General features: G+C 35.1%; 4 protein-coding genes across 5 annotated transcripts; all 4 read left to right on the top strand.

Moving 5' to 3' along the window:
* The first annotated feature begins 39,941 nt into the window (after positions 1 to 39,941).
* Positions 39,942 to 50,584, top strand: LOC110936304. Of its 2 annotated transcripts, none has more exons than XM_022178654.2 (16): positions 39,942 to 40,095; positions 42,110 to 42,318; positions 43,165 to 43,301; positions 43,392 to 43,502; positions 43,608 to 43,709; positions 43,881 to 43,989; positions 44,075 to 44,269; positions 44,698 to 44,866; positions 44,957 to 45,038; positions 45,773 to 45,866; positions 46,388 to 46,484; positions 46,750 to 46,843; positions 47,146 to 47,218; positions 47,402 to 47,575; positions 47,704 to 47,826; positions 50,207 to 50,584. In XM_022178654.2, exons 1-16 carry the CDS (start codon positions 39,957 to 39,959, stop codon positions 50,366 to 50,368), a joined length of 2,070 nt encoding a protein of 689 aa, XP_022034346.1. In that variant the 5' UTR covers positions 39,942 to 39,956; the 3' UTR covers positions 50,369 to 50,584. The 2 variants fall into 2 exon arrangements, with proteins under 2 accessions (XP_022034346.1, XP_035844985.1); XM_035989092.1 differs by lacking the exon at positions 39,942 to 40,095 and adding an exon at positions 40,210 to 40,233 and having other exon boundaries at positions 50,207 to 50,561.
* Positions 50,585 to 50,680: 96 nt separating this feature from the next.
* Positions 50,681 to 55,210, top strand: LOC110936303 (cytochrome P450 734A6). Its single transcript, XM_022178653.2, has 4 exons — positions 50,681 to 51,772; positions 52,120 to 52,370; positions 53,807 to 54,158; positions 54,696 to 55,210. Exons 1-4 carry the CDS (start codon positions 51,284 to 51,286, stop codon positions 55,113 to 55,115), a joined length of 1,512 nt encoding a protein of 503 aa, XP_022034345.1. The 5' UTR covers positions 50,681 to 51,283; the 3' UTR covers positions 55,116 to 55,210.
* A 794-nt stretch (positions 55,211 to 56,004) lies between these two features.
* LOC118491481 (cytochrome P450 734A6-like) lies at positions 56,005 to 56,604 on the top strand. Its single transcript, XM_035989300.1, has 2 exons — positions 56,005 to 56,418; positions 56,524 to 56,604. Exons 1-2 carry the CDS (start codon positions 56,005 to 56,007, stop codon positions 56,602 to 56,604), a joined length of 495 nt encoding a protein of 164 aa, XP_035845193.1.
* A 10,100-nt stretch (positions 56,605 to 66,704) lies between these two features.
* On the top strand, positions 66,705 to 68,118 carry LOC110933323 (cytochrome P450 734A6). The gene is made up of 2 exons (XM_022176551.2): positions 66,705 to 67,050; positions 67,619 to 68,118. The coding sequence occupies exons 1-2, from the start codon at positions 66,823 to 66,825 to the stop codon at positions 68,033 to 68,035; spliced, it is 645 nt and encodes a 214-aa protein (XP_022032243.2). The 5' UTR covers positions 66,705 to 66,822; the 3' UTR covers positions 68,036 to 68,118.
* Positions 68,119 to 72,089: the final 3,971 nt, after the last annotated feature.

Raw genomic sequence — 72,089 nt, 5'->3', positions numbered from 1 at the left:
GCAAAAGTTTGTTATTGTAATAATTGTCTAACTACAAGAGTTGATGAATGAAAATAGGTTTTTTGTAGCCAAGTATATGGCGAAAAGCTTAGTATCGCAATACATTGTGTTTGATAGTAAAAGTTTATAACAGAAGTGTAATTCAGATGGCAATATGTATAAAACCAAGCAATTTGTGTTAACAAAATATGCACATAAACATTAAGCATGGGAATCTAACAAAGAATTTAGGATAGTACTGTGGAAATCCAATCAAGGATTTTAGAATAATACTTTGGGGATCCAACAAGGATCTAACTATTTTCATAGAACGACCCAACAAGGATTTGGAATAGTACTTTGTTTCACCACACAAGTTTACACACAAAGAGCAAATAGTAAATACATATGCCATAATGTAGTTTTTAAGAAAAATGGTTAGCACATATGAATCACCCCAAAACGATTTGAAAACGGAAAAGTGGGGACTATGTACTTATTTTGGTTGTCGATGTTGTGTTTACATGTGCTTGCAAAGCTCAAGTATTTCCTACTAATTCGGATAATTATATAGTTAGAGTATATTTTATTTATGGCGTAAACGGAAGATCAGATAGAATGTGGTTTATAACTAAACGAGTGAAAGATATCGTGTAATATGGTTTGTTAAACCTTACATTCTGATTTAGAAGTATATTGTTTTGACCCGTTACGATTTGTTAAAATGGTTTACGCCATTTTAACGGGTCGTATCCGTAAATACGAGTCCAGATGGTCGAATTGGTCTTATGACGAGTCCGACATGTCAAAATATGTTTTATGATGTTATTTAATCAGTCTTGAAGTTAGTATATAGATCATATAGGTTTAAAACGATTTTATTTGCTTTATACCAAAGGGCGTTTTTTGACTTTTTAAGATATATATTTTTGACTCGTCAATTGACCCATCAAACGAAGTGACCAAAAGGTATAAATCTCAGAGGATTATTCCCTATATTATTATGGTCACATAGTCTAGCTTGATTGGGTTTTAAGGTTGACCAAAACGGTCAGAATCGAAAGTCAAAGCAGAAGTCAAACTGTTTGACTTTCGACTAGGAATAGAGCGCTAAACTGAATATGATGAGTTAGACATAATAAAACAAGTCTTATAATGTTATATAAACTGTTCCAGTGTCAAATTTTATAACTTGATACCTAAAAGTTCATTCGTCGTAAAATGCAAATTGTGCTTTTTTACTTTTATTATATACATGTTTGACTCGTTATTTCGCCTACTAAATGTGATGATCAGAGGGTGTAATCACAAGAGATTAACACCTTTATTATTACGATCACGTAGGAAAGTTCAGTTTGAACTTTGACTTGACCGAAATGGTCAGAACCGAAAGTCAAAGCAAAGGTTAATTTGCTTGACTTTTGGCTAATAACTAGCTAATAATATGAAATAGACTAGGGGAAACACTTACTAGTGTTTGGATTTAGAACTAAGAAACAGAGGCTTCAAGTCCAGAAGTAAGCTCCAAGAGTGATTTGGAGAAGAGAAGAAAGAATGGTGTGAATGAAACTTCAAGAACATGTTCTTGAAGCCTATTTATACTAATTGAGGATCAAGGAGGTGATGCCAAGTGTTAGCTGAGGTGTTTAGGTGTTACTTAGTGTCCTAACATGTGTTTGAAGGAGATTAAGTGTGGCAAAATTCGTGCAAGGTGGCAATGCTTGGAGAACAAGGTTGTTGCCACATATTTTGATTGTTGTCTAGGCATCTCTTATGAACCGTAAGGGTAAGGCCTTCAGAAAATCAAAACTTTGATTTTTGACAAGTTGGCCCCTAGACTTGTATTATCAACCTTTTGTCATCTTTAACCCTTCTAACTTGTTATTTAAGTTATGTGTAGGGTATCAAGGCATGTATAACTTAGATATTGTTCTTGGAATGTTGTGAATATTGTCTTGCTTGAACATATGATTACCAAACTCGTAAATAAATAGAATTTCATTAAGTTACGAAAATGATCAGAGGTTTATAAATCTGAAATTTTGCTATGGTTACAGTCCCCCACCTTTAGCAAATTTCGTCTCAAAATTTATTCATAGGAGACTGTTGAATAAGGTTGGAAAGGTTGAAGGGTATGGAGTTTAGAGAAGCACAAGGGCTTTGAGTAATGGGAAAAGGGGTGTTTAAAGAGAACATCTAGATAGTCGATGAAGACTACTTGTATAAGGAATTTATGTGTGTGTCCAAAAGTGTCGAGGAAAAATAGAGAAATGTGTAGTTCAGATTCTAAAGATGCGGAGCATCATTTGGTGTTGGAATGGGGGACCAAAATGTTTGTATTGATTTAATATAATTCACAAGTATCTAAGGTATTACAACCTCTCACTAGTTGTTGAGCAGGTATATGACCTTTAGAGCTTATGAATTTGGAATGTTTTGCCAAGTACATGGCAAAAATGGTTTTGTATGGCATTATGTTGTACTAAAGCAATTTGTGTCAATCTTGATAAATAAACAAACGTTTTGCATGGAATCCAGGGATCTAACTAATTGTATAGAAAGACCCAATAATGATTTCCAAGATGACTCTATTATTTCACAAAGGGTCTTCCAGTTCCACCACACATTAGCAGGAATGATAGGTGTACATTCAAACCTTGTGTTGACAAATAGGAAACCATGTGGTGAAAGCCAAATGGTTTCCTAGAACAAACCTTGAATGTATGATTACAAAACTCGTAAATAAAGAGAATTTCATTAAGTTAAGTTATTGTGAATACAGTATGTCGATCGCTTTCGTCAATCACGTATCGTTGCCGGAAAATGTTCAAGACATGGTTTAGGATTGTAGATATTTAGATAAGGACCATAATTTGTTAAGGAGTCTAAGCTTGATTATGTGTCCATCTTTAGATATAAGCCCATCATCTCGAAATGGACATGCTAGTTGGAGAGGATGGACAAGGGCTATAAATAGGGAGTTAGTCTTAACATTTGAGAACTTTTGGAGCTTGAGAGAGTTTGAGAGCTCATTTGATTCAAGGTGCTTTTAATTGTCAAGATTATCAATAGAATCAAAGTTTAATTACGTTCTTGTGTCTGATCCACTCAGTGATACGTGAGTTTCGCAGTCATCGGGATTACGAAATCGATCCGGAAACGAACATACAGTTATGAAAATGATCAAAGGTTTACTAATATGAAATTTTGCTATGGTTACATTAGGGCTATATGTTCATATACATGAGGAACTCAAGAACTATGTGCCAGTGTACTAGGGCGATACACCCGTATACTAGAGCTATATGCCTTTATACCATAAATTTGTCCGTCGATATACCATATAAAATGATTGATATGATAAATTAAGGGAGTATGATTCGCGCTAACCACAATCCAAGCATCCATGCCACATTAGGAGTAACACTCCCATGCCCACCCAGCACTAGTCACATTATTTATAGCATTCATGTTCTATTCGTTTATTTCTCTTCTGCAAATGGCAACGCCATCTGTTTATTTCCTTAGACCATCCGTAGTGGTCCGTGGTTGGGTGGACCACAAGCAGCACACCATCTCCACTACTCGTGGATTACAAAATTTGGTTGGTGCTTGTTGTTGAGGCCACGAGATGCTTGTTGTACAAATCAACGAAACTAGCCATTAGGCTAGTGAATTATCCACCCCCTTAATCTAAAGCAAGTGGTACCACATGCTTACCGTTACACGTTTTCACCAAGGGGTTGGTTAAAATGCGTGTCAAAAAAACTAAACCACATACCTTATCACTACACATGCTCTTAGTGGATTAGTTGCATGCCTTTGATTTTGGAATGAGATAAGAAAATTGCTCTGAAAAGTCTCTTTATTCTTCTCTAATTTCTTGATAGATTGGTCATCTCAAATACATCATATCAGATATCAGATGGTAAATTCAGCGAAGCAATTAAAAGGGGTCTCTGTCTAGTATCACACTCATCAATTTATGATATAATATAAAAATAATTAATTTTATTAATATTTTCATAAATGATTATATTATGCTATTTAAAATAGACATCAATTATATTATATTTGTATCTAAATAGGTTATCGAACTAGATTATGCCCTGCCCGCGTTGCGGGGCGGTAAGAGGAATATTTCTCAGTTTAATAGCATGCACGCATGTGTTTCGGTTACTTGTACATACTGCTCATAATACGATCTCAATAAAAATTAGACATAAATAATAATACGTGTCAAATATTTTTTTATTTTAATAAAGTTTAGGAATTATAAAAATAACTTTATTAAAGCCCAAGAGTAGTAGCGGTTGTCCACCAATAACTAATGGTCACTATTTACCCGGATTGATCCGTTATGGTAGTAAAGGGAAACGGCTAAAAGATGAAATACTAAAAGGAATAAAAGTAGAAGAACTAAACATGTATACTACCAAAAGTTAAAGCACAAAGACTAAGTATGCATTTAAACAAAGTTAACCAATAAAAAAGTTTTTTTTTCTAAAAACAAAGGGGCTTAACACATATATATTAGCGAAGTTGAAGGTCTAAATGTAAAATAAAAAAGCGACAATCAATTACTTAAAAGAATAAAAGTAGAGGGACTAAACATGTACAACACCAAAGTTGAAGCAGAGGGACTAAACACATATATAAATAAAGTTAACGAATATGAAAGAAAAAACTTTTTTTTTTAAAAACAGAGGGGCGAAACTCGTGTATTAGCGAAGCTAAATGTTTAAAAGTTAAATACAAAAAAATCGACCAATGAGAGGGGGTGCTAGACAGCTGCCTGACACTATTCCCCTTGTTTTTTTGTAGTTGTAGATAACTAAAGTCGGTTTGGAATATCTTCTTACTTTCTTACTATGTATATTTAACTATAAATATTTATTAAACATCACATTTTCTTTAAGGCTATGCGTAATGGATATTATAGGGGCATGAAAATGTTTGATAATGCCTCTAGCACTATTCCTCTTGTTGTTATAGGGGCATGAAAAGAGATGAGCATTTCTAGAATAATGTCCAAAAAGAAGAAAAAAATGGAAAACATTGAATGAAACCAACATTAAAGGACATTAACCGTTACACATCTTTTGAAGAGGCGTTATAATGTTGACGTGGCGAAAAACTCCCATGCATATTAACCATTACGCATGGTCTAAGAGTTTTGACTTTGAACTTATTTGTTTTTGTTTCTATTAGATAATATTGACAACGTTAGTTAGTTTGTTACAAATGTGTCTAATTGTCTTTCAAATAGATGGATGGACGCAAGTGTGTACCAATTGGCAACGATAGAGTAATAGATTATTTGGCAACAACATTTTTCTTCACGAGATTCTTGGCTCATGAGATTTTAATGGCTAAACATCTTTAATAATAAAAAGAAATATTAAGAACAGCTTCCGAGATTTTTGTTTGCCAACCATGTTCATGTACACACGTTATATGTATCATTGTAATCGTATTTGACAAACTAGTTGTTCAAAACAACAAGGAAATATTTGGACAAATGTTTCTAGTTAACCCAGTTTACAAAAGAACTACCATTCTGACTTGTTACCCAACTAGCCCATATTATGAGTCGTAATTATATTTTCCACATGATGGAATCACCTTATTAGTCAGTGGTGTAAAGAATAATAAACAACAACACAGATATAGCGACAAAAACATGACAAAACTCTTATTAAACCAACCCAAAGATTTACCCCCCCTAGAACCTGAGATCTTACAAATAATAAGATCTCCAAACGACACAAGACACAGAGATACACTTGATGATCATCCACTGATGATCATCTAACTCATAAGTTTAATCTCTCTAACAGATGAGAGATTATACAACGAAACAAAAGAGAATAACAAACCCTAATTACAACCAGATAGAACAAATGTGAGAGATGAATGATCTGTACAGTGACACAGATCTCTTATATAGTTATATACCAGCATCAGCAATACTTACATCCAGGTCCCTTAAATGTTTCATCGAGAACCCTGAACATCATCAACAAATGATCACAATCCTTCTCCTTCTTTATAAAAGACAGACAAGTTCTCAAAAGTATATAACATGTCCACTTTAACCCCTCCACATTAGTTACATGCACATAACAACTTGTAACAAACTTAATTAATTATCTAAACATATGAATGACCAATATAACAGCTATTTTTAACATCCCCCATCATTCATATGTGAAACCAGTTTACAAGCCCCAACTTGTCACAAAAAAAAATCATGTTGAGTAATACTCAAACCTTTTGTAAACACATCAGCCAGTTGATTCTCATAATCAAATTTCCCAAGTTCAATCACACCTGCTGCAACTTTTTCTCTTAGAAAATGTAGATCAATTTCAAAATGCTTGGTTCATTCATGGAATACATGATTTTCTGCTATTGAAATAGCATATTGACTATCAGAAAACACTTTAACCAGTAATATAGTGTCAACTTTTAACTCTTTTAAAATATTTATGATCCATAACAACTCACACGTAACAGAGCACATAGCCCTGTATTCAGCTTCAGCATTAGATCTGGACACAGTGCTTTGTTTTTAGCTTTTCCAGGAGATCAAAGAATCTTCTAAGAAAATGCAAAATCCAGTCAGAGTCTGCATAACATTTTAAGTCAAAGTTTTCACCTTTTTTAAAACTCAAACCTTTCCCAGGTGACAACCTGAGATACCTTAATAATCTTAATGCAATTTGTAAATCTATCTCTAAAGGTGCATGCATGAATTGACTTAGGTACTGAACAACAGAACTAATATCTGGTCTAGTCAAAGACAAATAAATCAATTTTCCAATTAATTTTTGATATCCAGTTATAATTTTTAACTTTTGTGTGTGTTGTTGGTCTTGGAAGTTATAATATGACTCTGTTCAATAGGAGTTTGGACAGGTTTACAACCTAAGTACCCAAATTCATTTAACAGTTCTAGACAGTACTTTCTTTGATTTAAACATATACCACTTTTATCATACAAAACTTCTATACCCAGAAAGTACTTCAAAGTACCCAAATCTAATTGTTATATAAGAACTCTTTTATTTTTTCTATTTCCTCATTATTGTTACTTGTTATGACTATATCAACATATACAAGTAACACTATAAACACAACAGACCTACACAAAATGAACATAGAATGATCACAAACACTTTGAATAAAACCAACACTTAACAACACATTTGTACAGCAGACCTAGACAAAATGAACATAGAATGATCACAAACACTTTGAATAAAACCAACACTTAACAACACATTTGTTAATTTTTCATTCCATTTTCTAGGTGTCACAGCCCCCGATCCCTATCTCCCGGGAACGGGCGGCCGTGAGCCAGTTTCGGTGGTATCACATTTATTTATCCAATTTGGCAGCGGAAATTTTCATCAGGACCGTAGTTAGGAAATATTTTAATCAGAGTAAACCACCATGTTTTATAATATTAAACATATGGGTAAAACCCAAGTTTTCAATACACACGTTTCATAGGAATAAATCCTATTTATTTATTAAAAAGCATCTCTTTTATTCTTAGGTAACTTTATTGCCACTTTTCCAAGCCTTCAGTGCTGTCCAGCTGGCTTCTATTTGGCTTTCACATATTGTTACCTGAAACGCGTTTTAAAAACATTTTGTCAGTGGGAAATACTGGTGAGTGAATCCCAGTTTAATCAAGTTTAAATAAAAATTCACAGTGAACAGTATTGAGGGCGCATCCGCAATTACATTTGTTTCCAAGTTATATCAATTACCACCACACGGTAATGTCGTTCCGACTTATGGTCATGTTACTCCTTTACCAGGTGGTAACAAATTTTGTATACAAAACCCCAAATTTACCGACTGTAATTGTATTCTTACAAATACTCAATAACTGTTATTCGCATGGAAATTTAAGGTTTTGTAAAAACAGTTAACAAAAAGTGGATCAACTCACATTGCTGTCTTAGGTGATTCTTTAGGGTTTCCTGGTGAATATCTATAATTTACACAAATGCACGTGTGTTAGTATAATAACCCATTTTAACATTAGTAATACCCTCCCCGAGACGGCATTCCAACGACTACGTCGGGCAGAACCACGACAGCCGTTACGGAACCCTAGATCAATCGGGCAGCGTATCTAATACGTCTCCAGGGGTTATAATACTTACATCGTACGCTATTTTAGGGGGTATAATGCCCGGGTATAGTGTATACTACTCGGAAATTTAGTAAGAAAGAAAGAAATTGAGCGATCGTCGAATGAAGCCGATGCGTGCTATTTATAGGATCTGATCTGGGGTCTCTCGCGGCCCGCGTGACATATGGGCTAAGCTTACGCGGCCTGCGTCAAGGCTGGGTCAACGCGTAGCTTGGCCCAGTCATCGTATAGCTTCGACGGGTGTTGGGCCAGGTGGCGGCCCAGGGCGTTGCCAGATTTCCAGGTGCTCGCGGCCCGCATGAACTTTGGCTACCTTGCACGCGGCCCGCCTTAACTTATAGTTTTTGCGAAGTCGGGTTACATACTCTCGCGGCCCGCATAAGCTTGAGGTGAGGCCCTACGCGGCCCGCCTCAGCTTAATAATTATTGTTTTTATTTATTTTATATAGTATAATCTATTTTGGGGCTCGGTTTTCACATACGGGGTGCATATAAAGACAAGTTGATATATTTAAAGATATATTAGGGTGACATAATTATTATGAGAGATGTCGGTTTTACCGAGGGTTGTTATATCCTCCCCACCTTGTTTTAGAGCTCGTCCTCGAGATCTACTGGAACAAGTGTGGATATTTCTTTTGCATTTCGGATTCAAGCTCCCACGTGTACTCGGGTCCTCTTTTGGAGTCCCACTTTACTTTGACTAGAACTAGTCTTTTGTGCTTGAGATTCTTAATTTTCCTATCTTCAATTTGCAGAGGCTTCTCCACAAACTTGAGTTGTTCATTAACCTCTATATCCTTAAGAGGTACTACGAGTGATTCATCAGCTAAACACTTTTTGAGATTAGATACATGAAACACATCATGTATTCCTGCCATTTCTTCTGGCAGTTGTAGCTGATAGGCTACCGGTCCTATTCTTTCAAGAATTTTGAAAGGTCCAATATATCTGGGACTAAGCTTTCCTCTTTTGATGAATCTTACCACTCCTTTCCAGGGAGAGACTTTCAATAATACTTTATCTCCCACTTGAAATTCTAATGGTTTGCGTCTGTTATCAGCATAGCTCTTTTGGCGATCACGTGCTGTTTTCAGTCGTCCCTTGACTTGAATGATTTTATCAGTTGTTTCTTGTACTATTTCGGGTCCAGATAATTGTTTTTCCCCAATTTCTGCCCAACAGACTGGGGTTCTGCACTTTCGTCCATAAAGTGCTTCGAATGGTGCAGCATTGATACTTGTGTGATAACTGTTATTATAAGAAAATTCTATCAAAGGTAAGTGTTCGTCCCAATTACCTCCGAAATCAATTACACAAGCTCTAAGCATGTCTTCCATTGTCTGAATCGTTCTTTCGCTTTGCCCGTCCGTTTGAGGATGATAAGCGGTGCTTAGGTTTAGCTTAGTTCCCATTGCTCTTTGAAAACTTGACCAAAAATGAGAAGTAAAACGACTATCTCTATCAGACACAATTGATAAAGGTATGCCATGTAAAGAAACGATTTCATTTACATACAATTTAGCTAATTGGTCCATGCTAAAGGTTTCCTTCATTGGTAAGAAATGGGCTGATTTGGTTAGCCTATCTACAATCACCCAGATTGTATCATTACCTTTTCTTGTTTTGGGTAATTTGGTAACAAAATTCATTGTTATCAATTCCCATTTCCAGACTGGCATTTCTAATTGCTGTAACAAACCTGAGGGTTTCTGATGTTCAGCTTTAACTTGTGAGCAAGTTAAACATTTAGAAACATAAGCTGCTATCTCCTTTTTCATTCCTATCCACCAGAAATTTTTCCTTAAATCCTGGTACATTTTATCACTTCCTGGATGCATCGTATATTTAGACTTATGAGCTTCTTCTAATATACGGTGACGTAAATTTCCTAATTTAGGTATCCACACTCTCTTTTTATGGAACCTCCAAATTCCATCTGTTCCTTGTTCTAATTCCTTAATCATTCCTTTTAATTTTTCAGTATCCTCCTTGATTACTGATTCTTGTGCTTTTCTAATCTGATTGTTTAAATCTACTTGTAGATTTAATTTAAGAGAACGTATCCTTTTTGGCTTTTCGTGATATTTTCGACTTAAAGCATCAGCCACCACATTGGCTTTTCCTGCATGATACTGGATATCACAATCATAGTCACTAAGTAATTCCATCCAGCGTCTCTGTCTCATATTCAATTCTTTTTGCCCGAAGACATATCTTAAACTCTTATGATCTGTGAATATGGTAAACTTACTACCATAAAGATAATGTCTCCAAATCTTAAGGGCAAAAATTATGGCTCCTAATTCCAAATCATGGGTCGAATAATTTCCTTCATGACTCTTAAGCTGTCTAGATGCATAGGCTATAACCTTTTGGCGTTGCATTAATACGCATCCATAACCTAACTTAGAAGCGTCACAAAAGACTACAAAGTCTTCAGTTCCTTCTGGTAATGCTAGTATTGGTGTATGGGTTAATCTTTGCTTAAGAATTCTAAAGGCTTCTTCTTGTTTTGGTCCCCATTCAAACTTAACAGATTTACAGGTTAACTTAGTTAAAGGAATGGCTATTCTAGAAAAATCTTGAATAAATCTTCTATAATAACCGGCCAATCCTAAGAAACTTCTAACCTCGGTTGGTGACTCTGGGGTTTTCCATTTGGTAATTACCTCGATCTTTGTTGGATCTACATGAATTCCTTCATGGTTAACTAAATGTCCGAGAAATTGTACTTGTTCTAACCAAAATTCGCACTTTGAAAACTTAGCATAAAGCTTCTCCTTTCTCAATAAACTTAAAAGTAAGTGCAAGTGCTTTGCATGCTCTTCTTTACTTTTAGAGTAAATTAGAATATCATCTATGAAAACAATTATGAATTTATCCAAATATGGCTTACATATTCGGTTCATCATGTCCATAAATGCGGCTGGGGCATTGGTTAAACCAAATGGCATGACCGTAAATTCATAATGACCATACCTTGTTCTGAATGCGGTTTTAGGAATATCCTCTTCCTGTACCTTTAATTGATGATATCCTGATCTTAAATCGATTTTAGAGAAAAATCGAGCTCCTTGAAGTTGATCAAACAAATCATCGATCCTCGGTAATGGGTATCGATTCTTAATCGTGACTTTGTTCAATTCACGGTAGTCAATGCACATACGCATTGATCCGTCCTTCTTCTTGACAAATAAAATCGGCGCTCCCCATGGCGATGAGCTTGGCTGTATAAATCCTTTCTCCAACAATTCGTCTAATTGTTTCTTTAGTTCTTGCATTTCAGCGGGTGCCAAACGGTAAGGTGCTTTGACAATCGGTGCTGTCCCTGGTAATAAGTGAATTCTGAATTCAACATCCCTGTCTGGTGGTAGTCCTGGCAATTCTTCTGGAAAGATATCTGAAAATTGGGACACTACTGGAATGTCTTTTAACTCTTTTCCTTTAGTTTTAGTTATTATAGAAATCAAATACACTATAGATCCTTTCCTTATACAACTTGCAGTTTTCATCACAGAGATGAATTTAGTGGATCTAAATGGTTTATCTCCTTTAATTGAGATCTTTTCACCTCTTGGTGATTTTAATTGAATTGTCTTTTGATCACATAAAATACTGGCTTTATTGGCTATTAACCAATCCATTCCTAATACTACATCAAATCCAACCAGATTCATTGGGTAAAGGTTTGCCATAAATTTTTGATTAAAAATTTCTATTCTTGCCCCCTGCAAGATTTCAGAAATCCTAACAGTTTCTCCATTTGCAGTTTCTACTAGACATTCTTGTGGTAGTTTAGTTAATGATTGATTTAGGAGTTTGCAAAATGAAGTATTAATAAAACTTTGGTTAGCACCAGAGTCAAATAATACTTTAGCAAAAATATCATTAACTAAAAACGTACCAGCAATTACGTCTGGAATCATCCTGGCTTCCTCTGTAGTTAGAACGAATGCTCTAGCATTTTTAGTGTTCTTGTTGTTCGCAGCTGGGGCTAACTTTGGACAGTTTGGCTTGATATGACCTTTTTCTCCACAATTGAAGCACATCCCATTAGTTGGTTTTCTTCTGCATGTCTCCTCCTTATGTCCTGGTGCTTTGCAGAAATTGCAGTAAGTAGAGCATCTTCCAGAATGCTTCTTTTTGCAGGCTTTGCAGTATGGTGCAGAGATAGAACCTACATTCCTACGATTGGAATTTCCAGAACGGAATTCTTGAGTAAGCCTTTGGGTTAGGTTTCTTCTCTGGTCTTCTTCTCTAGTACGGATTAACTCATCTGTCAAGGTATTGGCTAGTTCTACAGCTTCTTCTATGGTTTGGGGTCTAGCTGCCTTGACCACATGTCTAATTTCTCCAATTAATCCCCAGATGTAACGGGAGATTAATACCGGTTCAGGTGATGCAAGGGTAGGTACTATCCTAGCATATTCAAAGAATGTGGTAGTGTAACCCTTACTGTCTACTCCGGTCATTCTCAGATTCAGAAACTTATTTGCTATTTGTTCCTTTTCATTGGGAGGGCAGAATTTTCTTTCTACCGTATTCTTAAATTCCTCCCATTCCATGTTATAAATCCTATCACTTCCTTTTGACTGGAGGATAGTGTTCCACCATTCTAAGGCTGCATTTTTAAACAGATTTGAAGCAAACATTATCTTATCTTCTTCAGCACATTTGCTTATTTTTAGAACAGCCTCAGTTTTCTCTATCCAGCGTAGGGCTGCAATGGGTCCTTCATTGCCCGAGAATTCTATTGGTTTACAGGACCAGAATTCTTTGTAAGAACAACCATATGGCATGGTTCTTCTTCTTTTGGGAATGGGCACTTGAAGTACGGGTCCATTGTTCACGCTGTTTTCCAGTTCACTGGGTCGTTTACTGCTATGCTTACTTTTATTATTCGCTTCTTGAATTGTTTGAATAATAAATGGCATTGCATCTATAATTCCTTGTGCCACTATATGTTGAACGGCACTATTATCCATTTGGTTTCCATTGTTATTGTTGTCCGGATTCTCATCAACCATGTTAATGTTACTCTGGTTATCGTTATTCAGATTATCTTGATTTCCTTCGTCAGCCATCTGAATTTTAAACATTTACCAAATATTAATATGACAATTAATATTTGAATATAGCCAATCACATGACACGCACGTTTAACCAAAAACGTCGAGCATTGCGACTTTTACTCTATTTATATAGTATGCATCATTACACACTAGTACTGAAATTTAAATTACAATACCGGCTGAAATGTAAAGCTACAATACTAATAATAAGCATCCGTAGTTTTTTTTTTTCTAACACATACACACATATATTATTTTATTATTATTATTATTACTGTTTCTACCATCACCTTCACTGATATGGATTCATCCAAAAATCCATATTACGCTCATCGTATTTCCATACGAGGCGTTCTCCCACCTGTCGCATACGATCACTGCTTTCTAAAATTTCCTCCCCAAAAGTCCTAAGTTCCTGGACATTTTCTGCACTCATTGGGGGTGCAGGTTCTAGGACTGGGTTTGGAAACTGAGGTACGGGTTCCTGATACGGAGGCATAGGGGCTTGGTACGGGTATGGATTCTCTAAAATTTCCCTAACATATGCATCACTAATGTTGTAGGGATCTTGAGGATCTAACCCTGGGTAAGCTCCTAAGTTGGGCATTGGCACATTTTCCTGTATTGGGTTTTGTTGCACGTAGTCCCTAACATCGTCCCACCAGGGGTCGTAATTGTTTGAGTCTAGAGGATCAGGTGCAGGTACCCTAGGTATTTCCTCCGGGTTGAAATCAGGCATTTCTATCTGGTCTTCTACTTCCATGGGTTGATCAGGATTTTGTGGTTGGGGTGCTAGCATTTGTTCTAGGTTTGGGTCAGCAGCAGTGGTTGCTAAAATATGGATATTAGCGATACCCCTATTGAGCATATCCTGATTATAAGCATCAGTTTCTCTTTTTGCTGCGGCTAACACTCGCTGTTCCTGCAACTTTTTCATTCTTTTCCTACGCTCGTGCGCTCCCCTACTGAACCATCCCCTTTTTTTCTGAGGAAATGGCTCTTCAGACTGAGCCTTAAACACAAAGATCCCTTCTTCTGTGTCAGCAGAATACCCTGAGAGGGCAGGCTGAGAAGAGGAGGTGCCTTCGCTCCTAGGCGAACCAGTCAGTTGACGATAGGCGTCAGAATGTCCTTGGTCGCTCATACTGTAAACTAACAAATAGTCAGATAACACATAGCAAGAAATACAATTATACACGTATTTCCATAATTTATTTCCTAACACTTTGAATTTTGATGTCAGCAGAACACTTCTGTGGCTGAATCAGTGGCATAGCTCTGATACCACCTTCTGTCACAGCCCCCGATCCCTATCTCCCGGGAACGGGCGGCCGTGAGCCAGTTTCAGTGGTATCACATTTATTTATCCAATTTGGCAGCGGAAATTTTCATCAGGACCGTAGTTAGGAAATATTTTAATCAGAGTAAACCACCATGTTTTATAATATTAAACATATGGGTAAAACCCAAGTTTTCAATACACACGTTTCATAGGAATAAATCCTATTTATTTATTAAAAAGCATCTCTTTTATTCTTAGGTAACTTTATTGCCACTTTTCCAAGCCTTCAGTGCTGTCCAGCTGGCTTCTATTTGGCTTTCACATATTGTTACCTGAAACGCGTTTTAAAAACATTTTGTCATTGGGAAATACTGGTGAGTGAATCCCAGTTTAATCAAGTTTAAATAAAAATTCACAGTGAACAGTATTGAGGGCGCATCCGCAATTACATTTGTTTCCAAGTTATATCAATTACCACCACACGGTAATGTCGTTCCGACTTATGGTCATGTTACTCCTTTACCAGGTGGTAACAAATTTTGTATACAAAACCCCAAATTTACCGACTGTAATTGTATTCTTACAAATACTCAATAACTGTTATTCGCATGGAAATTTAAGGTTTTGTAAAAACAGTTAACAAAAAGTGGATCAACTCACATTGCTGTCTTAGGTGATTCTTTAGGGTTTCCTGGTGAATATCTATAATTTACACAAATGCACGTGTGTTAGTATAATAACCCATTTTAACATTAGTAATACCCTCCCCGAGACGGCATTCCAACGACTACGTCGGGCAGAACCACGACAGCCGTTACGGAACCCTAGATCAATCGGGCAGCGTATCTAATACGTCTCCAGGGGTTATAATACTTACATCATACGCTATTTTAGGGGGTATAATGCCCGGGTATAGTGTATACTACTCGGAAATTTAGTAAGAAAGAAAGAAATTGAGCGATCGTCGAATGAAGCCGATGCGTGCTATTTATAGGATCTGATCTGGGGTCTCTCGTGGCCCGCGTGACATATGGGCTAAGCTTACGCGGCCCCCGTCAAGGCTGGGTCAACGCGTAGCTTGGCCCAGTCATCGTATAGCTTCGACGGGTGTTGGGCCAGGTGGCGGCCCAGGGCGTTGCCAGATTTCCAGGTGCTCGCGGCCCGCATGAACTTGGGCTACCTTGCACGCGGCCCGCCTTAACTTATAGTTTTTGCGAAGTCGGGTTACATACTCGCGCGGCCCGCATAAGCTTGAGGTGAGGCCCTACGCGGCCCGCCTCAGCTTAATAATTATTGTTTTTATTTATTTTATATAGTATAATCTATTTTGGGGCTCGGTTTTCACATACGGGGTGCATATAAAGACAAGTTGATATATTTAAAGATATATTAGGGTGACATAATTATTATGAGAGATGTCGGTTTTACCGAGGGTTGTTATACTAGGTGCTTGTTTTAGTCCATAAAGAGACTTAACAAGTTTACACACTTTTGTTTCATTTTCAGAATAGTATCCCTGAGGCAAAGACATATACACATCTTCTGTAATAGACCCATACAGAAATGCATTATTAATGTCAAGCTGAAACAAACTCCAATTATTCTCAACAGCTAAACTAATAACAGTTCTGACTGTAACCATTTTAACTATGGGAGAAAAGGTTTCTGTAAAGTCTATACCTTCTCTTTGATTAAAGCCTTTGGCAACTAATCTTGCCTTATATCTCTCGACCTCACCATTAGACTTGTACTTTATTTTATAAACCCATTTACACCCAATGGGTTTTCTACCAACAGGTAGGTCAACTAATTCCCATCTCTTGTTTCTAAATAATGCCTCCATTTCAAGATTCATGGCTTCAACCCATTTGGGGTCATTAACAACCTCACTAAAATTGTTTGGTTCAACAGACTCATTCAAACTAGCAACATAACACATATTTTCAACGGAGAAACATGAATAGTTCACAGATTTATCAATCCCATACTTAACCTTCCCATCCAAAACAAAGCCATCTAATCTTTTTGGAACAGAAGAAACTCTAGAAGACCTTCTAATACTAGGTAAATTTCCCTTAGACGAGTTGGTCTTAACATTTGAAATGTTAGTGTCCTCAACCATGCCATGATCTTCATCACTACTACTCACTATCCTAGGTTCTAAGGACTGATCCTGCCTAGAAGTGGCAGCTGTTGAAGAATGATCAGGCTGCTGATCATCACTAGACACTTCTTGAGTACCTAAATCCCTCTCTTCATCATTGGGAGCAGACACTTTATCACTTTCAGAATTATTGGATGGTAATGTTTCATAATAGTCAAAGAAATTTAAGTGATTCAACTTAGAATTAACGAAAACTTCCTTTTCATTTACAACTTTAGACTTGAAAGGGTATACATTTTCATAAAACATAACGTTTCTTGAATAATATTCAATTTTATCATCCAAGTTCCACAACTTATACCCTTTCTTCACATTTGAATATCCAATTAATACACATTTATTTACTCTATAAGAAAACTTATCTGGCTCATTCAAGACTGTACCAAAATATAAACATCCAAAATTTCTTAGGTGATTAAGAGAGGGTTTAAAGCCATGAACTAATTCATATGGACTATTTCCTAGAAGCACAGAAAATGCAAACTTGTTAATTAAGTAAACATCTGTTAATATACAATCTGACCAAAACTTTAAAGGTAACCCTCCTTGAAACAGTAATGACCTAGCCATGTTTAGAAGATGTCGATGTTTCTTTTCCACCACACCATTCTATTACAGTGTATAAGTACAAGTAGTTTGGTGTAGAATACCTTTTTGTTACACAAACTATTCATTTGTAAGTTAATAAACTCAGTTCCATTGTCACTACGAAAACATTTTACGTTTTTTTTTTCTTGAACTGAGTTTGCAACAACTCGTGAAAACTAGTAATATTCTCAAACACTTCACTTTTAGTTTTTAACATGTAACACCAAACAGTCCTAGAGTAGTCATCAACAACAGTTAAGAAGTATTTAAATCCTTCTCTACTCACCACCTTATAAGGTCCCCAAACATCTAAGTGAATTAACTCTCCAACACTCTTGGTTTTATGTTCACTCAACGGAAAAGGAACTCCAACTTGCTTTGCTCTATGACAAACCTCACAAGACACATCCTCTACTACACCAATATCAAGACTCTCTTTTAAAATGGCTAGGACATGTTTTGAGGGATGACAAAGCCTACTATGCCACAGATTGAGACTATTTACACTATTAAAACACATATTAGCAGAATTATCATTTCTATTGACAAAGAACAAACCATTATGTTGTCTACCAATCACCAGGACTTTCTTCGAACTCAAATCTTGAATACAACAATTATTCTCATCAAACAACACAATAAATTTATTATTTCTTGCAAGTTTATGTACTGATACAAGATTAACATTATAGCTAGGAACATAGAAAACATCAAACAAAATAACACCAGTAGCCAGTTTTATGTTTCCTATTTTAGTTACTTTAGCACTTGTTCCTTTTGGATGTGAAACTTTAAGATCATACTCAGACACATCAACACAATCATACATATCTCTATCAGGCATAACCATGTGCTGATTAGCACCAGAATCAACAACCGAATTATAACTAAACTCATGATTAAAAACACTAGAACAACTCACGTAACTACTGCGCACGTTATTAAACACAGAATTGCTTTCAATATTCACAAACTTACCTCCCATGTTAGACACAGAAGGCTCAGAAGTAGTTTTATCTTTCTCATTCACCAGACTAAGAAGTTTAGAAATTTGTTCAGACGTAAAAGGCATAAGAGAAGTACTAGAGGATGCATTTGACTTTCCATTATTAAAACTATTATTACCAGTATTACCCATACTCCCTTGATTTCCAAACCTTCTTTAAACCCTTGTGGATAACCAATTATTTTAAAATACCTATCAACCGTATATCCAAGAATGTTACAACGAGTACACTTCAAATTAGGATTAGACCCCCTAAGCACTCTTTTCTTTGGATCAAAAGACTGGTTTGTTTTTGACACAAAAGAAACATTTTGACCTTTTGATCCATTACTAGACAACCTATGAGACTCTTCTCTGGAAATGATCGAAAAAGCAACCTTGACAGAAGGAAATGGTTCCCTGGTTAACAAATTTGTTCTAACAGGCTGATATACATCATCAAGACCCATTAGAAATTGCATCAGTTTTATTAAAGTAGTGAAATCATTATAGTCTTTTGTTGTCTTACATGAACATGTAGGCAGATGCAACATAGCATCAAATTGTTTCCACATTGTAGTTAATATGTTATAATACTCAGCAACTATACTACCATTTTGAGAAATGTTGTTTATTCTTTATACAAATCGTATACAACTGAACCATCAACCTTGTCATGGGTCTCTTTCAGATCAACCCAGACCTCAAAAGCAAGTTTAGAAAAAACTTGTCCTAAAAACAATTCCTCGGATACAGAATTCAATAACCATGTAAGGACGACTGAGTTACATCTATCCCACTGACCAACTAAGACATCATCATCCTCAGACTTAACACATTTTTCATCAATAAAACCATATTTATTCTTAGCTTCTAATGCCAGTTTCATAGCACTTGACCATACAACATAATTTTCAGTTCTCTTTAGCTTTATATTAACAATTGTTAATGCACTAGAGTCACTGGGATATAAGTACAATGGGTCACCTATATCTAGTTTACTAATAAGAGTCACATAAGAGCTACTAGTAACACCCATTATAACTAACCAACAATGATATCAACACCACCACAAACAATCAAAGATATCAATACAACAACAAACAATCAATCAAGAACTACAATAAACTCAAAAACCGCAAGACTGAGGCAAAGGCTAGATTCCAGGTTTGTCACTCTATAGGTGCCTGGACAAGTGTAACTCAGTTGCAAAGAACCACAGACTAATGCAGTAACAAAACACAAAGACTCGATTAAGTGCCAGTCCGAATACCCTGGTAACAAGAATGCCTAGACACAACAGATGCAGTGAATACAGGAAAAAATAAAAGATAGAGGGCATAAAAATTTCACAACAACGTTTAACTCCCTCCAAACAGCAGATCTGATTTGTAACCTTCTAGGGTTACAGAATACATATTAAAAAGAAGACCAACCAACGCCTGGTTAGTTTGCCCTAAAACCTTCTAGGGTTTCAGAGACTAACACAGTGTATAATTTCTCCAGATGCAAACATACTTCTTCTACAAGAACCACCAAACCCTAGCTAGGGTTTTAACCACGTACAGATCTTGACAGCACACACTCCAATATATGAATCTGATATGTTCTTCTGGGGAAGAACAATAGAAAACCTGTAGACAACTCAGATCTAACTCTAGATCTTACAACGGAAACTCAAACGAGGACTCAAGAGTACACTATGCTCTAATACCATGTAAAGAACAATGGTATGAACAGAGATGAAACAACAACACAGATATAGCGACAAAAACGTGAAAAAACTCTTATTAAACCAACCCAAAGATTTACCCCCCAAAACCTGAGATCTTACAAATAATAAGATATCTAAACGACACAAGATACATAGATACACTTGATGATCATCTAACTCATCAGTTTAGTCTCTCTAACAGCTGAGGGATTATACAAAAAAAAAACAAACAAGAATAACAAACCCTAATTACAACCAGAGATAACAAATGTGAGAGATGAATGACTTGTACAGTGATACAGATCTCTTATATACCAGTATCAGCAACACTTACATCTAGGCCCCTCAAATGTTACACCAAGAACCCTGAACATCAGCAACAAATGATCACAGTCTTTCTCCTTCTTTATAAAAGACAGGCAAGTCCTCAAAAGTATATAACATATCCACTTTAACCCCTCAACATTAGTTACCTGCACATAACAACTTGTAACAAACATAATTAATTATCTAAACATATGAATGGCCAATATAACAACTATTTTTAACAAGTGGCTTGAACTTATATAAAGTGAAGTTTCAAAGTTTTACAACAATTATAAAAGGTAGGCAAAAAAATTTCTATAATATAACAGTTGACCACCAAGCACCAAACACATTAACTAATAAAATGGCTTTAGTCCGACATGAATTACTATGTAACGCCTCGCTTTTTGGAACTTTCCTTGTTTAGAAAGTTTGCTTGTATTTTTATTTATGGAAACTTGTAAGCCCTTGTATTCGTCTTTCATTTCCAATCATTGTAATCCAAGACTTAAATCATAATGAAAACTCGATCTTTTTATACATTGTGTTATACATTATTCATACATACTTAATATACATTCGTTGCATACTTAATTATACATACAAAATTGATTCATTTATACGCAAACTCATATTTGTTTATACATGCAAGATTCATTTATACATTATTTATTCATACATTACACTTATGCATTGCACTTACACGTTTAAAACGCTTAAAACCGGCAAAACGGGCGAAAAACAGCAAACTTGCATCTTCGTGCATAAGGGATTAACCCTTTCGTGCGAAGGGATCCCCTTCCGCATGAAAGGACCCTTTCGCCCGATATCCCATTCGTCCCAACTAATTCCCAGCTTATAAATACGAACCCACACCCTCATTTCTCACCTTCCACAACTCCGAAATTCTCTCTCAATATCTGAAATCACACACTTGCTGCTGTCAACTTCGAGAACCATCCTAAGTGAGTTTGCAACTCACTAACACCTTGATTTCACCTAATTTCTTCTACTTTTCTAAGTTTTATACATTTCTTCACATCTCTTCACTTGGTTACACGGATTTGCCTTGGCAATCTGATGATAACTCTCAATAATGAGGAACAAACAGAAAGAGTGAAGTTAATCTTTCAAAATTTTATAAAAACAAACCTTCTGTTATTGAACGTGGCAGAATCATGGACTCACCAAGCTAACAAGCTAAGTTCATAGTTGTGGGTTAGTGTTAGGGTCAAATCCAGCCAAGAAGATAAACAGTTTAAATAAAACTGAACTGTTTTCATCTCGAAACAGGAGCCTCTCGCACGAATGGCAGCCCATTTACATGAAAGGTGTTGTTTCTTCTCGTTTCGACATTTTCTAAGTGTTGAATGTTAATCAGATCCTCATTTTCGATGTGAATGATTCTGAGACAACAGTGTGTGAACCGTGGAAGCCTTGGCTTCCAATCTAGTTCCACCACCTCACTTGAACTTGTAAAATGAACACCCAAACAATCTCCTAGACCTAGAATAAGTTAACCTCGTCCAACTTCCAACACTTGGTTCATACATTCCATGTTGAGACGACACACCCGGGTTGTCCTTGTTCAGTTGTTTAGTTATTTAGTTTCTGTCTTTTACATTCTGTATTCATGACCAACCGGTTTGTTAACTTTGTTAACTAACTATGCTTTAGTGAACTATAACGAGGTTATTACCTCCATGCATGACTTCTATAAACTCTATGACATTATGTACTATTACTATACTATACTTATAACATATAACACGACTGGACTCACAAACATAGCTAATTAATGGTTAAAACATTCAAAATGAAGTTCGGTTCGCACCAAACAAGTCCCGTTCGCACGAAGGGTAACCCCTTTCGCGCAAATGGTTCCCACTCGTGCGAACTGTCCAGTCGCTCGAACAATTTGTGTTGCTTAGGTTTCTGTTTATTTCGATTCCACGTTCCTCGTTACTGATTCCGATGGGCAAATCAGGACCCGTGAAATCACATAAACTCAATGTCTTAACGAGTACCTGGACAAAATATCCTTTCTGTTTTAATCATACTTTCATACTATATACTTTAATTCCGAATCCAAATCCTCCGTTCAACTCCAACAACTCACCCCTTCGTTTACCCACCTGTAGGGTAACCCCAGTGTTCCAGACACGCTCGTCATCAACTTATCTACTTGCGGATTTATCTATCGAAGATTAGCAAAACCGTGAGTATACTCGAATGCCTTTTTTCCGTTTTACACTTTTGGTGCAATATGTTTACTTATTAACCTACACTGTTACACTTAGACTTTTATGCAAACGCACAAACAATCCAACCATGCATGCTAATACGTTATACTTGCTTCATGTTTCCAGAACATTCTTATGTGATAAACCTGTCATTAGTTTCATACGTGCCTCCCCTTAACATGTATAACGCTATAGGAGTAACGCACCCCCTTTTTCTTATGGTCATGTCAAGTCTTGAATACTTTCGGTAATCAGAGGGTTGACTTGAATATTCGCATGCCAGTTTTACGTTAATCTTGATAACTAAGTTTGCCATGTGGATTCGTTTAAATCATATTATACTTATGCTATGTATCAAACTTGTATACTAGCCAATACTTTTGTATTGAACCACATTTTAAACATGTTGAAGGTTGATGATGTTGAGGATGATGAAATCTAGTAGGAATACCTTAGATACACATCTTGAAATACTAGATTAGGTTTTATTTGAAGTATCATGTTTTGAACAATGTTGTATTTGCTTCTTGTAATGTTGTTGTACTTTTGAGAAAATAGTTGTACTTTGATTTCTATGTATTGTAACTTGACAATTTGAAATGAATGAAATCAGTTTTCTATTAATTATTGTCGCAATTGTGACAACTGTCAAAATTCCGGGTATCCGTACAATTATTAAATAATGATTAGTGCTTAATGATTGTGCTGAATTACGATTAATTACTTAAATTGCTTTCTGATTATTACCATATACATACATGTGCATCATATATTGCAAATGACATATCATTACTGCATACAAACTTTGTTGATTCAAATGATGCACGAAACACCGGCAGCACAGTTATCAGACAAATCAGAAAAATGCTGACGGAGTTCAGTAAATAGACAGACATTGTATTGAGATACAGAATGAGTCAGAAACCAAGTATTACACTAGTATAGTGTGTAGGAAAGTAAGGATAACAAAACTGCCTTCCTAGAGATAGTTTAAGTGCCGGAAAGTGCCTAAAACTCACATAAACTGCAGAATTCTGCAGAAAATCAGCAAAATCAGCATTTAAACACTCTAATATCAAGCAGGAATATGGTTAAATGGTCCTGAATGCTTTCCTAAGTGTCGGGAATCAAAACTGTCACAAAAGGTAACATAAAGCACACTAAACTGCATAGTTTAGCACCTTAACGAACCGGTAACCGACCGAACAAGTGGACACTACCCGAAACACCAAATTTTTACTAGAAGCATTGTTTTTATATTACTAAGCTAGTTATGGTCCCCAAACATCAAAACACACTACATAACATCTAATAACTAAACATCTAACTATATACTTGAAATCTAACTATATAAACTAACTAATACTTACAAGCTAGCCTATCCCCCCCCCCCTCACCTAGTTCATGGCCCATGATGTGGGTCCCACTACTGATTTTATTTGTTTAGTTTAGTTTATTAGATCTTGTTTCCACTTTTTATAACACATTACATAATAGTTTATATGTTGTTGGAAAGTTTATAAATTTAACCCACAAGAACATAGTCCATCATTCTCAACATCACCAACACTTGAAACTTCTCCTTCTTCCCCTCTTCTACTCACGGCCAAGAACACCCCACACACATCCATCATCTTCAATCATCTTCCATCCATTCTACATATACTCAAGGGTGTTAGAAGGTGCACAAAGAAGCTTGGAGCTTTCGGAAGCTAAAGGACCTTCACCATTTGCTTTTATCCACTTCTTTTCTTCTCTTGATCATCCCTAGCCTTGAGCTAGTGGTAAGAACATCATACTCTTCATTTTACATCTTGTTTAAGTGGTTAAAAGAGGGTACATGATGTTAATCTTAAAGAACACTAAGAAACAAGAACATGAAACATGAACATAAGCTTAATATCTTAAGAAATCATGTTGTTTAGTGTTGAATGTGCTACTTGATGAATGATTGTTTATGTTAATGATGTAGATCATCATATGATCTTGCTAGATGATGATTAAAAACATAATCTAGCAAGATGAGAGGATGAAAATGTTAGAGATTAATGGATCATCCTCACATAAGTCATGAACTTGAAAGAATAAATTGTTTTCTTGTTAAGTGATGATTAAAGTAAGATGTAAGTCTTGTAGATCTAAGATTTCAAGGATGATTTTTCAAGAAAACAAGTTAAAAATACAAAGTTTACTTAATCTTGGTTCTTAAATGTCACACCCCGACCACGTAGAACATACAAAACGTGGCGGAAACGTTGGGGAGTGTTGTAACAGAATCGATTGTTTCAAATCCATGGCAATTGAAGTTCCGTTTTATTGATCAAACATGAAAGTTTACATTGTTTAAACAAGAACCAAATAGTACATAACATAAACTAAATAGTTCTTGTCTCGTTTTAAGTCACTAAGGCACAAGTCTGCCTAAGTATATCTTGATAAGTCCTATGCATCATCTCCTGAAAACACATGTGAAAATAGGTACGGCAGCATAAAAATGCCTGTGAGATACATTGGTTTTGTGAAAACGGAATTCATGACTTATGTTTGAGAAAATGTTTAGTCATGAACTTTGTAATTTGCTTTGTCTTGTAAATCATTTGAAAAATGATAAAATCAGATGATATGTATAAATAAGAAGACACTGTATGGTTAAACGGATAACCATGTAAAATGTGTTTGTATAAGATAAGTCGTTTGTAAAACAATGTCTCGAGAAAGTGTGTTATTTGTATAAAATGTCATATGTCTCAAATTGAAATGATTCAAATAACGTTACGATATGTAATACCATACAAGCATTTATATAAGTACCAGCGGCGTATCCACCATGTTTGTATCATATTACATACGCCACGTTACTCCAACCATTTACCCAAAACCAACCACCATGTAAATTGTTCATGTATAAATCAATTGTCAAGTGTTATTGTGTAAACCATGTCGAAATGTCTATGTTCAATGTAAACCACCAAGTATGTGTATCAATGTCAAAATGTTTATGTTCAATGTAGATAATGTAATGTGTACCCAAAATATATCTTGTATGGTAAGCGAGATGTATCAACTCAACCATATGTAAAATGCACAAAACAAGGTGTTGAAGTAAAACATGGTTTAAATCAACGTTATGTTTCGTGGAACAATGCATGCTCTACTGATATAAACATTTGTGCGGTATTGTGAAATATGCATACATCCAAGCCTTGAGACTGTGGTGATAAACCCTTAAACAAATTAAAGGTTTATCTAAGTTATGTATATCGAATTCGGTCATTCCTTCCAATCCAAACAAACCCAGGATTTCAGGAACGGGAGTTGTCAATTCCTGTGGTACCACTACCTACTAACGAATGGCGTGATCAATGTTAATGAATGTATTGTTCCATGTTAAACAAACCAAATGTTATACCAAAATGAAGGCATGTGATGTAAATAATTGTACTAAGTATGCACACAATGGGCATAAATAGCATGAAATGCAATGTGAAACAATGTACTAAGTACGCACACAATGGGCATACATAGCATGAAATGTAATGTGAAACAATGTACTAAGTACGCACACAATGGGCATACATAGCATGAAGTGTAATGTAAAGCAATGTACTAAGTACGCACACAATGGGCATACATAGCATGAAATGTAATGTAAAACAATGTACTAAGTACGCACACAATGGGCATACATAGCATGAAATGTAATGTAATGTAAAACAATACACTAAGTACGCACACAATGGGCATACATAGCATGAAATGTAATGTAAAACAATGCACTAAGTACGCACACAATGGGCATACATAGCATGAAATGTAATGAAATCATGTACTATAATGTACTAACGAACATAGCCGGTATATGATGTGAAAACATGGAAAGCATGAAAGTAACAAGTAGGCACATGTGTTTCACCCCAAAACAGTTTGGAAAACAGTAAAAGAGGGGTTCAATGTACTCACCTGAGATTGCTTTGGAGTTCTTGTATAATAACCAGATAATGCTAGAGATCACGGAATGTCAAACGGCACCTAATAGGTAGCTATATTAATATACCGGACCAAAATCGGAAGGATCGGATAGTATGCGGGTTCGTAAACCAAACGAGTATGGAGACTCGTGAAATATGGTTTAACAAAGCCTACATACTAAAATGAAACCTAACCTAAGTGCTTGCGACCCATTACGACCCGTTTAGGTAGCTTATGCTACCATACGCGTCGTTCGTGTAGAACGCGTCTGGAACGCCTAACATCGTGACCACAAGGTATAACCTCGGAAGGTTATAGCTATGGTCACCTAATGTGTTTGGTCGGATCCTAATGATCGACCAAATGGGTCGGGTTCGAAAGTATAAGCGATGGTTTAGATCGCTTACCTTACGACCCTATATATGCACTAAACTAAAAGTGACGAGCTAAGCATGTTAGAACATGCTTAACTAAGTTTAGAAAACAGGTTTGGCATCAAAACAAACGGCTTTGATGCTCATGAGTAGTTTGGTTACAAAATACGCAAGAATGCGCATTTTGGCCGAAACTACGACTCATCACTGAGCCTAGATAACGTGGTAATCAGTAGGTATAGTCACTACGAACTATAACCATCGTGATCACGCTCACGTTATGAAGTTCCAACGAACTTTGCATCGACCATAAACTGGTCAATGCAGAAAGTCAAACATAGTTTGACTTTCGGACTCGAAAAGCGATAAAACAACGAAGGAACACTTACAAAGGGTCCCCGAAAGCTAATCTTGATCAAAGAAACTCAGGTATGAAGCAATACTTCAACTTAGAGCTTTTAGATCAGATTCTTGTGGGTTTTTGCAAGAATATGGGGGGGGGGTATTTATAGGAAAAGTAGAGCCGTTAGGATCGTTTCTTGAATAACGTGCCATGATCTTGTCCATACACTTGTCACAATGTTATGGTAGAGCAGGTTTTGCCCCTTATTGGCTGGAAGAGACAAGGGCCAGCTTGGCCTTTCGCTACATGAAGAGGCAACTGCATTTAAAACTGAATCTGCTGTTCTGGGGGAGCCTTACGGACCGTATGGGTTATGGCTTACGGTCCGTAAGCCCTTAGTTTGGCAGATTTACAGTTTTGGTCCCTGCAGCCCCAAAACTTGGTATTTGATGCATTTTTGACACGTTTAATCCCCGTTAACCCCATTTCAAAGCTCTAAAATGAAGTTAAAGTATAGGGGACTTAAAATGTGCTCAAAAATATCTCGGATGTCGGTTCGTTTGGCCGTACGGTCGCGATGTTCGGTTAATTACGACTGAATGCGCATAAGCGCGAAAGACGATCCAAATTGCGCGACGAATGGATTTTTCTCATGCCAAACACTAAGGCATAATATAAGGATGCTTACATAAATTTTTGGATGTCCGGATGTATTCAGAACGTAAGTTATGCGCGAAAGTGCAAACTTGTGCACTTTTTGACACTTTTAGCCCCTGAATGATCCAAAAGTTTGTTTTAGCATACCAAACCCCTTAAAGCCTATTTCTAAGCTATGTAAAGGATATTTATGGTATGTTTAACTTATGGACATGTTCCGGAATGTTTGTTACAGTTCAAATTGGCATACTTTCGCAGTTTGTCAAGTTTAGTCCCTGTAAGCGAATTAACTTGTTTTTGCCATACCAAAGCCTTCAAAACTTATTTCTAAGTTATGTAAAGGTTATTTAAGGTATGTTGAGTATATGTTGCTGTTCCGGAGTATTTGTCGCATTAAACTGAGTACGTTTACGCACCAGTTTGCGTATAATTCCCCAGAAAGCGATGTAGGGCTTGAAATCGAACAAGAGTTAATATGTGCAAACGATACACATATTTATACAAGTCCAAAGTATGAAATACAATATTTCATTGGTTTGGCGTTTGTTTGATGGTTGAAGTGACACAGGTGTCACATTAAAGAAATCAACCATGTTTTTAGAGGTTAAACAAGTGTAGAACCACATATGTGACAAGAAAAATTCAAGAAGAAGCATTTTTAAAAAAGGTGATCACAAGTTGTAAAGAACTAACTTCTTTAAAAATGATGTTTTTTAAAGAAACAACCACACTTTAAAGGGTAACTAAGCTTACTAAACACAATAGTAAGTTACTACAAATTTTTGTAAAATTTTCAAGTTCATGAAGTAGTAGTTATACTTGATTTTGGCAAAATTGGTAAGTATAGGTTGATTGTTGATTGATTGTGTTGATTTACAAAAGAAAATGATATGCCTTGAAGGCATGGAAACCTCCATTTTTAGGGGAAACTATGGTAAAATTTTTCTAAAAATTAAACACTCAGAAAAATATTTCTAAACAAATATTTACAAGTATATTTCAAACCATGGATTTTCACATAAAGTTTGCCATAAATTTTGTTACAAAAGTTATAAATATTGGAGGTTGGTTTTATAAATAAAAGTGACTAAATATGTATTTAGGAAAATATATATTTAGAAGTCACCATGTGTGTGATTATTTGTATATTATGTGTATTAGTTATATTATTTTAGGACTTGAAATAATATAACTCATCTAAATATCAAAAGTTACAATCCAAAATATTACCAAAATTCCAAGGAATAAATATACAAAGAATACCCAAATTATTGGTGGAACCAAACAAAGGAGTATAACTTACAAAATATTCCGGAAATATTATTCATATGTATAATTTTGGTAAATAATATTTTGGACACCAAGGAAACAAAAATATGATTTTTACAATTATTACAAGATTATATCATATCTTTTACAAGAAGAAAATATATTATTTTTGGCAAGCAAGAATATATATATTTTTCTTGGAATTATTAGAAGATGTATTATTTTTGGAAGAAATATATATTTTCTCAAACAAACATGAAATACATTATTTTTTGGAGGAAATGTATTTTCTTAAATAAACTTGAAATATATTATTTTTGGATGAAAAATGGGTTATATATATTTTCTAAGTTAGACTTGGAAATATACTATTTTGAGACTTGTATGAGATTTATAAGTATTTTTGCCAAGGGAAAAATTATGAATAATTTTTCTAAGTAATATTTTTTAAAATATATATTTTGGAAATATATGTTGATGTATTTTTATTAAAGATATTATTCCGGAAAAATTAATACAAAAATTAAGTATAAGGATACTTAATAAGCACAATTAAAATACGTATTCTCATACGTATAAATACACACCGGAATACGCCACCGATATTTGGCAAAAATATACAAGTATAAGAATACGAATACAGATACACCCATCCTTGGGAAGGATATACATGTTTAAATACATAAGAAGTAACAAGTTAAAATATATTATTTTAACTATTATTCCAAAATTTAACAAATATAATTTAAGTTAAAATATATATTATTTTAACAAATAATTATATAACTTGGAATAATATTGAAGACACAATGAAACATAACTCAAGGACACTAATTAATTCCAAGTCAAGGCACGACCCGCACGTCTAATAAACCGTAGTATGTTGTAGGTAGTCGTGTACACCAGAAGAAACTTTGAGTTACCGTTGGTTACGAAGAACGCAAGACTGTGAGTTCATGTTCCCCCTTTTCTTTTAACTGTTTTCGGTTTTATAACTTGGGGGTGAAGTACATGTTACAAACTGTTTACAAACGTTTATATGTGGTATGGTTAGCTAAGGAAGGGTACTGCTAGATCATGTGAGTGGTGGGTACAACGCTTAAGACCATTAATCCTTGTTAAGGACCGAGGGACATGAGTGGTAGATCTATTTTGGGTGTAGCGAGCCCACACCCATGTGGATCGGGGTTTGGCCCATGAGGTGACTATGTCTTATAGCCGGAGACAAAATTTGCTAGGTTTGAGTCTTCCTGCATCACGTCACACATATTAATGGCATTGCAAACCATTAATGATCTGTTTTCCTTGTTGCTTTCATACCGGGATTTACAAACATACATACATGCTTACTTATAATGATTTCAAGGTTTATTCGAGCTCACACACTAAACACATGAACTCGCTCAACTTTTGTTGACGTTTTCAAACTACATGTATTTCAGGAAACTAAGTATGGATCTGGCGGGCGTTGAAGTTTTCAGGTGTTGTTTGGAATAAAAGATGCCATCCGGTGTCGAATGGTTTGGTGTGTGTGTATCCTATCCTGGATAGGATACATATTCCAAAGCCTAGTTTTCATTAGTGTCTTTTGTGAAGTCCTTATGGAACTTAAAACTTGTTGGTGTTTTATTCTGAATGCGAAGTCTGTGTTTTGGGATTTAAAACAATGTAGCATGTAATGTTTTTAAAACTATCTATGGATGAACATCTTGGTTTTATCATATAGTTGTTTATTATGGTTGAATGCAATGATATTAAGCAAGTCACACATAATCACGCTTCCGCAAAAGTCAGGGTGTGACAGCAATAGTGTTATGAAGTCTCGAGCAATCTCATTTTCGTCTCACTCCGATGTTTTCGCCATCGGTTGGGGTGTGACATACTAAAGACCAATAATCAGTATTGATGGGGTATGGTATTGGACCTGACCCGAACGGTCGGACACTCCCGTTACTTATCGCTTTTTATATTAATTATTTATTATCGTTGCTTACTAACCCAACCGCGAGGCCCAACGCGTTGTAGTTTACACTACAATGGGCGGGGACTTGTAGAGATAACCCCTAACTGGGCCAGACCCATTGAGGTTAGGGGAGGCCCATGTCTCTTATATAAAGAGGTTTTCACCTCATTATTAGGGCACAATATATGGAGCCGCCACACTTTTTGTAGCTGGAAATAGGGGATTCTTCCCCTACCGGCCATCTCTACATCCCCACTTTTCTCTCTTTTCCATGGCAGATCTAGGTTGAAGAGGAAGAAGAAGGTGTGATTCTCCATCTCTTAGAGAAAACGGTTCAATCATCCTGGCGGTGATTCCGTGTTTCAAATGTTACATGGTTAGTTTTATACTAATAACATTTTAATAGATAACCTTTTTATGCATTACATCAAAATTTTCTATTTAAGGCTACACCAAATTAATACACATCTGTGACTCTTGATTCCATAAAAAGAGTGCTTATAACAACCTCCATGCCCTCTAAACTGTGATTTCATCAACCTACATGTTTCAACACCACTATGTGAACCAATGATCTTATAACCCTACAATTCAAAGAATCAAAACAACATTTAGCATTGCAATCTCAAACAAGATCATAGCCTAAAAACAATACCAAATGAATCATTTAGCAACTTTTGGATTGAAATTAATCTAGCAAACAACTCATTTCCCCTTAACTCACATGCTTTTAAAACCCAAACCACTTCATCACTCCAAACAACTTATCTAATTCATCATCATCAACGTCCCCTTCGCATAGCGACAACATCTCTAACGCTCCTAGAGGGCCTATTTCGTCAGAAAATTTTTCCAACCACATTTAACTTATCTTCATAACCTTTACTCCCAATACCAAACACAACAAATTTACACTTACTAAACAACATACAACCCACTCTAAAGTCCTCCGCACTCCCCGGCAACCAATTCGATAAAAAACACCTTCTTCAACGGTGGACGCATTCGAGGGCGTCTTTGAGTGTGTGAAGGGTGGCCGATCGCACAAGGCCCATGTTCTAGCGGGGGGCGGGGGGGGGGGGCAATTTTTTTTTACTTGTTTAGGTACCATAGGTTGAAAAACATATATATAAAACAAAGTATAAAGTTAATAGTAATTTCATGTTCTAGAATACTAGGAAAGACTCACAGTTCATTTAACATTTTACTTTGTAATATGTAAAATAGACATTTGCTATAGTAATTTTGTTTTGTTTATTTTTATAACAATATGTACTAACTAATTTTTTATACATATAAGTTTCTATATTAAGAGTCCATTTTTACTAGGTGAACCGGGTCTTGAAATTTGAGAGACAAAGATCTTCAGGCTAGTAGACGGTGGTGTCAGAAAGGATTGCGAGGAGTGTAAGATGCATTGGCGCGGCTGCGGTGGTGGTGGCACGTGATTACCGGTTTATATGAACAAGTGGGTACGGACCAGTGACAATAAAAATGATTTTACCCACTTAACCTTTTATAATGTTTGTTTAAAAATTAGTTAATTAGTTTCATTTTTATCTATCCAACACTATTTACCACTGTCACATTTTAAATCTATCACTAGGGTGGGTTCCTAAGTGAACCTATGGGTATTTGTGAACCAAATGAACCATTATGAGCATTTGATTTAGGATAATAAGATTATAAATACATACAATCTAATTTGGAGGGATTTTTTTTTTAAATTAAGGGTACGGAGGTAATTGTTACTTCTTTCTATCTCCAATTAAATATTTAGTTATATTCTCTCTTTTTGTTTTCTCTCACCAATTAATAATTTGTTAATAAAAAAGAATATTTATCAAATATTGTTCTATTTATAACACTTATAATTAAAAGAGTAAACTGCAATATCTCGCCACACAAGCACCACCTTCATCTTCAATCGATTCACACCTGTAATTGAAACGCAGTTATTTATCTGGTACAATTCCGAGTTCTTTATTAGGTATGAGCAAAATCAAGACTCGTTTCAAATTCCAGCATCTGAAGATGATAAATGCTAATGAATTCTCCATCCTCCGTTTTCTTGTATTGACTGGGTTTCAAAGTGGTTTCCTTCTTACTATCATCTCATTGCTAGTTGTTCCCAGAATTGCATTAGTAGAGTATAAATAATGGATAAATACGAGTAACTTCTGTTTGTGTTCTCCCATGGCTTCAGATCTGATAATGGTATAATGTGTGGTATAATGCTCACTTGCGTTTTCAACTTCTATTACAGATCGTATTAGCCTGAAATTTGTGGTATAATGGTATCATTACATGAAAGTATTCTTAATCATATATTATTTATGGTTGTTGCTTGATTATGTTGGATCCTAGAGTATCGAATGCAAAGGGTTTGACAAAATTTTGTGAATGTTCTTGTGAATGTTATTTTGATTTCAAGAATCTGGTGAGGTTATGAATTGAAGCTACGGACCTACGGTGTAATTTTGTTTCTTCTTTTACCGAATCAAAGGTGTAATATGATGATTTAGATGGTTAAATTGATGAGCACACTAGCTATTCTTCAGGTTTGGTGTTAAACCCTAGAATTTGGGGAAGATGACAGAGTATGAGTTTGGGGAATGAAGTTTTATAATATGGGAAATACAAAGGAGTGAAATTACCATTATACCTCTTGACCGTTAGTGACTAATTGTTGACTTAGACGATGTTAAGGGCCAGGGTCGAACATTGATTCAAATTGGCATAAATAGGGTGTAAAGATGTCAACCGCCCCATACCTCAGGGTGTAAAATTGCAGTTTACTCTAATTAAAAATTGCTAGGGAATTAAATCTATATATATTTAGCATTGTACATGTATGTATAATAAGTTTATTTAACTGTGACTCAATTGTCTATGTGTGTGCTCATTTAATTTTGACTTTGAAGGACAAAATGTAGCTTTGATAATTTTATCCACGCATTATATATTCGACCTACACTTATTGCATTTGCCAACTATAGTTCTTATGTTGCTTTGCTCTTTATAACTTGTTCAACTCCTGATAAGGTCGAATTTGACGTTAAGAGACCGGTTAAAAAACCAACTTATGTTAAATTGATATAAAATGACCATATCTCAACATATCCTATTATGGATTTATATAAATAGGATATTGTTGCATAAATTTTCCCTATAAATATAAATACTTGGTTAAAAAACAATAATATGTTATCCAAATTAAAACATTAAGTGTTGTTTTTGTCCATGTGATTTGATTAGTTTTTCCATTTTAATCCAAATTTTACAATCTTATCATTTTGGCACTACTTTACATTTTATGGTCATTTGACTCATTTATGTCTTTTTGCCTTTAACCCGTAAAAAATGTGTCCCTAGTAAAACAAGAGTTAAAGAATTTAGAGTGAAATCACATTCTATACTATCTTAAAGATAAATGTCGGTGGCAAAAGCCACCGACCACCGCTATATTTAAATGTTAACATTCTGCACCAAACTCAAAGGGGGGCACTTGGTTATTTGTGTTGATTGAGTTTGGCAATGGTCAAGCTTGGATTTAGCTTTCAAGTTTCTTTTTGTTTTGTTTCTTCATATGTTTTTTTGTATACTTTTAGTTTAAACTAGGTTTTATAACGTTTTTCTGAACTGGGTGTTTTATGGTGTTTTAGACTAGGTATTTTCATGACGTTTTTCTGAACTACGTATTTTTATGGCGTTTTAACTGGGTATTTTCATGGCGTTTTTCTAAACTGAGTGTTTTATGGCGTTTTAACTGAATTTTTTCATGGCGTTTTTCTGAACTGGGTGTTTTATGGCGTTTTTAACTGGGTATTTTCATGGCGTTTTTCTGAATTGGGTGTTTTTATGGCATTTTATTTGAACACCCAGTTCATGTGAGTGGGTTTTTTGACAATATTACCCCTTAGTGTAATTTGGCATCAATTCCACATGTCACCACCAAAATCGTTCTCATCGTTCTCACACTTTTCACCGTTTTCTCTAAATCCTGACCCTATAAATTAATTCGGTTTAATCTGTTTTTAAAGCATTCACAATCAAATCTCTTGCTCAATCTCTATAATTACATTAAAAACATTATTTTTTTCTCTCTTCTTTTCAATTAAATAATATTATTTTATACTTTTTATCAATACTTTTTATCTTTTCTCTACTCACAACTAATTTCAATATTAAAAAATTATAGAGGTGAATATACTCTCCTTCAAATTTATTGCGAACAGTTAGGGCTGTAAACGAACCAAACGTTCGGCGAACAGTTCGTGAACCGTTCGGAGGGAAGTTCATTTGTGTTCGTTCGTTTATTAAACAAACGAACACGAACAAGAAATTTCGTTCATTTAGTTAAATGAACAAACATGAACAGAGGTCACGTTCGTTCGTTTATGTTCGTGAACGTTCGGTAACGTGTTCGTTTGTGTTTGATAGATCATTAGTGTTTTTAGTTTTTGTATTTATTTAAATACTTCAAAATTCCGACAAATTAAATATTTAATAAGTGTCAGTGTATTATATATTTTGTTCATGAACGATTATTTGTGTTCGTTTGTTTCTATTTGTGTTCATGAACATTAGTTTGTGCTCATTTGTATTCGTCAACGTTTGTTTTTGTTCGTTGCCTAAAATTAACAAACAAACGCAAACGAACACGAACAAGTTCATTTCCTTAACAAACGAACACGAACATAAAATCTCGTTCAATAAGTGTTCGTGAACACATATATTTTCTAACAAACGAACACGAACAATGTCTTGTTCGTGTTCGTTCGGTTCGTTTGCAGGCCTACGAACAGTAACTTTTTCTCATTTTTCTCTCTTTTTGACCTCACAACAATTTACAACCACTCTCATAAATATAAAGATTATACTCCGCATAAATATGGAGGATCCATTGTGAATGCTCTTAGTTATAAAAAAAATTTAGGCTACTTTATTTTTAAAGATTAATTTAGGTAGGAATTTAAAGAGTGTCGGGTTAATGAATTTCAGATTAACAGGATGAATGGTGAACCCACACGGTCTGTATATTTGTTTGTATTAAGACATTAATCCTAACCTTGACATTTAAATTGTCTTTTTTTTTTTTTTTTGGGTTGTGTCGGGAATTGACGCCCTAAACTTATAAAGAATAATGAAGGTGCACTATAATTTATAAATCTTAGATTTTTAATATGAAGTTTTATTAAATAATTCATAGATGTTATAGGGTTACACAATGATTTAAAAGGAGTGGAAACATACGCTACTATTGCACCCATACGAACAGGGGTGGATATAGAGTGTGACAAGTGGTAACTCCTGTTGTCTCTTGACGCTGCAGTGGTGGACCTAGGATTTTTGGAAAATGGGGTCCAAAAAACAAAAAAAAAAAAAAAACAAAGAAATAGGTATCAAACCCATGACCTTTTGTGTGTAAACAAGGGGTTTTACCACTGCACTAGGCTCACTTTCATTGTTATGGGGTCCAACTAAATTATTTTATGGGGTCCATAGACAATTTTATATACCGTTTCTACTACTTTTTAAAAAAAGATTGGGGTCCGGGGACCCCGTTCCTCGTAACTTAGGTCCGCCCCTGGCTGCGGCGGTAGTTTAAAATTTGAAAAAAATATGACTTTTTTCGATTTCGTTACCTCTTTAAAAGAAAAAATAAAACGTTGCCTCTATAATGATTTTATAGATCCACCACTGAAAACGAAAACAAAGCTTCTTTTCATTGTGGAACCCATGTATAAATACGAAAACAAACTTCTTTTCATTGTGGTATTCTTACGTGAGAAGTAAACATGAAGAGTTGTGTTTTCTTGCATTTGATGCGTATTACTAAGGTGCTGTTTGTTTTTTCTCCAGAAGCTCTTCTGAGCACTTATGTCTGCGTCGCGCAGAGGCGCGCAGACATAAGGTTCCTGCAGCTTGTTTGTTTTCTTGAAGATCTGCAGACCAAAAACGTCTGCAGAAGCTCTTCCCCAAGCAGACTTGTCCACAAGTCTTCTAACCTCTGCAGACCTCTTCTCCCTCTTCAGCCACCACCTCCGACACCACCTCCACCTCCACCACCACCACCATCATCTCAGCCACCACCATCATCATCATCGGAGACCTCCACCTCCGACACCCATCACCTCCACCTTCAACAATCACCACCTCCATCTTCACAAGAACCGCCGCTCCAGCCCTGCTCCGCCGCCCACCCTTGCTCCGCCACCACCTCCAAATCGAAAACAAAACCCTCATCATCATCAACATCGCAAACAAAACCCCCAAATTGAAAACCCTCATCATCATCAACATCGATCGCAAACAAAACAGACCTGCAACTTCGATCTGAACTTCGATTCACAGCCGTCGAGCATCACCACCGCCTTCGAGCATCACCACCGCCGTCGAACTCCTCTCTCTAGCTGTTGTTTCTCTCTCTCTCTCTCGCTGTTTCTCTCTCTAGCCGCCTTCGATTCACAGATCTGAAGGAGAAAGGGGTGGGGGTGGGGTGGATTAGCAGGTTTGATGGCGGTGGTGGTGCAGTGGTGGTGGTGGCGGTGGTGGTGCGGTGGTGGTGGTGCTTTGGGCGGTGGTGGTGACAGATTCTAGAGAGAGAGTGTGTTTGTAGAGAGAGAAAGGCAGAGTAGTGTGTGTGTTGTGTGTGAACTGTGAAGAGGTTTTGTAGAAAAAAAAAACAAACCCTCTTCTCCTTGCAGACTGCAGACATTTGGTCCATCTCTTCTCCTGCAGATGCCTGCAGATGTGGTCCGCAGACTGCAGACCTTTTGCCGCAGAAAAAACAAACAGCACCTAAGATTCTGGAAAGTTGGCTAAGGTTCACTTTTCTACCATTTACAACATTATATCGACAGTGAACCAATATATCAATAATATTCGTCTTTATCATAATAACTAGTATTAAGCACCCCTCGCGTTGCGGCTGGAGCGAACACCAATGCCACACTATTACCAGCGACCTCCAACACTGAAGTTGCAGCGTGTTAATGCTAAGAAATTAAACCGAAACGTAAAACATATAAAGAAATAACTAAGTCGATCTAGGACCCGAGCGCTACGATGAACATGTCAAACAGAAAAAAATTAGACAATGAAAAAAAGTTTAACCACACACACGTTGCGTCGTGTTAACTCGCAAAATTATTTATAGTATTTAAATGAAATAAAAATTTGTCTTTGTGTTAATGCGAAGAAATTAAACCGAAACGTAAAATACATGAAAAATAACTAAGTCGATTTAGGACCCCGAGCGTTACGATGAACCTGTCAAACGGAAAAAAAAATAGACGACGTAAAAACGTTTAACCACACACGTACGTTGCGTCGTGTTAACTCGCAAAATTATTTATAGTGTTTAAATGAAAGACAAGTTTGTCTTTAGTGGTACAAGTCATTAAGCATTATGGTACAAACCATAATGCATAGATGTGTTGCAAATTAGATTTATATATAATTATAGTATTTAAATGAAATAAAAATTTGTCTTTGTGTTAATGCGAAGAAATTAAACCGAAACGTAAAATACATGAAAAATAACTAAGTCGATTTAGGACCCCGAGCGTTACGATGAACCTGTCAAACGGGAAAAAAATAGACGACGTAAAAACGTTTAACCACACACGCACGTTGCGTCGTGTTAACTCGCAAAATTATTTATAGTGTTTAAATGAAAGACAAGTTTGTCTTTAGTGGTACAAGTCACTAAGCATTATGGTACAAACCATAATGCATAGATATGTTGCAAATTAGATTTATATATAATTACTTTATTTAAATTATTAGGTCGCAACGTGCGTTTAAAAAAGGTCGAATTCGTGTTTCGTAACAATCGTTTTTACAATTCAATTTTTCCTGTGACTTCTAATTTTTTTATCCTAAATTTCGGTTTCCATAATAGAACTTACTCAAGTTCATACTCTTCTTTCTAATTGCCTAGCGACGTCGATTTCACAAGCGACAACGTTTCGATGTTGCTTGTGAAGTTTGAGAACGTGCCCTTTAACTCGTTAATGTCGTTGTAATACCCTGCCGGAACGCACAAGAGGTAATTAATGTCTTTCGTTTAAAATACTTTTTGAAATTTATAAAGCTGTAGCGTGTGAGGCATAATATGGTTTTAATATGTTTTCCTATAAATTCGAGTTTGTCTACGTTTCAACGTAATCTTGGTATACGCTTTCGTGCTTTATTTTGTATGTTTCCTACATATGAATCAGTTCGCATGTAATACGTTTGACTTGACGGTATAAATTCGAGTTAGTTGGGTCAAAGTTATGATTGTACGGTATAAATTTTACTTACTTTACGTTTTGATACAATCGCAAGTTACATTGAATTCAATATGATACGTCCGCAACACACGTTTTCATATAATTAACACATCACATAACGCTTGGATTAGTCCATTCGACATTTACAACGTACCCACGCCGCAATGCACGCGGATCTTAGTACTCGTTAAAACAGAAAACCCAGTATCAAAATAATAACAATATTGAAGAATTATAGATTGAAATGAAAAGAATAAAAACAACACTTGCCTAAAAAAAGTCTCTTTAATATCCTTTTTATTTAATAAAGTTACCCCTAAAACTTCTAGTGATAGTGATAGTTACCCAATCAAATCATGCCATGTCAGCACCCAATATTCTAGTGATAGTGATAGAAATGTAGTGGGGTGGTATCACTAATGATGGGGATTTCAATGTACAAGTATTAATGCACAATGTACAAGTCATACCCTATCAAAACTCAAAGTTTAACGCGTGACCACCATAACTCGTTATACTATAACTCGTTATAAAAAGCACCGGCGGCGGTGTTCCACCCCGTTATATAATTTCATCACGGGGATTAACGGATGTGCCCCGGGTGCTCTAATACTACAACCAAACACAAATCGGTGCCTACCTGCCCATCATCATCCGGTTCACTCATTTCTACAGTTTCACCACACCAGAATCACACTGAACCTGCATCACCCAACATGAATAACTCCGGTTTGTCTAATCTATCCTTCATCCTACAATTTCAATTTCACTTTTCTGCTTTACTTTATTCTCGATCGTATATTCAGTGTTTGTGATCGGTTTTGATATGATATTTAGGGTTTTGTACTTGACGGTTATGATTTGTCGGTAATTCTGATGTTTGCGTTGATTGTTGGTTTAGTTTGATGATCGTCATTTGTAGGTTGTGTAATTTGTTAATGTTATGATGTATGAAGAAGAATCTGCTAGAATTTGAGGAGTTTTTGGATTACGTGTTCACTTTCCACTTGTTTATCATTGTTTATGATCGGTTTTGATATGATATTTAGGGTTTTCTACTTGACGTTTATGATTTGTAGGTAATTTTGATGTTTGCGTTGATTGTTGGTTTAGTTTGATGATCGTGATTTGTAGGTTGTGTAATTTGTTAATGTTATGAAATATGAAGAAGAATCTAATAAAATTTGAGGAGTTTTTGGATTAGGTGTTCACTTTTAAGTTGTATATGGACTGCCTTAGGTTTAACTCATCGTCTGTTAGGTGTTTGTGATCAGTTTTGATATGATATTGACTCGACGGTTATGATTTGTCAGTAATTTTGATGTTTGCGTTGATTGTTGGCTTAGTTTGATGATCGTGATGCGTAGGTTGTGTAATTTGTTAATGTTACGAAACATGAAGATGAATCTAGTAAAATTTGAGGAGTTTTTGGATTACGTGTTCACTCTCAAGTAGCATTATGGACTGCCTTAGGTTTTTGATGTGATTTTTAGGGTTTTGTACTTGAAGGTTGTGATTTGTCGGTAATTTTGATGTTTGCGTTGATTGTTGGTTTAGTTTGATGATCCGATTTTGTAGGTTGTGTGGTTTGTTTATGTACTGAAATTTGAAGAGTTTTTGGATTACGTGTTTGTCGCTTGGGGAGTTAATAAAGTTTAAGCAATTTTTTTCGTTGTTTTTTCTGCATTCATCCGGTTTTACCATACTAGAATCACACTGATTCATTACCTGAATATGCGACATCAAACATGACTCCGGTTTGTGTAATCTAATCGAAGCGTTTCAGTTTCACTTACCTGCTTTATTTTGTTCCTGATCCGCTGTTGTTCACTGTCAAGTTGTATTAGGGACCGCCTTAGGTTGTCTATTCAGCCTTTGTGATCGGTTTTATATGGTTTTTAAGGTTTTGTACTTGGCGGTTATGATTTGTTAGTAATTTGAATTTTGATGTTTGCATTGATTCTTGGTTTAGTTTGATGATTAGAATCTGTAGGTTGTGTAATTGCTTATTTTTATGTATATGTTTCTTTAGACGATATAAATTCATAAATTCGTGTTATTTTACGGTTAACGCTGCCACAAGAGGTAGTAGAATGAACCCAAAACAATTATTAATGTTATGAAATATGAAAAAGAATCTGCTAGAATTTGAGGAGTTTTTGGATTACATGTTTGTTAATTGGGAAATTCATAAAGTTGAAGTGGATTTAAGGAGTTTTTCCATGTTTTTCATCATACATGGGGCGGATTTTTTTATATTTTACTGTAGAGCATTTGATCGCTTACTCAGGACAGAGTGTTTCTACATTTTATCTTAAAGATAGATATGTAGTTGCTGCTGAAATTTTTATGTTAGGCCAAGGTGGAGAGTTAAACTTACCGTTGGGAAGGGCTAGGTTTCGTTAGATTTGTAGTTACAGAAATGCACCAAGGGTGTATCTATATGTACTCTATTTGGCTTATATGCATATCAAGGACCATTTATTATATCATCTACATATCACCTCACATGTATTTTCTTGAACTTATCGGCCATTTTAGTTGATTGAAACTTTATTCAGTAACCAGCTTTGACAAAAGTAAAATGAAATATGAATACGAAATTATGAGTAGTGAATTTAGAAGCAAGCAAGTATAACTGTTTTTCTGCGTGCTAACTTATATTTGTAAGATTTTCATGTAATGGCTTACGATGGGATGCATAATTTATCATTCATTAGTCGCATTTTATACTCTGCTACAGGGAGTCCCCAAGAGACGGTTCCTCCAGTTGAGGGGGTTGCAGGGGGCGGGACAGCATATGGATGGGATGACGGTAGCTTACAGGATCAAAGTTTACTAAGAGGGACAATCGACCCTTCTAGGGTTCCATCTTCTGAACTAGTGCACGTGTGGTGCATGCCTAGCACTGCAAATGTCGGACCTCAAGAAACACCTAGACCACTGGAGCCCGTAAGTATCTAAGTTTTTGAAAGTTGTCGGTGCAGGCTAAATTGGATATAAGGACAATGGGGTTATTGGATTATTAAACAATAATGATGTCTAAAAGGTCTTTTTGAGCTAGTGTATCCTTTAAAACACCACTTTGAATCATAGTAGACATGTCAAATGAGGCAAGGGTTAAAATTGGAAATAAGAAATTAATTCTTTATCGGCATTGGCTGTTCTTCGCGTTTGAAAATAGATTAATGCCATCGGCGAAAGTGTTCTAATATATTTCTATAATTGCCAGGCTCTTCGTGTTACCTATTAGGATTGTTGGTATTCCTTATTATCATTGATATAAATATTAGAGTAAAATGCCATTTTCGTCCCTGAGGTTTGGCCACTTTTACGACTTTCGTCCAGAGGTTTGTTTTTTCGCATCTGGATCCAAAAGGTTTGAAATCTTGCCAGTTTCATCCAACTCGTTAACTCCATCCATTTTTCTCCGTTAAATGAGGGGCATTTCCGTTTTTTAGACATTTTTTATTAAATAAAAAAAAATCTATAAGAAATAAAGATCCACGTCCACCTATGTTGACTTTCTCCCCACCCAAACCCTTTAATCATCACAAAAAACTCTAAACAGACGAAAATACCCCTGAGCTAACGTTAACAAATGGATGGAGTTAACGAGTCAGATGCAAATGGCAAGATTTCAAACCTTTTGGATCCAGATGCGGAAAAACAAACACTTGGACGAAAGTCGCAAAAGTAGCCAAACGTAAGGGACGGAAATGGCATTTCACTCTTAGATTGAAGCTTGATGGTTTATAATCACACATGAATGCATAATAACTTAATGTTACCTTGAAGGTATCTCTTTTAGCCGGAAGAAACGAGAGGGAAAGCATACAAATCGCTATACGTCCTAAAGTTTCTTGGAGTGGATCCAGTAATGCCGGGGTTGTGCAAATTCAGTGTACTGATCTCTGTTCAACTTCTGGTGACAGGTTAATATTTTATGACACGCGTTCTGCAATATTAATATGGTATCTCCAATTCTCCAAATTAAGAATATAATTAAATTTTGTTATAACCAGGTTGGTCATTGGTCAATCAGTTACATTAAGACGTGTGGTCCCCATCTTGGGTGTTCCAGATGCACTTGTACCAATTGATATGCCAGTCTCACAGATAAATCTACTTCCAGGGTATTTATTACATCAGCGATAGAAAGTTTAAATTTGAATGTTCTTTCATGTTGACTTTTGATTTGACTACTATTTATTATTATTATTATTATTTTTTTTTTGCAGAGAAACTACTGCCATTTGGGTTTCTATTGATGTTCCAAGTACACAGCCCCCAGGACAATATGATGGAGAATTTATTGTTACGGCTACGAAAACCGATGCAGAGTGATTGCCTACCCTCTTTTTTCAGTTAAATATTAATTGCTGATTCCAAATAATTGCTAGCTTGTTTACATGCCCATATTTGGATTACTAATACTATTAATTGATTTAGAAAAGAAATATTATTTTTGTATCTCATTTGTAGTAATAAATGTTAACTTTGATTCTTCACAGATGTGCAGCACAATTTCATGATAAGTCTGAAAAATATCAAGTATATAGGGAACTCAGAAATTGTCTTGATGTCATTGAGCAAATCGACGGGAAACCAGTTGAAGAAGTGGTGAGATTAGAATTATTTCATGCATACATTTTGTGCAGCACGTTTTGTAATGAACCGTTTATAAAATCTTCTCTTTTTTATTCAGGTAGAAAGAGCGAAATCTGCAACTACAACTTTACGAAGAGTTCTTCTTTCGCCTTCTTTTTCTGATTTCTTTTCAGAAAACGGGCCACTAGATATGATGGATGAAGATGCAAACCTTTCTATACGTGTGAAGCTAAGTTTGACTGTATGGGACTTTGTTCTCCCAACAACACCTTCACTTCCAGCTGTCATTGGTGTATCCTAAATTCCTACTATATTAAGAGTAAAGTACACGGATGGTCCCTGATGTTTACCAAAATTTTGGATTTGCTCCCTAGCTTTCCAAAAGTACACGGATGGTCCTTGTGGTTTGAACTTTGTAACAGTTTTAATCCCAAGTTTTCCCAAAAGTACATGGATGGTCCCTTTGGTATGCACTTTGTAACGCATTTAGTCCTTAACTTGGACATGATAAAACCTTTAGATTTGTTGGCTAGGGACTAGATGCGTTACAAAGTGCAAACCACAGGGACCATCCGTGTACTTTCAGAAATCTAGGGACCAAATCCAAAATTTTGATAAACAACAGGGACCATTTGTGTACTTTATATTAATTTAATGACTATATTGTTTGGCATCTAGAAATTTTCTATAAAAATGTCCCCATCCTTCATGATTATTAAGATATCTGATACTGTAATCGAAGATCGATTTGGTGTTGAACATGGAACTGCCGAATGGTACGATGCTCTAGAACTACATTTTAAGTGGCTGCTTCAATATAAAATCAGTCCATATTTCTGCAAATGGGGTAACAGCATGCGTGTTTTGACTTACACTTCTCCATGGCCTGGTATGATCATTCATCATTCAAGCGATTATTTCTAGTTAATCTTATCCAGTTATCAGATATCTTATCTCTTTATTTTTTTGTATTATGTAGCGGACCATCCGAAATCAGATGAATTTTTCTCAGACCCTCGCCTTGCAGCTTATGCTGTTCCATATAGTCCTGTAGTCCCTTGGTATGTCACTAGATGCCTGAAGTGTTGTTTACTGTGTCATGGGGGGGGGGGGGGGATTTCGACCCGTTTACATATGAATGGTTCGGTTCTGTTTGGTCAAATAAAAAAATATAAGCCAAAAAGGGCACTATCACACGGGTTAAAGTGGCCCAAGTGTGATCTAGTTGCATACAACCTTGTAGATTGTTTTATTCAAAAGATTAGATTCTTGTTGTAATAATCTAGTTTTTGTAAATATGGATATAGGGTAAAGGTCAAATGCAAATGGGTCTTCACATACTAAACGTGAGAAGTGAAGGAAGTTTTTTTCTTCTACTTAAGCATGATGTTTAGTTGAAATATGTAAAAAATAATTACTTTTTTTCGTGTATTTACTCTAGTAGAGTAATTATGTGCAATTAGAGTATTACACTAGAGTGATTACATAATTACTCTACTAGTTTAAATACACGATTTTTTTTTAGATTATGGGACTAAAATACGTGCTTGACAAGATGGGGAAAAAAAGAAAAGTCACTCCTTCACTTCTCACGTTTAGTATGTTAAGCTCATTTGTACGATGACCTTACCCTATAAATATATGCACTAACGGTTTATAGAATTTTGGACAAGAAATGTTGGGTTAACGTGAATCGTAATAGAAATGACCTGTTTTGACCCGACCCTCCCATTTTGTCACCTCCAATGTATGATGATGTTGATCATGCGTCATTGACATCACTGATTCTTAACAGTGGTGATTTAGCAAAGGATTACCTGCAGAAGGAAGTTGAGATCTTGAGATCAAAAGGCCATTGGAAGAAAGCCTACTTTTACCTGTGGGATGAGGTATTAACTTTTTTTTTTGGAACAACAACAATGGAATCTTTATTCATCGAATCAAGAGCAAACGACACATAGCAAGGCACTATGAAGTCGCAAAACCAAATCAAGTACATAGTCCAGGATATCAAACTGTACATCAAGAGAAAACAAAATCAAGAAACTAAACATGAACCTTCATAATCTTTACTCCATAAATGAGGTATTAACTGTTGAACCAAATATCAAAATGCATATATAATTACATATATACATATACATACATACATATATGTATGTATGTGTGTGCACGCGGATATGGATAAAAGATAAAACATAATAATAACAGAAAATCTTGAAATTCAGGGGAAACATGAATCATGAAAGGATTTTAGTGTCAAACTTGTATTTACAAGTTTATATACTAATATTCACACTCATCAATATGATCTGCATGAAGTTCCACCATAAAATAACAATCTGGAGATAAACATTTATCATATCTGTCTTTTGCTTTGTTTGACATGGAACACATGGTTTTCTTTCAGCCATTGAATATGCAACAGTACGATGCTATCCGCCGCCAGGCTAGTGATATTCATGCCTATGCACCCGATGCCCGTGTATTGACTACATACTACTCCGGTAAGAGCGTCTCTAATCTGCAAATTGCATCCACTATCTTTTCTCCATATTTCCTGCAAGAAACTTACAAGTTATTTCTGTTACAATCTAACCAAGATATAATAAAGACCACTACGCATTAGATTGTGTTTTATCTTTTAGCCAGCTACTACATGTAGACATTTTGGTTAGAAAAAATAACTAATATACTTTTAAAAATATTGTAATGATTTTGAAATGGATAGATGCTAGGGATGGTCTGAGACTAGTTTCGAGTTTTATTCAGGTCCAAGTGATGCACCTCTTGCACCAAATAATTTTGAGGCTTTTCTCAAAGTACCAGGGTTCCTTCGCCCTCATACACAAATATATTGTACAAGGTAATAATATTATTCTTTTAGCTATGCTTTCGTTCCCTTGCATTTAACAAGGGGTATTAGGGCCGCCTAAAGAAGGAAAGTGATACGTGATTGTTGCAAAAATGTGGTTAACTGGTTATTAACTTTGAAAAATTGAGAAGTTAAGGATTAGATATCTTTGTGAACACACTCAAAAGTACATAAATATATATACCGTTAGTTGATGTCTTTAAATATTTTCTAAAGACTTGACCTTGAGTATACAGAATCTATACTAGTGCACCAAAACCTGAGTTCGATGTATGTTTTTTTTTCATTTGCAGTGAATGGGTGATTGGTAACCGTGAGGACTTGGTGAAGGATATAATTGCAGAGATAAAACCTGAAAATAATGAGGTAGTATCTTGGTGTCAATTTCGACCCGTTTACTCATCAAGGGACTTGGTCAACCCAATTGACCCAGACCTTTTTGATCTGTTACCTAACCAGACGGGCCACCGATTTTGTCACTTTCAGTTCTTCATATCTACTAAATTAGTAGTACTAGTATACAAACGATCTGATGATGATATTGAACAGGAATGGTGGACATATGTTTGCATGGGACCATCGGATCCTCACCCTAACTGGCACCTGGGTATGCGGGGCACACAACACCGTGCAGTGATGTGGCGCGTATGGAAAGAAGGTGGCACTGGCTTTCTTTATTGGGGTGCCAACTGCTACGAGAAGGCTACTGTTGCTAGTGCAGAGGTACCTCATGTTTATGGGTCAACCCGACCCATCCTGTTTTTGACCAATACTAAAACGTACCCTTACCAAACTCGCCACGTGTATTTATTTTTAAGTTCTATTGTTTATTTTGGGTGTATATGAGCCAGATAAAATTCAGGCGGGGGCTTCCCCCAGGTGATGGTGTATTGTTTTACCCTGGTGAAGTTTTCTCATCCTCGCGTGAACCAGTGGCTTCTCTTAGGCTAGAGCGTCTTTTGAGTGGCTTGCAGGTGATCTTTTATTTTTTACTCTTCTTTATAAATTCTCATTCTGTTATGTCACCATGACCCGTTTGCAACCTAGAGCATAATTATTAAAATTTATCATCACTGTATGCTAGTATGTTACAGTAGGATACCCAAGAGTACATCGGCCGAAACAAGGCTCATGTTGGGTTTGGGAGGGTAATGGATAATTTTGGAATGGGCCAAAACATGCTGGGTTGGTTGGTTCAACCAGCAACAATTGTTTCTCTTCTTTTCTTGAATATGATTTTTTTTTTTTACAAATTGTTTGGGTGGGTAATGGATAATTTTGGAATGGTTAAAGAACCTATATTATAGTAATCTAATTTTAAAATAGAGTAAATTACGATTTTGGCCCCTATGGTTATATCACTTTTACCCTATTAGCCCAAAAAGGAATCTTTTGACATCTATGCCCCCAAGCTTCATTTATCTAACTATTTTGGCCCCCTAGACTAACACCATCCATAACTCTGGTTAAAAATAGGTCATGTGCAGCTCACATGATGGGCAATTATGTCATTAACCTACCCCATTTAAGTTCCTTTATAAACAAAATCCCTGCCTCATCTAATCCACTTCATCTTCTTCCCCTGTTCCCTCGCAAACCCTAGAAGTAGAACCACTCTTCGGGTATGTTTGGCAAAAGTAGTTGTTGGCTGGTGGCTGGAGGCTGGTAGCTGTAGCTTTTTAGATATATTTGGTGTTTGGCAGAGTAGCTGGAGCTTTTAATAAAATGTATAAAATGACCAAAATGGACATAACTAAAAATTTAAAAAGTTTGTGCATTAAAAAGTTTATTATCTTTAGAGGTTAAAATAGTCATTTTTTTCCTAAAAGCTTGTAGCTCCTTCTAAACGCTACTAGTAGGAGCGTTCAACCAAAAGCTTCAAGCTCCTTCAACCAAACAAGGCTTTTTATTGAGCAGGAGCTTTTTCTTAAAAGCTTAAAGCTAGAAGCTTCTAAAAGCTCCATGCCAAAACATACCCTTCGCCGGATCCCCTATCTCCCCCGCAAACCCCATGGCTACTGCCTCACACCTCTATAATGTTTCCCCCTCTCCCGCTCCACCTTCTGCGGCGGTGATTCCGCCGGAAAACTTGAAATCTCCGGCAAACTCACAAAACTCTCCGGTTCCGATTTAACAGTTGTACCATTTTCCAACGAAGTCGTCGCCGGCGACCGGTGGCAGTCAAAATCGGAATCGTATTGTTTCAAGAGTAATTCACCCCATGTGCCGGTGAATAGACTCGAGAAGAGTGAAATCGGAATCGAACCCATTATTTGGCATCATGTTTTTAGTAAGAATCGGTAACAAAAAAATATTATTTAGTTGTGAAACTTGTGAGCAAATCTTGGACCGGTTTTTCAGTTGAGGAATGAAAAGGGTTAAATAGGTGAGAATTGGGAAAGGTGTGTGCACCTGCTACGGATAATGTTAAAAAAAGGTATTAAATTGAATATAATTGAGTTTTGATGTTTTTTTCGAACTTTAGGGTATGGGGATGCTTAAATGAAGAAGATGAAGATGGGTTATTTTTGTTAAAAGGGTTTATAAGTGGGTGAATTGACATAAATGCCCCTCATGTGAGGGGCACATGATTAGTTTGTAACACAATAAATGGATGGGGTTAGTGATGGGGGCCAAAAGGGTTAGAAAATATGACGACGGGGGCACAGATGTCAAAAGATTCCTTTTTGTGCTAATAGGGTAAAAGTGATATAACCGTAGGGGCCAAAATCATAATTTACTCTTTAAAATATAATGATTTTGGAAGTTCACCAATTATCTTCTTTCATGATAAACATAGTTGTAATCAGGTCTTTTTGGGTTGTCATCTAACCCGCTCAATAAACGGGCCGTGTTTGGGTTGGCATGTTTAACCCCGTACAATTAAAGAGGACGGCATGCAAACCCATTTAGTTAAACAAGTTGACCCACCAACCCATTTATGGCCCGTTTAACCCATTAATTACACCACTGACCCCTCCAACCTGCAGGTTACCAGCTTAACACGTTTACAACTTGATTACTACCCGTTTGACTTATTTAGATATATAGGTTTAAATGGGTCGTGTTCGACAAATTTAAGTGTGTTCAGGTTAGGGTTGATATCTATAACGCAAAGAAATATATAGGTCATGTTTGGGTTCAATGATTCAACCAGCCAACCCGACATGATTGCCGTCACTAAATCTGTTTGTCTTCTCTTGAATTTTACAAATAAATTACACTTTAAATATGATTACAGAAGCCATATCTTTCATATATATAGTAATCTGATCTTTCGAAATAAAATGATTTGAGAAGTTCACCATTTGTCTAGTACTTACCTGATAAATATATATTTCTTTCGTGTTTTAGGACATCGAGTACCTAAAGCTCTACAGCTCTAGATACGGTAGGGATGAAGGGCTCGCGATTCTAGAAAAAACCGGTATGTACTTAGGCCCAGAGCGTTACACTATGGACCACAACCCGATAGACATGATGCGGGGTGAGATTTTCAGAACATGTCGGCCCTAGAACGTAGGTTTTCTTTTGGTGTAGTGATGAAACTGTGTAGTCGTATAAATGTTGAGTTACAACATAGTTTCACAGTTTAGGCAGTGGTCATGTTTTTGCTTTGTGGCATGACACATTCCAAATGCTATTGTTATATCATTCTGGTACTTGTAGTGGTTCATAAATGCATGTTTTGTTGTATGCAACGTTTTAGTAAAGTATTCAATTACCATTTAACTCCTGGTTTAATGAAAATATGTTTTTGTTAGTTTTATATTTTACAATGTCGGTGAGTATTATTGATTTTCGCTCGGTTTCAAGGCGTTTAAATGATATAAACGAAACAAAATACGTACTTTAGTGCGTCAATCATAGGCGCTACGATCGAACTTGTTTTGAAACTTGTAGCTTTGATGGATTCGGATTCTTTGATTACATTTTTGTTTTATATGTGAAGCATAATGATTAGAGTTATGTAACTGTATAACTATCTCTTTCTTTTTTCTACTATATTTTTATGTCTTAAAAAGGCCGATTTTTCGTATATACAAATATTTTGTTTAATTAAAATTTTAAAAGCGATTAAAGAAGACATGAGCTTTGTTTAATTAAAATTTAAAAAGTGATTAAACAAATAAGTTTGGAGTAATATTGGTATATTTTAGCTTTTTTTAACAAAATTTGATGCCTGTATATCTCAAAAAGAACCCACTAAGGATTCGTTTAGCTTTTCTAACAATATTTGATGCCAACCAATTTGAAGTCTTCGGTTAAGACAATGATGGTAGCTTAAAGTTTATAACCAAAGTCTTTATTTATATAATCTGTCATTATTCTACATTAAAACATGCATTATTTAAGAAAAGTAATAAAATAAAAAGCATTTGATCAAAACCCCAATCAAGAGTTAGATGTCTCTCATACGCACAGCCAACAATGAATTATGTGTTTATTTTTCCTTTGTTCTTCACCATATTATTCACTATCCTCTTCAAATACATATGGATCCCAATGCGGATCCAACTCCACTTCCGCCGACAGGGCGTAAAAGGTCCCGGCTACCGTCCGATCTTCGGCAACTCAGCCGGGATACAGCGGAGGATGTTCGCAGAGGCGGAATCATCACGCTCGGTTTCTTTCAACCATAAGGTGGTTGTTGAGAGAGTGATGCCACAATACTACAACTGGTCAAAAGTTTATGGAGATACATTTTTGTATTGGTTCGGGTCAAAGGCTAGCCTGGCCCTGTCCGACCCGGTTATGATCAAAGAAATACTAGTCAGCGAAAGCGGGTCGTTTGGGAAGATCAGGTTCGGGCCGGCTTTAAAGCTTATGTTCGGTGATGGGCTTGTGGCGTTGGAGGGAGAGAGATGGGTTGTTCATAGAAGGATCGCTAATAAAGCTTTTAGTATGGAAAGAGTCAAGGTATTTTTTTAATAAAAAAATCCAACAGTTTTTGAATTTTTATCTAAAAAAATATATATATAAAATTATAAAAATAAACATTTTTGGTTTAGTTTAATTTAATTATAAATTTATTTAACAAATATTTACCACTAGAAACTATTTGGAGTTTATAAACTAACCAACTTTTTTTTTAAATTTTCATTTACAATTGATATTTTTAAATCCAATTTATTTTCTTGAGAAGTAAGTTATGTTTATATAATCCATAACATACATCATGATTATACATGGACATAAAATAAATTTAGAGATAAATTGATAACTAAAAGCCCATTGGGCCTGTTTTTGTTTCAACTGGGCCTTAGGAATGGGTTCCTGAAATTGTGGATAGTATTCGAAATATGATGAGCAAATGGGATGCGACTATTGAAGCAAGTAACAAATCAGAATTCGAATTTGACGTTCACAAAGAATTTCATCAACTCTCTGGAGACATTATATCTCGAACAGCTTTTGGAAGCAATTTCTCAGAGGGCAAACGAATATTCGAATTGCAGGAGCAACAAAGTGTACTTGTTTTACGGTCCAGTCGAAATATCTACTTACCAGGATCCAGGTGATTATACTTTTGATCAATATATTACATTTGCATACATTATTATATTATTATACTATTTGAACAAGAAGGTAACTATGACCAATATTCATGTTTTGTACTTAAGTTTAGTAAGGTTATTATTTGCTAAAACGAAGAAGTTAATGAATTGTTTGTGAACTACTTAAGATGGCTTCACTGGAATATATGAAATGAGCAGGGTCGGCCTATTGCCCGGGCAAAGTCAGCAACCGCCCGAGGCCCAGTTTCCCAGGGGTCCAAAATTTTTATTTTTTTAAATATATTATATATCAAATTGTATTTTAAAACAAAATCAAATAATATTTCCCAATATGATTTTTAAACCTATTTTTTAACTATCTTAATACCCATAACCTATTTAGTTTTGGACAATTCAAATCCATTTTCCATTTAGCCTAACTAATCTTATATTACTTGATTGAAACCCATGAATTTAAGGGACTATGTTTTCTCAAATTATCAAAGACTACCCTAAAAATGAGCTTAGCCTAAATTAGAGCTTGTTTATCACCTCAAGCCCGAGATTCATATAATGAACAAAACTAAGCTTGTAAGTCTAAATTAAATTTTTATTATTTACATCTAGTAAATATATAACTATATTATATATGTTTAAAATTGTGATAAATGTAGCTAAACAATATTATGAATCCCAACCAATTTTCAATATGTTTTTACTAAAATCACATAAACTTCTTTACAATTACAAAGAACACACAAGTTTGCATGGTGTTCTAGTGTTGCAATTCATGATTATAGAAAACGAGCTAAATGAAATATTTATTAAACTTGGTTATTCTTTAGTAACCTTTTTATTTTATTTTATCTTTTTTTACGGTTAACTATGAAAAGGATAGTTAATAAATAGTAATAGCGTTTCATAACAACAACGAAACTTTGTTACTATCAGAAGACGTATCTACATGTAGTTTGACTTTTGAGTGATTTCTGTGGAGCAATAAAGAATCATTTTTTTTGTGAGATGGTGTATTTTTTATATAAAAAAAAAATAAGAAACAAGCTCTTTTCTGCTCGTTTACACCCCTTACGTTGTGTTCCCGGGTTTAATAAACAAAAGAAGAGACAATGAATTAAGGAGAGAAGAAAATGAGTGGAAAGAAAAGATTTAATTAAATTTCGTGTTCTCGAGTTGGAGAGAAATGAAAATAAAATTAAAGATTTTATGTGTTAAAAACGTTTTCCTTCCAAATCTCTACAATTTGGAAGGATTTAAATTTAAGGAAAATTACTTAAGTTTTCCTTCAATTTCTATCCATTTTCTTCCTTAAAAAACTCTGGAAAATGACTTTTTTTTTTTAAATCCCTCCAAATCCTTTCTTTTCCTTCATTAAATGAAACTCGGTAACACAACGTTAGTTTTGATTTATGTGCTAACATCTTAGCAATTTGTGTAGGTTTTTACCGACAAAACATAACAAAACATTGTGGAAGCTCGAGAAAGAAACAACAAAACTAATTACTAAATTGATTGAGAAAAACAAAAACACCAAACAAAATGAGAATACTCTACTCACTGCATTCATATCGCCTTCTAAGAAAGACGACATACTTGATCTAAAGGAGATTGTTGATGAATGCAAGACGTTTTATTTCACGGGAAAGGAAACAACCGCTAATCTTTTGACATGGGCGTTTCTCCTTCTCGGGTTGCATCAAGAATGGCAAAACAAAGTTCGAGAAGAAGTTGACCGCATCTGTGGTCATAATGTGTTTCCTAGTGCTGATAATTTGGCAGACTTAAAGATCGTAAGTCTATACGTCTCCAGTTTCTTACAAGGGTGTGAATTTACGACACTACACATCAACATAATAACAGTATAACATAAAATTTACGGGTTTGAGTTTAGTCTAAACATGTTGAAGTGCCCACCAACATGTTTTAGCAATGCAGGCTGAAGCGTTGATCTTTTAAGTGAAACAAAAAAGATATGTTTTATGTCATAACTTTAACTCATTGTGAATGTCATGTCAAAATTTGAAAAATAAAAGAGTATAAGCATCATGTTTTATATCTGAAACATAATTATTTTACATACATTTGTATTTTTCGTTCAAATGTGTAATTTTAGAGTATTAATAATTTTTTTTCAAGTTAAATGGGCCGTGTTTGTGCCCACCTGTTAAAACACGTGTCGTGTCTGGATTCATGTGTCTAATACGATTTCCGGAATTGTGTCGTGTGTTGGTTATTGTTAGGTTCAACCCGTAAACATGACTCATTAACACCACTGATTTTATATATGGTTCGAACTCCTAGATCCATGTTTCCTTTTTGTCAAACAGGTTACCCTGATCTTGAATGAAACACTTAGACTCTACCCTCCAGCTGGAATGATGGTGAGACAAGCCTCGAAAAATGTGAAACTCGCGGGTGGACTTGATGTTCCAACCGGTACACGACTTTTCTTGGCCATGACAGCAGTCCATTATGATGTAAGAATATGGGGAGAAGATGCAAATGTGTTCAATCCCATGAGATTTTTGGAGCCTAGGAACCATTTAGCCTCGTTCTTCCCGTTCGGCTTGGGCCCGAGGGTTTGCGTTGGCCAAAATCTAGCAGTCGTCGAGGCCAAAATCGCGTTGGCTATGATCGTTAGCCGTTACTCATTTGTTGTTTCGCCTTCATACGTTCATGCTCCAATGCAGTCACTAGCTTTGCAACCCCAATACGGTGCTCAAATGATATTCAGTAGGAGGAGTTGAAAACTTGTTCAGTTCAACAAATATATGTGTTTATTGGTATTTATTTTCGTTAACTTATGGTTCGAACAGTTCATGAATACCCTCATGTTTGATTATTTTTTCTTAATCTTTTAGTTGATAACTTAAAAATCAATTAGGTATTATACAATACAATACAACCTTAATATGATGCTAGCTTGACAGTCACGATCTTTCTTATGGTGAGACCAAATTATATCTAGGATATATTGTTTTAGTTGAGGTATCCTGGGAGACAAATGGATTCGACTAAGAATATGCACAAAATCTGTTTTAAAGGACCTGTGTTGAGCATGAATCCTCGACCGACTCGGTTATGACCCACCCAAGTAAAGTATACGATCCAGGCATGGGGTTACATAAAATATAACCAACATATACTCTTTTTTCTCTCATTAAAAAGAGTTAACTGTCATTTTCGTCCATGTGGTTTGGTGAAAAATGTCACTTCAGTCCAAAAAAATAACGCGCCGTTAAAAACGTTGAGGACGGAACTGGCGCAAATCTTTTTGGACTGAAGTAACACGTTGCAAAAATGTTGAGAACGGAACTGACGCAATTTTTTTTTGAACTGAAATAACATTTTTCATCAAACCACATGGACGAAAATGATAGAAAACTCCATTAAAAATCTACATACAATATACATTGTTTAGGGTAAAACAATTTACTATGTTAGTAAAATAATAAAATAAAAAGCACTTACATCAAAATCACTATAGTTAACTACCATTGGAGCTCCCTATCCCAATCAAGGACCACATTACTCTCTCAAGTCTCACACACACAACCAACAATGAGTTTTGTGTTTCTTTTTCCTTTGTTCTTCACCATATTATTCACTATCCTCTTCAAATACATATGGATCCCAATGCGGATCCAACTCCACTTCCGCCGACAAGGCGTAAAAGGTCCCGGCTACCGTCCGATCTTCGGTAACTCAGCTGGGATCCAGCGGAGGATGATTGCCAAGGCGCTATCATCACGCTCATTTTCTTTCAACCATGAGGGAGTTGTTGAGAGAGTGATGCCACAATACTACAACTGGTCAAAAGTTTATGGAGATACTTTTTTGTATTGGTTCGGGTCGAAGGCTAGGCTGGCCCTGTCCGACCCGGATATGATCAAAGAGATATTGGTTAGCAAAAGCGGGTCGTTTGGGAAGATCCGGTTCGATCCGGCTACAAGGCTTTTGTTCGGGGATGGGCTTGTGGCGTTGGAGGGAGAGAAATGGGTTGTTCATAGAAGGATCGCTACTCAAGTTTTTAGTATGGAAAGAGTTAAGGTACTCTTTTTTTTTTTTCCTAAATATAAATCCAATAAGTTTTAAGTTAGTAAACTATGAGACTTGAGGTTGGGTTAGAATTAAATTAACATGAAATTTTTGTAGAAGTGGAATACAAATAGTGGTTCTTCTGAGGAAAATATTATGCAAGATATTTACATGAAATGTTATACCGGTATTTTCTAATAAAATTACAAAAATAAATATTTTTGGAACATGAAATTTTATACCGTTATTATAACATTTTAGATTGTGAACAGTGGTAATTCCCTGTTGCGTTGCTCTGTCAATCTTTGGTTTGAGAATACAATATTATTGTTTTCCTTTTCTAACTAATTTATGTTTTTAACTTGTAACTTTAATGATAGCGTTATCGTATGACTCATCAATTTTAATAATTTCTTTTAATTTCTATATAAATGATTTACGTTTTTACCCTGAAGTTTAATAGATATGTTTGAAAATTCTTTTTCTATACACAATATATGTTTCGACTGAATTTTAATAGAGTTATCATGCAACTCTTTAAGTTTAAAAAAGTTATTTATTTTACTTATTATTTATGTAATCTTAACTCTAAACATGCTATTTAATTGCGTTGCTTGCTTATTATATCGTAATTTAGATAAAAGCCTACATGGTCTAAAATTCTAAATTAAACCTTCAATATCTCACGTAACAAATTAATTATTTTTATTTAACTTATTATGATTAAAGCTAACTTTTAAGTCTAGATATCTTTACCTAACCATGTGGATTTGCTTATTTTTCCGTCATCAGATTAAAGCCTACATGATCAATAATAATCCATCGATATATCATGTAATATATACATCCTCGCCAGCATCTTCCAACGACCGTGCCGCGAAACGCGGGCTCCGATACTAGTTTTCTAACAAAATTACAAAAATAAATATTTTTAAATTTAGTTTTTATTAAATTATGAAGTTATATCGTATCAAATTATTTGATGTATCCACTTTATATACCACTAAAAATAAGTTAAAAGAGTTTATAAATTAAGCAGCTTTTACTTGTTTTTTTATTACAACTAGGTGAAGTCCTGCCCGCGTTGTGGGGCGATGGCTGAATAATTCTCAACCAATTAAAAAAATAGTACTATAGTTTTGCTTGAAAGGAAAAATAAAAAGAGTGTTAGGCAGCTCCTTGACACGATTTTTAGCTGGTGGCAAAGTCATATTTTTACTTTTACTTAGGGGAAAATCAAATTTTTCCCGAGGGTAAAATCCTAGTTTTTAGCTAGGGGAAAACAATATTTTTATTTTGCACTAGGGGCGAAAACATAACTTTGAATTGAGGGTGATATCATAATTTTGAACCGAGTGAAAAATCGTAAATTTTAGCTGTGGGCAAAATCATAATTTTATTTTGAACTGCGGGCAAAGACGTAATTTTAAACTGGCTAATACCGTAATTTTAAAATGAGTATAAAATAATAAACTGGTGTAAAATCGTAATTTTGAGGGGTGGGGGGGGGGGGGAACAAAATTTTATTTTGAACGGGGGCGAAAACGTAATTTTGGCTGAGTGTAAAAGCGTAATTTTTTTACGAAGGGCGAAATCGTTTTTTTTAGCTCGGGGCAAAAGGGTAAATGTATTTTGCAGTTGGGGCGAAACCGTATTTTTTAACTGGGGGGCAAAAACGTAATTTTAAAGTGGGTATAAAATAATAAACTGATTGATCAAATGGGTATTGCTCGACGCTCATTTGAACCAATGGCAGGGAAACACTATTCGGGTGCAAAAATGTTATTTTAAAGTGTGTATAAAATAATAAACTGGTTGGTCCAATAAGGAAGGGCGACCACCCATTTTGACCAATGGCAGGGAAACACTATTCCCTGCCATGGTTTTTCTAGATGCATTAAATTAAATTCTTAATAGTTTAATTCAATTTTGGTGAGGGTTTTTCTTTTCTATTTATATTGGTTAAACAATCAAATTACAAATTTACTGTTCATTCACTTTGTTTTTTAATATAAAATAAATAAATAAATGTACTGTTCATTAACTTTGTTTTTTAATATAATATAAAATATAAAATAAAATATAAAATATAATATAATATAATATAATATAATATAATATAATAATAGTTGATTTTCCGCCCGCACGTTGCGGCGAGGACCCAATGACTGCAAAACACCTGTCAGTAACGGCAAACATATAACGAATATCAAAACATAAATAAAAATGTCGTGAAAAGGATAGTCACTTTGTCCTAAAAAACGATTTTAAATAACCTAATATATAATATAGGACCCACACGTCCTACACTGCGGCGGGGACACAATGACTGCAAAATGCGTGTCAGTAACGGCAAGCAGATACCGAATATCAAAACATAAATAAAAATGTCGTGAAAAGGATAGTCACTCCGTCCAAAAAAAGCGATTTTAAATAACCTAATATATAATAATAGGACCCACACGTAATACACGTAGGAAATTCAGTTGTTTTCAGTTCAGTTATTACAGTGCTAACACGTTAAAATATGGATGAGCTCAGTACCGGTAACGGTACCGAAAGTACCGATCCGGAAAATCATCGAAATTAGGTACCGGCACCGAAAATGCTCGGTACAATACGGTATGGTATTTGAAGGTAAAAATCAATAAATACAGGTATGGTGCTAGACCGGTGTCGAACCGGAAGTAACGATTCTGAAAACGCCAAAAGGTGGGTACCAAATTGGTACCGAAAATGTAGTAAATTTGGTACCGATACGATACCGGTTTGATTACAGGATTTGATACGATTTGCTCATCAATAATCTAAATATCCAACTTAATTTTACATGTTACAATTCATTAATTACAGAAAAAGATAAAAAATAAAGCAAAATAAGTTGTTGTGTATATAAAACCTCATTCAAACGAAATACAGTTTACTTACTGTGTGTATGAAAAGTAATCTAAACGGTGCAATTACTTGCATTGCTACGTTGCTACATGATTTGATGAGTTCGGTACCAACCGGTACGGAAAATACTGTTACCCAAACCCACAAAAGTGGGTACCGGTACCGAATATACCTGGTACGGTACGGCTCGGTACCGGTACCAGTACTGGTACGACACCAGCATTTGAGGGTAAAAACTAATGAATACCGGTGCCGAACTAGTACCGAAAATACACCCGGTTTGGTAAATTTGATACCGATATCCGATACCAGCTCATTTCTTAGTAATATTACTATTTATTCAATTCTATTTTCATTACTATATATTTATTCAATTTGGTTTACTTTTTTACTGTTCATTCATTCCTATTTTTAATTTAACAAGTTTCATTGTCAATGGGTGGGTGCTACTTTTTTTTGTGGATAGTACAATGGAAATATTCATATGTATGTTATATATTAACTGATGATGCATGTCTATAGTTGCATTTTACCTATAATAGATGTCTTTTAGCTATAATAGATAACACGTTTTGGTACAATATCTACACATATGTATATGTTCTATCAATATCTGTTTACTAACTTTTGTAGTTTCTGTTGACTGACCTTTTTAACATGGCTTGACTAACATCTGATAGTTACTATCTATCCATCTAGCAAGCTCTGTTGGAGATAATGGATGACAGTTCTTATTAAATTCGGTTGGAAAGCAACAGAAGTTTTTAAAGGTTAGTAGATAACAGTAGTTTGCTATCAACATAATGGAATTGCTGTTGAATAAATCTATTGACCATTAGTGTATATCAATTTTATAAGTCTGCACTTATTATTTTTTTACTCTCTGTTGAATTCTAAATGATATGTTGACCAAAAGTTTAACAGATGTTTACCAAAAGTCAAACAGTTGTTGACCAAAAATCAAACAGATGTTGACCAACAGATAAACAGATGTTGACCAAAAGTGAAACAGATTTTGAACCACTAAGAATCGTAGTTTTAACAACAGTGGTTTGACTTTGGTCAAACAGAGTTTTTGAAAACAGTGGTTTCACTTTAAGCAATCATAAATGGAATTGGTCAACTTTATTTGCAAAATTGCTTTTAACTTTATTTGAATTTAAATTACAAGTACCGTATATTTCTCATTCTTATTGCAAGAATTGTCTTTATTCTAAAGTTAATAAAATATATTATCTCAGATGGTTTTGAAAACAGTGGTTTCACTTTAAGCTATCTATCTGGTAAGCTCTGTTGGAGATAATGGATAACATTTTTTAGAAAAGCCTGTTGTAAAGCAACTGAAGTTTTTAACAGTTAATAGACAACAGTAGTTTGCTATCAACATAATGGAATTGCTGTTGAATAAACCTATTAACCATTAGTGTATATCAATTTTATAAGTCTGCACTAATTATTTTTTTACTCTCTGTTGAATTCTAAATGAGATGTTGACCAAAAGTTTAACAGATGTTTACCAAAAGTCAAACAGTTGTTGACTAAAAATCAAACAGATGTTGACCAACAGATAAACAGATGTTGACCAAAAGTGAAACAGATTTTGAACCACTAAGAATCATAGTTTTGACAACAGTGGTTTGACTTTGGTCAAATAGAGTTTTTGAAAACAGTGGTTTCACTTTAAGCAATCATTAATGGAATTGGTCAACTTTAAAATATCTATACACATATCTATATGTTCTGTCAATATGTGTTATGCATGGTTTTCTAAGAAACGACCTGTCTTTGCACACGGGTCTAACTGCTAGTACATATAATAAAAGAAACCACTTTGAGGACACTTGTCATCATACTAGGCCATGTCTTATGGATAATTATAATTTTAGTTTAATCTCTTTTAATTAATTATAGATAATCTTCCTACTAAATATTTATTTAGTTTAATTATTACTTTTATATTTATCTATTTACTTCAAATTCAAACTTAGTTATCTAATTTGATATTAGAGTAAATTACAATTTTGACCCCTGTGATTATATCACTTTTACCCTTTTAGCTCAAAAAGGATTTTTTTAACATCTTAGCCCTCAACGTCTTTTTTTCTAACCCTTTTGGACCCCAACGTCTTTTTTCCAATTTGATATTAGAGTAAATTACGATTTTGGCCCCTGTGGTTATATCACTTTTACCCTTTTAGCCCAAAAAGGAATTTTTAACATCTGAGCCCTCAACGTCTTTTTTTCTAACCCTTTTGGACCCAAACGTCTTTTTTTCTAACCCATTTATATTTATTCAACCCGTACAATATGGTTCTTATAGATATAACTTTTTATTATTTAATATATAAAATTACATTTATTCAACCCGTGCAATAAAAGAGGTTTTTAAAGATATATTGTTTTATTATTTAGTATATAAAATTTATTTATTTGACCCGTGTAATACACGGGGTTATAACCTAATTTAATTATATTCACTGCTGATTTTATTTTATTTACTTTTTTGGAAAATTGCAGGATGTAATATAGAAAATTAACCAAACTAGTTTTAAAAATCTTCGCTGCGTTGCGGCGAACTTCTTTTGTTATTTAGTCTGTGTTTATATGTGTTTGAAATCACTACGAGCGCGTTGCACATGGAATCGCTGACAAGAATAAAAAGAAAATGTAGAAAAAACACTAAAAATAACCGAAAGAAAAATCAACTAAAAAAGTTGTATGGTAATGATGTTGTTCGGTAGAAGCCCATAGTCAGAGATGAGCAAATAGTAATGGGTACCGGTACCGAATTTCCTGAACCGAAAGATCCTAAGTACCAATTCGGTACTGACGTTTGGCGTTCCTAGTACCGATTCGATACCGGTTTTTACCTTCATATACCGATACCGTAACCGGTATTTTCGGTACCAATACTGATTCGGTATCAGTTGGCACCGAGCTCATCACTACCGCTGAAACTAAAAAAAAAGTTGTAAGATACCGTTGGTGTTCGTACGGTACCCGTGACCAGGGATGAACAAATGGTACTGGGTAGCAGTACCAAATTTCTCGAACTAAAAGATTATCAACTCAATCCGGTACCGACTTTTGGCGTTTTATGTACCAGGCTGGTGCTGTTTTTTACCTTCATGTACCGATAACGAACCGATATTTTCGATACAAGTACTGGTTAACACCAAGCTTATCAGACTTAAAAAGTAAAGAAGATAACAATTATTATAATATTAAGATAATAGAACTATAAAAAAGTTGTATATAATATTTACTGTTCATTTGCTTCACATTTTAATATATAGGAGAATTTGTAGTTACTATTCATTTGCTTCACATTTTAATATATAGGAGAATTTGTAGTTACTGTTCATTTGCTTCACATTTTAATATATAGGAGTAGTTACTATTCATTTGCTTCACATTTTAATATATAGGAGAATTTGTAGTTACTGTTCATTTGCTTCACATTTTAATATATAGGAGAATATATATATATAGGTAAATAAGATAACATAAGATAATTGAAATCTCTTTTCGATTTTGTTTTTTCTGAAAAGTAAGTTATTTTCATATATTCCAATATTATTTATATATATAAATAAGAGTAAGGTTAACGCAGATTATAGCTTAACGTACTTCACGTACCGATGGCAAGACCGTAATTTTGAGGTCGGGGCAAAACTATAATTTGTCTGGACTAATGAGCGAGTGTTAGGCAGCCGATTGGCACGAAAAAATATTAAATCGAGTCAAACAATTAAAACAAACACTTCTATAGTTTTGCTAAAAAAAATAAAACAATGACAATACTGTAATTTTGAGCTAGGGGAAAATTGTAATTTTTGGCTGGGCTAAAATCGTAATTTATCAAAAGCTAAAGCGATGTCGATACTGTTTTATTTTAACCAGGGGCAAAATCGTAACTTTGAACAGGGGCAAATTCATAATTTTAACTGGGCTAAAACCGTATCATACACGGGCCAATGGGGATTTAAAAAAAAATAACTAAAATGATGGCAGTTCTGTAATTTTTAACTGAGGCAAAATTGTATTTTTTGGCTAAGGTAAAATCGCAATTTGCCAAAAGCTAGAGCGTTGGCAAAACTGTATTTTTTAACAGGGGCAACATCGTAACTTTAAACAGAGGGCAAATAGCAAGAAAAAAAAAAAGGCTCAACCGCCTTTTTCCACCGGTGGAATCCAATAACTATTGCCTCCGCCCATTGTTTTTTTAGATATTTTCATTTCAATTTCAATTGGCTATAGATATAAATAAAGAAAAAGTATATCGTACATTACGGCTTAACGTACTTCACGTACAACAACGTGCGTGATTTGTTCTATAACATGCGTGATTAATGTTTTCAATATGCGTGATTATTGTGTTTCAACATGCGTGATTTTGGATTTTTGAGTTATAACGTGCGTGATTTTAAAATGAACGTGCGTAATTACCTGTCATGCGTTATGTATGTTAAACCGTAATATACGTTAACCTTCCTCTATTAATAAATTTTGTTTCAAAACGAACACTATTATATATAAATCTAACTACTATAATAAAAGAAACCAACTTTTGTACACGTGTCATTCATTGAAGCTATTCTCAAATCTATATTTATCTTATATTAACTAAATAAATAATAAATCAATATTAAATCTTATCATACTTTAATAAAATATTATCATCAAATCTAAATTGTTAATTTAATATATTTAAAAAAATACCTCTCTTATCTACTTATCTGATATTAAATATATAAATAATAAATTAATATTAAATGTTATCCTAATTTATTAAAAATATATTTTTTTATTATTTGGTATACAAAATTATACTTATTCAACTCGTGTAAAACGCAGGGTTTTTAAGGATATAATTTTTTTTTATTATTTGGTAGATTTTTCAACCCGACTATACACGGGTTTTTTAAAGATACGACGTTTTTAGTATTTAATATACAACATTACATTTATTTAGGATATAATTGTTTTTATTATTTGGTAGATTTTTCAACCTGACTATACACGAGTTTTTTAAAGATACGATGTTTTTAGTATTTAATATACAAAATTACATTTATTTAATCTGTGTAATACACACGGTTTTTAAAGATATAACTCTTTTTTAGATTTATTCAACACGTGTAATATACGTGGTTTTTAAGGTTGTAATTTTTTATTATTTGGTAGATTTATTCAACCTGATTATACATGGGTTTTTTAAAGATACGACGTTTTTAGTATTTAGTATACAAAATTACATTTATTTAATCTGTGTAATACACATGGTTTTTAAAAATATAACTTTTTTATTATTTGATATATAAAATTACATTTATCTAACCCGTACAATATACAGGGTTCATAAAGATATAACTTTTTATTATTTAATTTTTATCATTCAACTTTTTATTATTTAATATATAAAATTATATTTATTCAACCCGTGTAATACACGGGGTTTAACCTAGTATCTATACTATATAATAAAAGAAACCAATAAAATGACACATGCCATTCATTGAAGCTATCTATTTTTATAGATAATTAATATCAATTAAAAAATAATTATAAAATTAAATTTAATATAAATTTAAACAATTTGTATAGGAGATAATATAATATTTTATAATATTTATAACTTTGTTATAGGAGATAATATAATATTTTATAATATTTATAACTTTGTTATAGTTTCCTTTTTAACCCTTACGTTCAGGAAATGCAATTTTTAACCATTTAACTTTTTATGAACTCAAGAGTTTTTGCCTTGACGATATAAATTCGAGTTAGTCGGGTCGGATATAATACGTTATGATTTTACGATAAAAATTAGATTGACGTTACGTTTTGATCCAATCGCAATGCATGTATAGGATATATTGAGTTCAATCGGATACGTCAAAACGTGCGTTTTTATATGGTTAACGCATCACATAACGCTTGGACTAATCCCTTTGATATAAATTAATATAATGTAAATGATTTATTTATTTTATTAAACTAAAGTAGCTAAGGATAAAACATATTTAAAAAATGTTTATAAGGGGTAAACAAAAATATTAGTCAATGTTTATTGGTGCTATATTTTTATTTCCGTGTTCAATTCTCAACTCAAATACGGTAATTACTATGTTTATGTGATATTTTTAAGAACCATCACCGTAGTCACCCCATCCATCGTATATCGAGTATATCCGTTAGTTTTTTTTAAAGATGTTACTATACAAAATTACATTTATGCAACTCGTGTAATACACGGGGTTTTTAAAAATATAACTTTTTTATTATGTAGTATATAAAATTAGATTTATTCAATTCATATAGTACATAAGGTTTATAAAGATATAACTTTTTTTATTATTTGGTATATAAAATTACATGTGCTCAACCCGTATAACACATGAGGTTCTTAAAAATGTAACTTTTTTAATATTTAATATATAAATTTAAATTTACTCGACCCGTACAATACACGGGGTTCTTAAAGATATAACTTTTTTTATTATTTAATATATAAAATTACATTTATTCAACCCGTGTAATACACGGGGTTCTAACCTAGTATAATATAAATGTATTCTAGTGATTTTTTTAAGATAAATCACTTAAAAGAAAACTGACTCAAAGTTCAAACCCACTTACTCGTTTACTCCCTTCACCTCGATTGACATTGGTTCTCCTTTTGATGGAATTTACTAATAAAAAATGGATGTCTAAAAGCCAATTGGGCCTGTTTTGTTTGAATTGGGCCATAGGAATGGGTTCCTGAAATTGTGGATAGTACTCAAAACATGATTAGCAAATGGGATGCATATATTGAAGCAAGTAACAAATCAGAATTCGAATTTGACGTTCACAAAGAACTTCATCAACTCTCTGGAGACATTATATCACGAACAGATTTTGGAAGCAATTTTTCTGAGGGCAAACGAATATTCGAATTGCAGGAACAACAAACTGTACTCGTTTTGCAGTCCTTGCGAAAAGTCTACATACCAGGATCCAGGTGATTATCCTTTTAATCACCATATTATCTACAATTATTTTATGTGGTTTTCATAGTTTTTAGCAAAAAAAAAAAAAAAAAAAAGCGGTGTTACGCCTCTATTTTATCTAACAATTATCAACTTCCTCAATTTGGTTAGGTGTACACATGCATTCCGAGATTCTTTTTATACTCGCGTATGTTAGCTATTTGTGATCAGCTTACTTTATATATATTAATATAATATAATAATTGTTAATTTAGTAAATATATAACTGTATACTACTATACCAGATCTTATACATGTATTTAGTTATTTTATTATGAAATATAACTATGCTTGCGAGTCTAAATCAAATCGTTTGCGCCCCTAGTTTTAATTTCTACGTTAATGTGTTAGAATTTGGTGTAGGTTTTTACCAACAAAACAAAACAGAACATTGTGGAATCTCGAGAAAGAAACAAGAGAAGTAGTAACGAAACTGATCGAGAAAAATAAAAACACAAAACAAAATTCGAATACTCTACTCGCTGCAATGATATCGCCTTCTAAGAAAGACGGCATACTTGAATTAAAGGAAATTGTGGATGAATGCAAGACATTTTGCGTTGCAGGAAAGCAAACAACTGCCAATCTTTTGACATGGGCGTTTCTCCTTCTCGGGTTACATCAGGAATGGCAAAACAAAGCTCGAGAAGAAGTTGATCGCGTATGTGGTCAAAATGCATTTCCTCGTGCCGATAATTTGGCAGACTTAAAGATCGTAAGTTTATACATCTCCTGTCAGTCTCATATAGGGATGTGAATTTGTGACACTACATAACAATGTAATACAGACCTAACATGAAATTCACGGGTTAAAGTTTAGTCTAAACAACTTCAAGTCAGTTCAGGTGCCCACGTATATGTTTAGCTAGGTCGTGTTTGAGTCAATCTAACGGGTTTGCAGTTTGAACCGTTTATTTTAAGTTATAAAAAGATATGTTTTACGTCATAGGTTAAATTTATTGTGTATATTATTGTCAAATTTTGAAAATCAAAAGAGAATACGCATGGCTTTTTTAATTTAAAACATAATTATTTTACATCCCTTTGTAGTTTTGTCGTAAATATACTTTACAGTATTAATTAATTTTTAGGTTAAAAGGGTCGTGTTTGTGTTCATCTGTGAAAACTCATGTCATGTTTGGGTTCATATGTCAGATAGGATTTTCGGATTTGTGTCGTGTTTTGGTTATTGTCGGGTTCAACCCACAAACATGACTCATTTAACACTCTAATCTAATATGTGGTTTGAAATCTTAGATTCCTAATTTCTTTGTATCGAACAGGTTACCTTGATCTTAAATGAAACGCTTAGACTCTACCCACCAGCTGGAATGATGACGAGACAAGTCTTGGAAAATGTGAAACTCACGTGTGGACTTGATATTCTAGCTGATACGCGACTTTTCTTGGCCATGACTGCGGTCCATCATAATGTAAGAATATGGGGAGAAGATGCAAATGTGTTCAATCCCATGAGATTTTTGGAGCCTAGGAACCATTTAGCCTTGTTCTTCCCTTTCGGCTTGGGCTCCACGGTTTGTGTTGGCCAAAATCTAGTATTTGTGGAGGCTAAAATTGTCTTGGCTATGATCATTAGCCGTTACTCGTTTGTTGTTTCACCTTTATATGTCCATACTCCAATGCAGTCACTAGCTTTGCAACCGCAATTTGGTGCTCAAATTATATTCACTAGGAGCTGAAAACTTGTTCAACAATTAGACTAGACGGTATGGGGGCCGGCTTAGGCCCGGCCTGGCCCGGCGCCGGTCCCCCACACCGCCCCCCTTGGCCCGGCGCGTCACATTCGGCTCCCACTCGACGATCTTGACGGGCCTTGAAATTCAAAAACTAGCCGTTGAACGGCTATGTTATTTAATAAAAAAATCCCACTTTTCTTTATAACACATCTATTTTATACCATTTTCTCCCCACTTTCAACCCAAAACACTCTCATTTTTATACCATTTTCTCTCCACTTTTATAAAAAAATTATCTTTTCATCCACAATGCCATCTAATTCTTGGTGGTCATCGTCTTCGGAGGAGGAAGATGAGATGTTTTACGCAAACGCTGTGCTAAGGGTGGCGCAAACGCTCCCACTCGACGATCTTGACGGGCCTTGAAATTCAAAAACTAGCCGTTGAACGGCTATGTTATTTAATAAAAAAATCCCACTTTTCTTTATAACACATCTATTTTATACCATTTTCTCTCCACTTTCAACCCAAAACACTCTCATTTTTATACCATTTTCTCTCCACTTTTATAAAAAAATTATCTTTTCATCCACAATGCCATCTAATTCTTGGTGGTCATCGTCTTCGGAGGAGGAAGATGAGATGTTTTACGCAAACGCTGTGCTAAGGGTGGCGCAAATTCTTATTGTTGGGATTGAACCCTGCCAAAGGAACAGATAATTAAAGCCAAAACTGGATCAGAGCAGTGGATCCAGAATAAGCAGATGTTATGCATGCAAGTCTCTCCCCTTGAAAGTTGGTTTCAACATCTGCTAACCTCCTATCTACTGATCATACAAACTGCTGACCTACAACTGTTGATCAACTCAAAGACTGATGAAGAACTAAAGCTCTGCTGCTCAATCTACTGCCTTGTTTCAAGCACTGCTGATCATGACAAGTACTGCTGGGTTCACAGCAATGGAAGGATGCAACAGTTGTTTTATTTACTTTATGTAATGTATTGTAATATCAGTAGTTAGCGTAGCAGTGTTTGTATAAGTCAGATGTTAGAGTTTGTTAGGAGGTTAGATGTCACTTTCATGGTGACGTCAGCTTAGATGTTTCAGTGGTTTGCTCGTGCCTATAAATAGAACAGTGCTATGTACTGTTCTGTTTAGCTCATTCACCATTCTCTTTCTGCACGAACAAATTACTGAGCTCAGGCTGAGGGGGAGTTTGCAAAGCATACATGCAATTGTAATCAAAGTTTGAAATAAATTTAAGCATTTGGTTCTTTGTTGAAATGTATGTTTGAAAGCATTTCTTCTGTTTGATTGTGAAAAGTTTGTTTCCATTATAATTCCGCTGCACAACTCATTCATCTTTCATCTTAATTCAAACGTAAAATACAATCAAAACCAAACTCAGATCCTATCAATTGGTATCAGAGCTTGGACAGTCAAATTTGATTTAACAATCATTTTGACATAAATAGTTCAGCTCACAATCGTTGATACTGATAGTTTGTTCGTTTTGTTGAAAAACAGAGCAAGGTTTAATCACCATTAAAGTTGATTAATCAGTGCCTGTAAAACAACCAGGATGACGTCACAATCACAAGATAATAAGAATAACATTGGTTCTCTTTTCAAACCACCTATGCTTAAACGTAATGAATACAACATCTGGGAGAGAAGGATGGGTCACATCCTTGCTCAACAGAATACTGGGTGTTGGAGGTCTGTTGTCTTTGGTCCCCATGTTCCTATGGTGCCAAGTGCTGAGGATATAAAGAAGTTCGTCCCTAAACCAACTGAAAACTATACTGAAACTGATTTTCAAAAGTTCGAACTCGATGCCAAAGCATTTAGCATCATAGCTTTTGCATTACCCAATGAAATCTATGCTGGACTGTTACATTGTAACAGCGCCAAAGAATTATGGGATGCATTGAAGAAACAATTTGGGGGAACAGAAAAGGTTATTGAAAACCACAGGGAAATTCTGAATCAGCAGTATGAAACATTTTGTCACATCAAGGGTGAATCATTAACCCAACAGTTTGAACGTTTTAGTTGTCTCATTAGTGAACTAAGGCTTGTTAAAGTTACATTTTCAAATGCAACTCAAAATAGCAGGTTCCTTAGATCACTACCTGAAAAATGGGACACAATTGCATTTGTCACTAGAAATTCAGCTGAGTTCTGATGTCTGTCGTTATGGACATGCAAAAACCGAAATAAACTAGGTAGCTAGAGTAAGTCGGATATCGAACTAGAGGAGGATTGTGGAAAGTGTTATTATGCTAAGCATTAATTAACTATTACTGAATTGAGAAATCGGTTTGTTTGATTATGTGAAAGAACTAAATTAACGAGTAAAAAGTGTGATTCAAATCAATAAGAGAAAAGATGGTTCCTCCAGATTTCAGGTTTTGCAGCTAGATTCAGTTATGTGTTTAATCGAAACACTCACATAGACATAAGTGTTGAATCTAATTAACCAGTTGTGATAACCAACGACTAAGTACTCCGGTCAATACATAACGGGAGGTTATCGAATGATTATCAATTACAATTACAAACCCTAACCCCATGTCAAATATATCCCAATTACTAGAACTCTCGGGAACTGAATGCTTAGAAATTAAGGTTTAAATAAATGCAATTGTTTACAACCAATAAATCAAATCAAAGGTGAAAAGCATCGAATGCTTAGATCACCGAGTTAAACGATTGTCACAAACACATAAAATTATCCAACTTACAAAACCCTCCATCCGGAGGAAACCACTAAGAAACTAGCCGCTCATGTCGGTTGGTTGATCTTCACACACTCGATACATGGTTGAAAACCTCCGCTGCCGTCGAAGAAGATGATTTTCTTCAAGATGTGATCTTTTCGATTTATTGTTAGCGAACCCAATTCAAAATCCACAGCCGTCAAAGCCCATGTATGTGTCTCCTCTTTTGTCAATGATTGTCCCAATCCAAAAGAAATCCCCCAAATAATCACGTGACTCCCTCCAATATTCCAAGGAATCTCAGTTAGTAATGATGTTGAATTGTTGTTGACCTGCCCTCACTAACTCACGTGACATATGTAGGATACTGTGATGTTGTTGACTTGTGACTTGTTGACTAACCCTCCTGAGCCTTCACGTGTGTGTATGATGTTTATCTCGGCCCAAGTGTATCTCCCACCAAATCAAAGTCAGGCCCTCCACATGTTTGTCATATGTTGCCGTGAAGTCCCTATGTGTGTCTCTCTTTTCGGCCCAAAAGAATAGTCATTGATAATAATTAATGCTTTCCTATAAAACTCTCCTCCAAACCTCGAGGCTGCCAATTCTGTGTGGATGTATATCTCTTGTTGTGATGATTGATAATTAATTTAATTATCCACTAAAAAGAACTCACGTGAACATGGCCATCCTCCCTAGTCGGCCCATGTGTCAGCCCACATGTGAAGCCCATGTCCAATATGTCGGCCCATCAGTCAAACAAATCCTCAAGTCAGCCGCCCAAAATGGAGATGTAATGAATTAATGTTGCTGACTTTCGTCTGCGCATGTGATGAATGATGATGTAATTGTAGACTTTTTAAAACCTTGTATTTCAGCTCCCAATGTTCTATGTTAGCTGCCATGAAAAGAAGTCCACCTCCCTCTCTCTTTTTCCAAAGTCACGTGATGCTGTTTTTGATGATGTAGTTATATTATTAAAATAACAACCCCCTTCAATTAAATAGCTATGCGTGGACATTTAACCAACCGCAACTTACGTGTTAAAATCCGTAAGTTACGATCCCTACATTCTGTTTGTAATCAGCCACTTCTAATCGTAAGCTACGCTCCTCACACATCCAACTTTCATTTAATTACCAATCAGCCCCTGGACTTCATGGTTTCATGTTTCTTTCACATTCAAGCTATCACTCGACCCGAACAATTCCCGTTTAGCATGGTATCTCTTTAATAATCATCCGTGATTGTCCCGTTGCATCACTAAACCCTCTAACTTCTCCGTATTACGCGTTTTACATGTAAAACCACAACCACACGTAGTTAACATAT

The sequence above is a fragment of the Helianthus annuus genome, chromosome 4 (assembly GCF_002127325.2).
Source record: "Helianthus annuus cultivar XRQ/B chromosome 4, HanXRQr2.0-SUNRISE, whole genome shotgun sequence".
NCBI lineage: Eukaryota > Viridiplantae > Streptophyta > Magnoliopsida > Asterales > Asteraceae > Helianthus > Helianthus annuus.
The sequence above is the reverse complement of the archived record's forward strand: the minus strand, read 5'-3'. Positions and strand labels throughout refer to the sequence as shown.

Bases quoted from the DNA above. Each gene is read 5' to 3' on its own strand.
- LOC110936304 (XM_022178654.2), top strand. From the start codon at position 39,957: ATGTGCCCCGGGTGCTCTAATACTACAACCAAACACAAATCGGTGCCT. The intron at 47,219-47,401 runs GTAGTATCTTGG...GATATTGAACAG, and splicing joins TAAAACCTGAAAATAATGAG to GAATGGTGGACATATGTTTG. The intron at 47,576-47,703 runs GTACCTCATGTT...TATATGAGCCAG, and splicing joins CTACTGTTGCTAGTGCAGAG to ATAAAATTCAGGCGGGGGCT.
- LOC118491481 (XM_035989300.1), top strand. From the start codon at position 56,005: ATGCGGATCCAACTCCACTTCCGCCGACAAGGCGTAAAAGGTCCCGGC. The intron at 56,419-56,523 runs GTACTCTTTTTT...AAATTTTTGTAG, and splicing joins TTAGTATGGAAAGAGTTAAG to AAGTGGAATACAAATAGTGG.
- LOC110936303 (XM_022178653.2), top strand. From the start codon at position 51,284: ATGAATTATGTGTTTATTTTTCCTTTGTTCTTCACCATATTATTCACT. The intron at 51,773-52,119 runs GTATTTTTTTAA...ACTGGGCCTTAG, and splicing joins TTAGTATGGAAAGAGTCAAG to GAATGGGTTCCTGAAATTGT. The intron at 52,371-53,806 runs GTGATTATACTT...CAATTTGTGTAG, and splicing joins ATCTACTTACCAGGATCCAG to GTTTTTACCGACAAAACATA.
- LOC110933323 (XM_022176551.2), top strand. From the start codon at position 66,823: ATGATATCGCCTTCTAAGAAAGACGGCATACTTGAATTAAAGGAAATT. The intron at 67,051-67,618 runs GTAAGTTTATAC...TGTATCGAACAG, and splicing joins ATTTGGCAGACTTAAAGATC to GTTACCTTGATCTTAAATGA.